This window comes from Taudactylus pleione, unplaced genomic scaffold, assembly GCF_031769625.1.
Source record: "Taudactylus pleione unplaced genomic scaffold, aTauple2 ptg000395l, whole genome shotgun sequence".
Classification (NCBI taxonomy): domain Eukaryota; kingdom Metazoa; phylum Chordata; class Amphibia; order Anura; family Myobatrachidae; genus Taudactylus; species Taudactylus pleione.
In genome coordinates, this window is record NW_028284796.1 from 2037202 (window position 1) to 2109290 (window position 72089).

Sequence of the window (72089 nt, forward strand, 5' to 3'; positions counted from 1 at the left end):
CTACGCCGTCACTGTCCGGCCAGACGGCGGTCCCGCCCACTCTCACCCACCCCCAGCCAACACTCCACCCCAAATAATTCCCCTATTCCCCCCTCCTCCCAAGCCTTCCAAGACCCTCTCCCGGAACTGTCGGGCCTCCTTCCCCTCTGTCCCCCTTCCCCCTCTCCTCCAACCACCCCTCTTCCAATTACCCGCTCCCCGGAGTCCGTGATAACCCCGCCCCGTTCTTTGGGGAATGAAGGCTCCTCCGAGGATGAAGATGGAGGGACTTCGGGATCTGCCGTTTTGGCTACCGGTATGTTTTTCTTTTGCGTTTTTTTTAACCACAAACTGTTTGTATGTAATCATGTGTCGTTCCTTTATTCGTGATTTTTGGGTTGTTTTTTGGTGATTTAGCAGTTTGCCTTTACCTCTTCCTGCTGATTTCAACATACACATATCACACCTGTGGGTATTTCTACATAGGCCTTGTAATTTTTGCAGCACCCCTTTTTTTTATAATTTTGGTTTTGGAGTGATTTCGTTGTGTTTTTGTTATTTTAATGTGGATTCCCTATTGTTTGATTAATCCACACACTTTTCTCACCCACAGAGGAACAGAGGCGTCGGCAAGAGGTCGAAGATTGTGTGGCACACATGCGCCAAAATGTAATTGGGGTGCTTGTGGCCCTTGACCGGCTGTCTGGCATCCTTCGGCAGTAGTTTTTTTTTGTTTTTATCTTTTTCAAAATAAATTGTTTATTTCTAATATACGTTCTGCCTCATTCGTTTTTTCAAAACCAAAGATAGTTAACCCTGACATAAGTAGACTGTTCCTGCAAGGTTTTGCATTTTTTAAAAATTAGATTGGGTTTTGTATTTGTATGTAAAACACCCTCAAGAAACACATAACAGTAACAATGTCATTTCCCTTTTTGTGTGTAGTGTCAATTAGATATTTCTACATTTTACAGGTTCCTAGTTGGTGGGCAAGCTGCTTAGGCGAATCTTACAAAGCCAAATGATTGGACAGGCTTCCTTTTGGTGTGGGTTGGGAACCTGAAAACATATTTCATTTTTGCTCAACTGGCGTCAGTACTGGATTACCCCTTAGTCAAATGTAAGGTGTGTTAACCTGGTTAAACTTGCTGGTAACGTCCAAAAAAAGGAAGAACATTTAACTCTCCAAACATTTATTCACAACATAACTGAGAAATCAAAGTGGTCACTCACAAAAAAAACACACAGTGATAATCTCAAATACAACACATACCCAATAAAAACAAAAAAACAAAAAACAAATCAAGAACTGGATGAGGAAGGACCATGCCAAAATGATTCCACAAACATGGCGTTGCGATATGGGTTCCAGAATATATTCCCAAAATGACCAGATCCAGGTTTGGTAAGGGTAGCATGAAGTAGTGAGCGTTGTAGTGCCAAAGATTATGTGAACAAACCGAAGATGTTGAAAAAAAGAAAACAAAATTAGATGTTCGCAAACAAACACAAACACATTAGGTTTAAACACTGTTTTGTTCAAACTTACCTAAAAAATCTGGCCACCACATCATCGTGTATGGCCCCCCCACATACTGACCTCCGACCAACCTCGGGGGGGCCATCCTCAGGTAAGGCATCCTCTGGCTGCATTGGGACACCACTCCTTATGGCGATGTTGTGAAATATCCCACACAGGACCACAATTTTCGACACCATATCCGGCAAATACATGAGCTCGCCACCAGAGCGGTGGAGGCATCTGAATCGGCCTTTTAAAAGGCCGATACAGTGCTCCACCACTTGCCTGGTGGCTGTAAGTGCGGAATTAAATGCACTTTGTGGGCCTGGTGTGGGAGCCAAATAAGGAGTGAGCAGCCAGGACATGCAAGGATATCCACTGTCTCCTATGGAAAAGAATTGACAACATCAGGAACACTGTGTATCAAGCTTAACATTGTTATGTACTAAAGGTCTCCACTTACCCAGAAGCCACGCATCACCAGCTTGTAGGTTGGTTAATTTGTGCCATATCCCTGATTGCCGGATGATGAAGGAGTCATGTGCACTTCCGGGTAATTTAGCATTCAGGGACAGGATCTGGAGGGAGGCATCACATACCACCATTACATTCAGGGAGTGATAGTGTTTCCTGTTTCGAAATATGGCCTCCAGCCGGGCTGGAGGCTGAAGTGGTATGTGAGTACCATCCACAACCCTTATGATGTGTGGGAAGGCAGCTATTTGGTAAAAATTGGCCTTGGCCACACTAAGGGCACCCATATCCAAAGGCATTTGAATAAAATGATGGAGGTGCTTGAAAAGTGCCTCCATCACTGCCCTCAGGATCCGGGAAAAGGAGGATTGGGAGATGCCCGCCACTATTCCCACCGTTGTTTGAAACGATCCTGAGGCACAGAAATGTAACACCGCCATAAATTGCGTAAGTGGTGGTATTGCTGTTGGACTGTCAATTTGCCGCTCAAGATCACTTTCTATTAATGAGAGAGTGATTTTGGGAGGTAGACGGTAGCGTCTTAAAACCTCATCATCGGGCATTCCAAAAAGGGTGACACGTGTTCGAAATATCTGGGGCCTTGCATGCCTACGATGCCTACGCCTGGGACGAGATTGAGGTTGGTCGGCTTCCGGGAGCATGGCCAGAACAATCCGCCCCAGATCAACCTGAAATTCAAAGATTTCAAAGTAAGGCTTTTGACCCACCCCAAAACTATATTAAAACAACTTAGCTTGATGATACCATCCATTGCTGCTTACATGCCAGGGTATTGTCATGATACATCCAAACTGAAAATAAACACCAAAATTACTTGACACATTTCACTCTGTGCATTTTTGTTTACAAATTTTGTGCTAGACCAAAGTTAAAATATGCCAAACACCCATTTAGCAAAACAGCAAAGCGACATTTAACACAGTACATCAAAATGGGTCGAAATGTTGGCACAAAAAGCGAAAGAGAAACCACCAAAAAGTTAGAATGATTATTAAGCTGTTAAAAATGCGCTAATTAGTTCGCTAATACAAGTCACAAGAGTAACTTCTAAAAATGCGCTAATTAGTTCGCTATTACAAGTCACAAGAGTAACTACTAAAAATGCGCTAATTAGTTCGCTAATACAAGTCACAAGAGTAACTACTAAAAATGCGCTAATTAGTTCGCTAATACAAGTCACAAGAGTAACTACTAAAAATGCGCTAATTAGTTCGCTAATACAAGTCACAAGAGTAACTACTAAAAATGCGCTAATTAGTTCGCTAATACAAGTCACAAGAGTAACTACTAAAAATGCGCTAATTAGTTTGCAAATACAAGATAAAAAATGGACTTACCAAGAGCAAATATATAAGAGTCAAAATCAAAAGGTCTTTTGGGTCGAAAATAAACAAAATCTAAAATAGAAGAAATTATGGATCCAAAAATTACAAAAAATAAGAAACACAATGAAACAACAATTGAACAAAAGTTAGACTTCACAAAACTTACCAAATCAAGAAACGAGGTCCCAAAAATATAAACCAACAAAGATAACGGGAAAAAAAAACGCAAATCTAACCAACAAACGAATCTCCAACCGCCAACTCCTTTCTACGCAATCAATAAACTCCAGCCAAGATAACCTCCAACAATCCAAAAACGCCACCTCGACTTGAGACACACCAAGCCATAAATAGTGTTTCGTTTCCCGCACAAATTAAGGAGGGATCATAGGGCCGCACAATCAATGATGCGGCCGCAAAATAAGGACGCATGTATAAATACGTCACGAAAACACATTCAAATTCTGGTGTATTTCTTGTTTGGACCTCAGACATGGCGACAGACCAGGGAAAAAATGCCCAAGAGTCAGGCGGTAAGTCTTTCATGCATTTTGTATCAATGATTAATTTGAAACATAAGATTAGGCAAGTTGTGATTTTGTGAATTCTGTAAATTTACACAAATAGGTGAGGAGAATGACATGGAAGAGGCTGCTGGGCCCAGTATTCCGGCCAAAGCGGCCAAAAAAAAAAGGCAGCCACATTTCACAAGAAAGGAGATGGAGGTTTTGATCCAGAAGTGTGTGGACATCCTGCCACAGGCAGACAGGAATATGAGTCTAAGCCAGAAGTGGAGAATGTGGGAAGAGGTAGCCGTTGCTGTCAATAGGGTGGGTGATTATGTCCGTCTAGCCCGGGATGTCAAACGGCGGTAAGTAAACCCTTGCCCCCCCTAAAAACAAACCCCATTTTAAACCAAAGGATAATGGCTTCCATTTTTTCCCACAGATGGGGCGACTTCAAATATCGCTTAAAACAAAAACTCGCGGACAGGGCTAGGCATGCAAGAGGGACAGGTGGGGGTCCCACCCCTGTGTCATTGGAGTTGACGGATTTAGAAGAGCTGGCACAGGGGTGTGTGCAGCCTGTGGAGGTGTTTGGCGTGTCCAACATGGATACGGACATGCCAGACTTTGCGGCTCCTCATGTTGTCCCAGGTAAATCTTTGGATGTCAGCAACTCTGAAATGTTATTGTGCCAATATGTAGATTGTAATGTGAGGCTTTTCTCTTTTTTCCTAACAGAGACACAGGCGGATGAGTCTGCTCCAGAGGGGAGCCTTGGCCGCCGAATTTCTGCTGGCTCTGCAGGGGAGGAACCAGTACATCCGGCTGAGGACCCTGCAGAAGCCAGTCCAGGACAATCCCCCTCGCAGGCAGTGGCCCTCCTCACAGAACTCAATTTCAAATCGGATTCCCATACGGAGATTCTGCAGAGGATGGACGCCAGTCTGCTACGGGTGGCTGAGGCCCTGGAGCAAAATGCTGCGGCCAACGAGACCATTGGTCAGGCCCTGGCGGAAAATACCAGGGCCAACATCCGCATCGCCAATGCCCTGGAGCAGCTCGTTCGCCAGCACATGGTGGAGCCGACCTCCCTTCCTGCCGGAACATCAGGATCCTCCACCTCTGGCACAACATCAGCCAATCCTCCAAATGTGCCTAGCCCTGTGCCTAGTCCAGAGGCCACAACATCTGCCTCTGGGCAGGCCAGCCCGATGACATCCCGGACCCGGTCTGGCGCCCTCCCTCCCCCATCCAAACGGGTGAAAAAACGATGACAGCAATGGTGACTTTTCCCACAATCCTTCTGTGCTTGGCTCATATTCCTTTCGGGTTAAAACTTCCCTCTCCTTTCTTGTGAAATGTTTTTATTTTTTTGATGTATGTTTATGTCAACAGTTATGTTGGGCCAATTTGTTTGATTTGGGAACATATCTTTGGGCAAAAAAGATGTCCCCAAAATTTTTAAAATAAGTTTTTTTGTTTGAGCAATAAATTGGAAATTAAACAATGACATTGGATTGTGAAATTATTGTACAAATGGGTTACATTTAATCCTGGGCCAAAAGGCAAAAACTCGGCCAAAAAAAAAGGGCTCTTTAAGGAACGTTTAAAAATTCATATAATTCGGCAAATTCAAGAGGCACAAATAAAATGGTGCGAAACTGAAAACATGATGAAATTATTGTTACAATAGGCCCTAACCACCAAATTGCTGCCCAAATAAACCCCCCCAAATGTACGCAAATTGACTGTGTCATCCTGACATTAGCAGCTCTGAGTTCCACCTGCGTACGTTTTGTGCTATCCCAAAAAACTGATTTCAAAACACATACCAAGCCGGTTCTCAATCCAACACTAATTGCTTTTCTGCCCGCCCGCGATTAATCGCAACAACATCGTGGAGTCCAGGGACGGAGGAGAAGGCCATCGCCAATGTGGTTGAGTAATCCAGACCCTAAGCTGTGCGAGCATTTGGAAGGGAAAGAGGATCATCCAGTGACGTAGGAGTCGGTCCGTACACATTTTACGCTCGCATCTGCTAATGTATGTACGCCCCAAAAACGCCTCGCCTGCGTTTTTCCATCTCCACCCTCGTCGACACCCTAAAACGCCCTGTTCTGTCAATCACATTTGACATGTCACTTCCTGTACGCTATTTTAGGAACGAGTCCAAAAAATCTCGCAATCTGCAGTACGCACATGCGCAGTGTTACACCGACGCATGCGCGGTTATTCAACATCGGAACGCAACGAGCATACTGCTGTTAACGAGCGGCTCTGAATGAGGGCCATTGTTTCTATTTCTTTTATTGTTTTATTATTTAATAGTGATTTTTTCATGTTATATTAAACAAAATTTGTTTTATTCTATATGCACTCCCTTGTTCTGTATTTTACTAGTTTTGTATAGCTATATAAGTGTTCCCAGCACTTTAAGTGGGAGCTGCAATACAGCTGTTAATTAACCATATTTTAATTGTGTTCACTTTGCGCCTGATATATACATAGGTTACCTTGTATTTATTTTTTACATTATTTTAGCTGTTAATTAAATGTAGCAAACCAGTGGACAATGAGCCATCAAACAGTTTGACTGTCTCTCTGAGGGAATAAGATATGTACCTTTGGAATTGGGCTTATGTGCTTCTATCCTGTCTGCCTGGATTAGTGTCTGATAATATATACTTTGCGCTTTAAGGAGCTGATTGAGACCCGCTTGCTAGGAAGCATTCACTCGTAGCTGGCCGATTGTCGCTTTCTGCGCATGTGTATGCATTGCAATGCGTGTGTGTGAACCACTGCGAAAGATCGGGAAGCGTTGGCTCGCTGCGCATAGACAGCCCAGCAGAGTGAGTGACAGGAGAAGCCGTTTGTGGGTGGTAACAGGGGTAGGCCACTAGAAATGGGAGAGTGGAGGTGCGAACGCAGGCATACCTGACCGTCTTAACGCCGTTGCAGAGGCATGCATAATTAACAGGCAGTTGTATTTCCCACTGAAGTGATCGCAGTGCTTGCGGCAGGGTATAGTCAACCTCAAGCGCTGCAATCGCGTCCGATGGTGCTCGATGTACCAATAGTTTCATGCACTTCCAGGAGATGACGTGCGCAAGTGGGCATCTTATGAATGGCTTGTGGGCATCTGCATAAACACAGTAATTGCACAAGTCAAGACATAGTGGGCGTGCTAATGCCTTGCCGTGCAATCGCCTGCCTTGCTGTGCGTGCGCTGGATTTGCATACGCTGGGTGCGAGCGAACACATCTAGTGAGCGGGTCTGAATGAGCTCCATATTACAAAGAGATGTTTGTAGGTGAAAATTTAAAACGGCACTCCCAGTGTAAAGCTCACCAGCCATCCCAGAAAATGATAGAATCTAACTTTTCATTTTTATAAGCTTTAGTAAATCTATCCCCAAGAGACTGTCTTGCATTTAGTGGTTAATTATTCTGATCCTTATTAGGTGGTATCCTAACTTGCTTGTATCACCAAGTGTTTTACTTTTTCTATACATATTCTTTATTATTAAGATACACAGGCATTCTATTTTAGCTTTTATTTTATGTGTCGTTGATAAAACTAGTTAACATCGGGTGACCACCATCGATTTTCAGGTGCATGAAAGGAAGGGGTCATACTGGTGGTCCCTACACTTGCAGGTACAATTTAGAGTGCTGGGGGACACTCCTGTCACGTATGGGCTAGGGAAAACCTCTACTGAGGATTTGGAAGTCGGGGTCCCAGGTTGGGAAAGGAACCGGAGGCCTGGATATATGCCTTCCTCATCCACAAGTACCGAATGTTGGATAGACCTGAACAAAGGCGTGGAGTCTAACTTACTGGGAGGTGTTCCCCAGTGACCCCTCCAATTGGGTTTTGGCTTTAAGCTGCACCCAGCAAGCAGGTTGCGTCCCTTTGGTCAGGTATCCAGCACAAGAGGGAAACGGAAGAACACAATCGCAGGGAAAGCACAGGAGAACGATACAGAGAGATAGAACTCGGATGATGTACACTGTGGATTCAGACGCAGATCTGGCACAGGAGGATGACACTAAGAGATTGTACTCGGATGACGTACTGAGTACACACACTGTGGTTCCAGACGCAGAACTGGCACAGTAGGATGACACTTAGGAGATAGTACTCAGATGACGTACTGAGTACACACACCGTGGATAACACTAGGAAGATATCACTATAAGAAAGGAGCTTGGAACATGAAACGCTGCAACAGCAAGTATTCAATGGAAGTAACGACTATGTACAGGCAACTTCCTGTTGTCCGGAGCCAGGCTAAATACCCTAAGGTAGCAGTTTATTGGAGGATATTGTCACCTGACAGCAACCAATGCTACCATTGGGTAAAGGGCTAAGCAGGTGATGTAGACTGTCATGGCTGCGACCATAATGGCAACCGGAGGAACCAAATCATGGAGCAGCACATGGATGTCTTAGCAGACCCCAGGCATAATCCTCAGCGCATCACTCGCCGCTGCACCTGGTGTCTGACCACTCCAGAGGTCAGGGGAAGCCGGCCCTGAGGTGAGTAACGGCTGCAACCTGACAACTCAATTTTCTGTTATTTTAGAATGACCCCTCCCTTTCAAGTACCTGAAGAGTATTGCTAATTGATTTGAGCAGCTTCCACTGTTGTTATGTTTGCTGTTTTGAGAGGCACAGATGGAACCAGCATTTGGAGGCCATGCTGGTTCTTACAGTGCTAATTGGAGGTCCCAAGGGTGACTTCCAGGAAGAGGGCTCTCAATTTGGATGTATTTCTGTATGTGCCTTAACCATGGAGCCTTACAATAGACAATTACATGGCCCAGAGTGGGTACTGTTATCATGCAGTGTAGGTACCACCAGTATCAGAGAAGCCGTGAAGTTGTCCTGGTGGATTACCATGTATTTGCAAATGCATGACACAAATATCTCTGAATTTCAATTATCATATAGTTTTCAAGTATTGTTGCAGGTACAATTTATACCCCTTTTACACCAGAGCAAAAACCTGGGTTTTTGCTGGGTCTACCCGGGTCCCTGAAAAATAACCTGGGTCAAGTGACCCTGCAATCCAACCCAGGTAGAAACCAGGGTTGGACCCAGGATGGACCCAGGTAATGGTGCAGTGTAAACGGTGCAACCCGGGTTATCTGACCTGGATCATGTCTAAAATGAGCGGATTGGTGGTTGTGGAGCATTCACCTCCCACTTTTTATGACCTCACAGGTTTAGCAGGGCAGACCTGAGTTCAGTGTGAACAGGGCTGACCTGGGAGTAACCCAGATCAAAGGTGCAGTGTAAATGGGTCTGACCTGGGTCTGACCAGGGTTGGAACCATGTCCAAAAACCCAGGTCGGACCTGGGTTTTTGGTGGAAAAGAGGTATTAGTATGCTGCGGGACACCCCCCTTTCTGTTTTTTTATTGGTATGACCCCTCCCTTTCATGCACCTGAAGAGTGCTGCCAAACTGATTTGAGCCGCTTCCACTTTGTTTGATGTTTTGAAATAATCAATGGTCGATGGCCATCCCTAATAGATAGTTAGGGGTAAATTTACTAAAGTGAGAGTTTTTAGAAGTGAGTTTTAGAAGAGATGTTGCCCATAGCAACTAATCAGATTCTAGCTATTATCTTCTAGAACGTGCTAGATAAATGTTAAGTAGAATCTGATTGGTTGCTATGGGCAACATCACTTCTAAAACTCACTTCTAAAAATTGTCACTTTAGTAAATTTACCCCTTAGTCTGTGCTAGATTAATGCTAAGGACCACTAGTGAAATTGGATGCAGAGGCAGATCTAGATTTATTTTTTAGGGGTTGGGGTGAATTAGCATAATCTCCAACTGACATTTTGACATTCTCCAATCAGAGGTATGGAGAGCTTCCATACTCTAATTGGTGAAGGGTCAGCGGTGCGACCAGGCAGTAACCACAATCTATCTCTTGACTTCCACATTACACCATCAGTGACAAACACAGGATTTTGAAAGGGGAGTTTCCAAATCCTTGGTTACCAAACCAAAGAAAAAACATCTATCCACAAATAAATATATAGATAGATAGAAAGCTTACACAGGATTTGGGACCACTACAGTAAAATATACCACTCAGCCTATAACGGGGTATACATACGCATAGCGCCCCTGTCATTTACCGCCCAGACCCCCGATCATACATCGGGGAGAAGCGGTATCAGCGCACATAACGTGCGCTGATACCGCTTCTGGGCTTCATACATCTCCCCCAAGGAGATGCAGAGCTGTGGTAAATAAGGAGCTGCAGAGCTGTGGTAAATAAGATGCAGATCTGTGGTAAATAAGGAGATGTAGAGTTGTGGTAAATAAGGAGATGCAGAGCTGTGGTAAATACGGAGCTGTGGTAAATAAGGAGCTGCAGAGCTGTGGTAAATAAGATGCAGAGCTGTGGTAAATAAGGAGCTGTGGTAAATAAGGAGATGCAGAGCTGTGGTAAATACGGAGCTGTGGTAAATAAGGAGATGCAGAGCTGTGGTAAATAAGGAGATGCAGAGCTGTGGTAAATACGGAGCTGTGGTAAATAAGGAGATGCAGAGCTGTGGTAAATAAGATGCTGAGCTGTGGTAATTAAAAAGATGCAGAGCTGTGGTAAATACGGAGCTGTGGTAAATAAGGAGATGCAGAGCTGTGGTAAATAAGGAGATGCAGAGCTGTGGTAAATAAGGAGATGCAGAGCTGTGGTAAATACGGAGCTGTGGTAAATAAGGAGACGCTGAGCTGTGGTAAATAAGGAGACGCTGAGCTGTGGTAAATAAGGAGACGCTGAGCTGTGGTAAATAAGGACACGCTGAGCTGTGGTAAATAAGGAGACGCTGAGCTGTGGTAAATACGGAGCTGTGGTAAATAAGGAGATGCAGAGCTGTGGTAAATAAGGAGATGCAGAGCTGTGGTAAATAAGGAGATGCAGAGCTGTGGTAAATAAGGAGACGCAGAGCTGTGGTAAATAAGGAGATGCAGAGCTGTGGTAAATAAGGAGATGCAGAGCTGTGGTAAATACGGAGCTGTGGTAAATAAGGAGACGCTGAGCTGTGGTAAATAAGGAGACGCTGAGCTGTGGTAAATAAGGAGACGCTGAGCTGTGGTAAATAAGGACACGCTGAGCTGTGGTAAATAAGGAGACGCTGAGCTGTGGTAAATACGGAGCTGTGGTAAATAAGGAGATGCAGAGCTGTGGTAAATAAGGAGATGCAGAGCTGTGGTAAATAAGGAGATGCAGAGCTGTGGTAAATAAGGAGACGCAGAGCTGTGGTAAATAAGGAGATGCAGAGCTGTGGTAAATAAGGAAACGCTGACCTGTGGTAAATAAGGAGACGCTGAGCTGTGGTAAATGAGGAGGTGCAGATCTGTGGTAAATAAGGAGATGTAGAGTTGTGGTAAATAAGGAGATGCAGAGCTGTGGTAAATACGGAGCTGTGGTAAATAAGGAGCTGCAGAGCTGTGGTAAATAAGGAGATGCAGAGCTGTGGTAAATAAGATGCAGAGCTGTGGTAAATAAGGAGCTGTGGTAAATAAGGAGATGCAGAGCTGTGGTAAATACGGAGCTGTGGTAAATAAGGAGATGCAGAGCTGTGGTAAATAAGGAGATGCAGAGCTGTGGTAAATACGGAGCTGTGGTAAATAAGGAGATGCAGAGCTGTGGTAAATAAGATGCTGAGCTGTGGTAATTAAAAAGATGCAGAGCTGTGGTAAATACGGAGCTGTGGTAAATAAGGAGATGCAGAGCTGTGGTAAATAAGGAGATGCAGAGCTGTGGTAAATAAGGAGATGCAGAGCTATGGTAAATACGGAGCTGTGGTAAATAAGGAGACGCTGAGCTGTGGTAAATAAGGAGACGCTGAGCTGTGGTAAATAAGGAGACGCTGAGCTGTGGTAAATAAGGACACGCTGAGCTGTGGTAAATAAGGAGACGCTGAGCTGTGGTAAATACGGAGCTGTGGTAAATAAGGAGATGCAGAGCTGTGGTAAATAAGGAGATGCAGAGCTGTGGTAAATAAGGAGATGCAGAGCTGTGGTAAATAAGGAGACGCAGAGCTGTGGTAAATAAGGAGATGCAGAGCTGTGGTAAATAAGGAGATGCAGAGCTGTGGTAAATACGGAGCTGTGGTAAATAAGGAGACGCTGAGCTGTGGTAAATAAGGAGACGCTGAGCTGTGGTAAATAAGGAGACGCTGAGCTGTGGTAAATAAGGACACGCTGAGCTGTGGTAAATAAGGAGACGCTGAGCTGTGGTAAATACGGAGCTGTGGTAAATAAGGAGATGCAGAGCTGTGGTAAATAAGGAGATGCAGAGCTGTGGTAAATAAGGAGACGCAGAGCTGTGGTAAATAAGGAGATGCAGAGCTGTGGTAAATAAGGAAACGCTGACCTGTGGTAAATAAGGAGACGCTGAGCTGTGGTAAATGAGGAGATGCTGAGCTGTGGTAAATGAGGAGACGCTGAGCTGTGGTAAATACGGAGCTGTGGTAAATAAGGAGACGCAGAGCTGTGGTAAATAAGGAGATGCTGAGCTGTGGTAAGTAAGGAGATGCAGAGCTGTGGTAAGTAATGAGATGCAGAGCTGTGGTAATTAAAAAGATGGTGAGCTGTGGTAAATACGGAGCTGTGGTAAATAAGGAGATGCAGAGCTGTGGTAAATAAGGAGATGCAGAGCTGTGGTAAATACGGAACTGTGGTAAATAAGGAGATGCTGAGCAGTGGTAAATGAGGAGACGCTGAGCTGTGGTAAATACGGAGCTGTGGTAAATAAGGAGATGCAGAGCTGTGGTAAATAAGGAGATGCAGAGCTGTGGTAAATACGGAGCTGTGGTAAATAAGGAGATGCAGAGCTGTGGTAAATACGGAGCTGTGGTAAATAAGGAGACACAGAGCTGTGGTAAGTAAGGAGACGCAGAGATGTGGTAAGTAAGGAGACGCAGAGCTGTGGTATGTAAGGAGACGCAGAGCTGTGGTAAGTAAGGAGACGCAGAGCTGTGGTATGTAAGGAGACGCAGAGCTGTGGTGAATAAGGAGACGCAGAGCTGTGGTAAATAAGGAGATGCAGAGTTGTGGTAAATAAGGAGATGCAGAGCTGTGGTAAGTAAGGAGACGCAGAGCTGTGGTATGTAAGGAGACGCAGAGATGTGGAGAATAAGGAGACGCAGAGCTGTGGTAAATAAGGAGATGCAGAGCTGTGGTAAATAAGGAGCTGCAGAGCTGTGGTAAATAAGATGCAGATCTGTGGTAAATAAGGAGATGTAGAGTTGTGGTAAATAAGGAGATGCAGAGCTGTGGTAAATACGGAGCTGTGGTAAATAAGGAGCTGCAGAGCTGTGGTAAATAAGGAGATGCAGAGCTGTGGTAAATAAGATGCAGAGCTGTGGTAAATAAGGAGCTGTGGTAAATAAGGAGATGCAGAGCTGTGGTAAATACGGAGCTGTGGTAAATAAGGAGATGCGGAGTTGTGGTAAATAAGGAGATGCAGAGCTGTGGTAAATACGGTGCTGTGGTAAATAAGTAGATGCAGAGCTGTGGTAAATAAGGAGATGCTGAGCTGTGGTAAATAAGGAGATGCTGAGCTGTGGTAAATAAGGAGATGCGGAGCTGTGGTAAATAAGGAGATGCGGAGCTGTGGTAAATAAGGAGATGCGGAGATGTGGTAAATAAGAGGATGCGGAGCTGTGGTAAATAAGAAGATGCGGAGCTGTGGTAAATAAGGAGATGCTGAGCTGTGGTAAATAAGGAGATGCTGAGCTGTGGTAAATAAGGAGATGCGGAGCTGTGGTAAATAAGGATATGCGGAGCTGTGGTAAATAAGGAGATGCGGAGCTGTGGTAAATAAGGAGATGCGGAGTTGTGGTAAATAAGAGGATGCGGAGCTGTGGTAAATAAGGAGATGCAGAGCTGTGGTAAATAAAGAGATGCTGAGCTGTGGTAAATAAGGAGATGCAGAGCTGTGGTAAATAAGGAGATGCAGAGCTGTGGTAAATAAGGAGATGCAGAGCTGTGGTAAATACGGAGCTGTGGTAAATAAGGAGATGCAGAGCTGTGGTAAATACGGAGCTGTGGTAAATAAGGAGATGCAGAGCTGTGGTAAATACGGAGCTGTGGTAAATAAGGAGACGGAGAGCTGTGGTAAGTAAGGAGATGCAGAGATGTGGTAAGTAAGGAGACGCAGAGCTGTGGTATGTAAGGAGACGCAGAGCTGTGGTAAGTAAGGAGACGCAGAGCTGTGGTATGTAAGGAGACGCAGAGCTGTGGTATGTAAGGAGACGCAGAGCTGTGGTGAATATGGAGACGCAGAGCTGTGGTAAATAAGGAGATGCAGAGCTGTGGTAAATAAGGAGATGCAGAGCTGTGGTAAGTAAGGAGACGCAGAGATGTGGTAAGTAAGGAGACGCAGAGCTGTGGTATGTAAGGAGACGCAGAGATGTGGTGAATAAGGAGACGCAGAGCTGTGGTAAATAAGGAGATGCAGAGCTGTGGAAAATAAGGAGATTCAGAGCTGTGGTAAATAAGGAGATGCTGAGCTGTGGTAAATAAGGAGATGCTGAGCTGTGGGAAACAAGGAGATGCTGAGCTGTGGTAAATAAGGAGATGCAGAGCTGTGGTAAATACGGAGCTGTAATAAATAAGGTGAAGCAGAGCTGTGGTAAATAAGGAGACGCTGAGCTGTGGTAAATAAGGAGATGCAGAGCTGTGGTAAGTAAGGAGACGCAGAGCTGTGGTAAGTAAGGAGACGCAGAGCTGTGGTAAGTAAGGAGATGCAGAGCTGTGGTAAATACGGAGCTGTGGTAAATAAGGAGATGCAGAGTTGTGGTAAATAAGGAGATGCTGAGTTGTGGTAAATAAGGAGATGCAGAGCTGTGTTAAATAAGGAGACGCAGAGCGTGGGAAATAAGGAGACACAGAGCTGTGGTAAATAAGAAGACGCAGAGGTGTGGTAAATAAGGAGACGCTGAGCTGTGGTAAATAAGGAGATGCAGAGCTGTGGTAAATAAGGAGATGCAGAGTTGTGGTAAATAAGAGGATGCAGAGCTGTGGTAAATAAGAAGATGCAGAGCTGTGGTAAATAAGGAGACGCTGAGCTGTGGTAAATAAGGAGATGCAGAGTTGTGGTAAATAAGAGGATGCAGAGTTGTGGTAAATAAGGAGATGCAGAGCTGTGGTAAATAAGGAGATGCTGAGCTGTGGTAAATAAGGAGATGCAGAGCTGTGGTAAATAAAGAGATGCTGAGCTGTGGTAAATAAGTAGATGCAGAGCTGTGGTAAATAAGGAGATGCAGAGCTGTGTTAAATAAGGAGATGCAGAGCTGTGGTAAATACGGTGCTGTGGTAAATATGTAGATGCAGAGCTGTGGTAAATAAGATCCTGAGCTGTGGTAAATAAAAAGATGCTGAGCTGTTGTAAATATGGAGCTGTGGTAAATAAGTAGATGCAGAGCTGTGGTAAATAAGATGCTGAGCTGTGGTAAATACGGAGCTGTGGTAAATAAGGGGATGCAGAGCTGTGGTAAATAAGGACATGCAGAGCTGTGGTAAATACGGAGTTGGGGTAAATAAGGAGATGCAGAGCTGTGGTAAATAAGGAGATGCAGAGCTGTGGTAAATACGGAGCTGTGGTAAATAAGGAGATGCAGAGCTGTGGTAAATAAGGAGATGCAGAGCTGTGATAAATATGGAGCTGTGGTAAATAAGGAGATGCAGAGCTGTGGTAAATAAGATACTGAGCTGTGGTAAATAAGGAGATGCAGAGCAGTGGTAAATAAGGAGATGCAGACTTGTGGTAAATAAGGAGATGCAGAGCTGTGCTAAATAAGGAGATGCTGAGCTGTGGTAAATAAGAAGATGCTGAACTGTGGTAAATAAGAAGACGCTGAGCTGCGGTAAATGAGGAGACGCAGAGCTGTGGTGAATAAGGAGACGCAGAGCTGTGGTAAATAAGGAGATGCTGAGCTGTGGTAAATAAGGAGATGCTGAGCTGTGGTAAATAAGGAGATGCGGAGCTGTGGTAAATAAGGATATGCGGAGCTGTGGTAAATAAGGAGATGCGGAGCTGTGGTAAATAAGGAGATGCGGAGTTGTGGTAAATAAGAGGATGCGGAGCTGTGGTAAATAAGGAGATGCAGAGCTGTGGTAAATAAAGAGATGCTGAGCTGTGGTAAATAAGGAGATGCAGAGCTGTGGTAAATAAGGAGATGCAGAGCTGTGGTAAATAAGGAGATGCAGAGCTGTGGTAAATACGGAGCTGTGGTAAATAAGGAGATGCAGAGCTGTGGTAAATACGGAGCTGTGGTAAATAAGGAGATGCAGAGCTGTGGTAAATACGGAGCTGTGGTAAATAAGGAGACGGAGAGCTGTGGTAAGTAAGGAGATGCAGAGATGTGGTAAGTAAGGAGACGCAGAGCTGTGGTATGTAAGGAGACGCAGAGCTGTGGTAAGTAAGGAGACGCAGAGCTGTGGTATGTAAGGAGACGCAGAGCTGTGGTATGTAAGGAGACGCAGAGCTGTGGTGAATATGGAGACGCAGAGCTGTGGTAAATAAGGAGATGCAGAGCTGTGGTAAGTAAGGAGACGCAGAGATGTGGTAAGTAAGGAGACGCAGAGCTGTGGTATGTAAGGAGACGCAGAGATGTGGTGAATAAGGAGACGCAGAGCTGTGGTAAATAAGGAGATGCAGAGCTGTGGAAAATAAGGAGATTCAGAGCTGTGGTAAATAAGGAGATGCTGAGCTGTGGTAAATAAGGAGATGCTGAGCTGTGGGAAACAAGGAGATGCTGAGCTGTGGTAAATAAGGAGATGCAGAGCTGTGGTAAATACGGAGCTGTAATAAATAAGGTGAAGCAGAGCTGTGGTAAATAAGGAGACGCTGAGCTGTGGTAAATAAGGAGATGCAGAGCTGTGGTAAGTAAGGAGACGCAGAGCTGTGGTAAGTAAGGAGACGCAGAGCTGTGGTAAGTAAGGAGATGCAGAGCTGTGGTAAATACGGAGCTGTGGTAAATAAGGAGATGCAGAGTTGTGGTAAATAAGGAGATGCACAGCTGTGGTAAATAAGGAGATGCTGAGTTGTGGTAAATAAGGAGATGCAGAGCTGTGGTAAATAAGGAGACGCAGAGCGTGGGAAATAAGGAGACACAGAGCTGTGGTAAATAAGAAGACGCAGAGGTGTGGTAAATAAGGAGACGCTGAGCTGTGGTAAATAAGGAGATGCAGAGCTGTGGTAAATAAGGAGATGCAGAGTTGTGGTAAATAAGAGGATGCAGAGCTGTGGTAAATAAGAAGATGCAGAGCTGTGGTAAATAAGGAGACGCTGAGCTGTGGTAAATAAGGAGATGCAGAGTTGTGGTAAATAAGAGGATGCAGAGTTGTGGTAAATAAGGAGATGCAGAGCTGTGGTAAATAAGGAGATGCTGAGCTGTGGTAAATAAGGAGATGCAGAGCTGTGGTAAATAAAGAGATGCTGAGCTGTGGTAAATAAGTAGATGCAGAGCTGTGGTAAATAAGGAGATGCAGAGCTGTGTTAAATAAGGAGATGCAGAGCTGTGGTAAATACGGTGCTGTGGTAAATATGTAGATGCAGAGCTGTGGTAAATAAGATCCTGAGCTGTGGTAAATAAAAAGATGCTGAGCTGTTGTAAATATGGAGCTGTGGTAAATAAGTAGATGCAGAGCTGTGGTAAATAAGATGCTGAGCTGTGGTAAATACGGAGCTGTGGTAAATAAGGGGATGCAGAGCTGTGGTAAATAAGGACATGCAGAGCTGTGGTAAATACGGAGCTGGGGTAAATAAGGAGATGCAGAGCTGTGGTAAATAAGGAGATGCAGAGCTGTGGTAAATACGGAGCTGTGGTAAATAAGGAGATGCAGAGCTGTGGTAAATAAGGAGATGCAGAGCTGTGATAAATATGGAGCTGTGGTAAATAAGGAGATGCAGAGCTGTGGTAAATAAGATACTGAGCTGTGGTAAATAAGGAGATGCAGAGCAGTGGTAAATAAGGAGATGCAGACTTGTGGTAAATAAGGAGATGCAGAGCTGTGCTAAATAAGGAGATGCTGAGCTGTGGTAAATAAGAAGATGCTGAACTGTGGTAAATAAGAAGACGCTGAGCTGCGGTAAATGAGGAGACGCAGAGCTGTGGTGAATAAGGAGACGCAGAGCTGTGGTGAATAAGAAGACGCTGAGCTGTGGTAAATGAGGAGACGCTGAGCTGTGGTGAATAAGGAGACGCAGAGCAGTGGTAACTAAGGAGATGCAGAGCTGTGGTAAGGAGATGCAGAGCTGTGGTAAATAAGGAGATGCTGAGCTGTGGTAAATAAGGAGATGCAGAGCTGTGGTTAAGGAGATGCAGAGCTGTGGTAAATAAGGAGATGCAGAGCTGTGGTAAATAAGGAGATGCTGAGCTGTGGTAAATAAGGAGATGCAGAGCTCTGGTAAATAAGGATATGCAGAGCTGTGGTAAGTAAGGAGATGCAGAGCTGTGGTAAGTAAGGAGATGCAGAGCTGTGGTAAATAAGGAGATGCGGAGCTGTGGTAAGTAAGGAGATGCAGAGCTGTGGTAACTAAGGAGATGCGGAGCTGTGGTAAGTAAGGAGATGCAGAGCAGTGGTAAATAAGGAGATGCTGAGCTGTGGTAAATAAGGAGATGCAGAGCTGTGGTTTATAAGGATATGCAGAGCTGTGGTTTATAAGGAGATGCAGAGCTGTGGTAAATAAGGAGATGCAGAGCTTTGGTAAATAAGGAGATGCTGAGCTGTGGTAAATAAGGAGATGCAGAGCTGTGGTAAATAAGGAGATGCTGAGCTGTGGTAAATAAGGAGATGCAGAGCTGTGGTAAGGAGATGCTGAGCTGTGGTAAATAAGGAGATGCTGAGCTGTGGTAAATAAGGAGATGCAGAGCTGTGGTAAATAAGGAGATGCAGAGCTGTGGTAAATAAGGAGATGCAGAGCTGTGGTACATATGGAGCTGTGGTAAATAAGGAGATGCAGAGCTGTGGTAAGTAAGGAGATGCAGAGCTGTGGTAAATAAGATGCTGAGCTGTGGTACTTAAAAAGATGGTGAGCTGTGGTAAATACGGAGCTGTGGTAAATAAGGAGATGCTGAGCTGTGGTAAATAAGGAGATGCAGAGCTGTGGTAAGTAAGGAGATGCTGAGCTGTGGTAAATAAGGAGATGCAGAGCTGTGGTAAATAAGGTGATGCAGAGCTGTGGTAAATACGGAGATGTGGTAAATAAGGAGATGCACAGCTGTGGTAAATAAGGAGATGCAGTGCTGTGGTACATACGGAGCTGTGGTAAATAAGGAGACGCAGAGCTGTGGTAAGTAAGGAGACGCAGAGCTGTGGTAAGTAAGGAGACGCAGAGCTGTGGTAAATAAGGAGATGCAGAGCTGTGGTTTATAAGGAGATGCAGAGCTGTGGTAAATAAGGAGATGCAGAGCTGTGGTAAATAAGGAGATGCTGAGCTGTGGTAAATAAGGAGATGCTGAGCTGTGGTAAATAAGGAGATGCAGAGCTGTCGTAAATAAGGAGATGCAGAGCTGTGGTAAATAAGGAGATGCAGAGCTGTGGTAAATAAGGAGATGCAGAGCTGTGGTAAATACGGAGCTGCGGTAAATAAGGAGATGCAGAGCTGTGGTAAGTAAGGAGATGCAGAGCTGTGGTAAATAAGATGCTGAGCTGTGGTAATTAAAAAGATGGTGAGCTGTGGTAAATACGGAGCTGTGGTAAATAAGGAGATGCTGAGCTGTGGTAAATAAGGAGATGCTGAGCTGTGGTAAATAAGGAGATGCTGAGCTGTGGTAAATAAGGTGATGCAGAGCTGTAGTAAATACGGAGCTGTGGTAAATAAGGAGATGCAGAGCTGTGGTAAATAAGATGCTGATCTCTGGTAAATAAAAAGATGCTGAGCTGTGGTAAATACGGAGCTGTGGTAAATAAGGAGATGCAGAGCTGTGGTAAATAAGGAGATGCAGAGCTGTGGTAAATACGGAGCTGTGGTAAATGAGACGTAGAGCTGTGGTAAGTAAGGAGACGCAGAGCTGTGGTAAGTAAGGAGACGCAGAGCTGTGGTATGTAAGGAGACGCAGAGCTGTGGTAAATAAGGAGATGCTGAGCTGTGGTAAATAAGGAGATGCTGAGCTGTGGTAAATAAGGATATGCTGGGCTGTGGTAAATAAGGAGATGCTGAGCTGTGGTAAACAAGGAGATGCTGAGCTGTGGTAAATAAGGAGATGCTGAGCTGTGGTAAATACGGAGCTGTGGTAAATAAGGAGATGCAGAGCTGTGGTAAATAAGGAGACGCTGAGCTGTGGTAAATAAGGAGATGCAGATCTGTGGTAAATAGGGAGCTGTGGTAAATAAGGAGTTGCAGAGTGGTGGTAAATAAGGAGACGCTGAGCTGTGGTAAATAAGGAGACGCAGAGCTGTGGTAAGTAAGGAGACGCAGAGCTGTGGTAAGGAGACGCAGAGCTGTGGTAAGTATGGAGATGCAGAGCTGTGGTAAGTAAGGAGATGCTGAGCTGTGGTAAATACTGAGCTGTGGTAAGTAAGGAGATGCAGAGCTGTGGTAAATAAGGAGATGCAGAGCTGTGGTAAATAAGGAGATGCTGAGTTGTGGTAAATAAGGAGATGCAGAGCTGTGGTAAATAAGGAGATGCAGAGCTGTGGTAAATAAGGAGATGCAGAGCTGTGGTAAATAAGGAGATGCTGAGCTGTGGTAAATAAGGAGATGCAGAGCTGTGGTAAATAAGGAGATGCAGAGCTGTGGCAAATATGGAGCTGTGGTAAATAAGTAGATGCAGAGCTGTGGTAAATAAGATCCTGAGCTGTGGTAAATAAAAAGATGCTGAGCTGTTGTAAATATGGAGCTGTGGTAAATAAGGAGATGCAGAGCTGTGGTAAATAAGATGCTGAGCTGTGGTAATTAAAAAGATGGTGAGCTGTGGTAAATACGGAGCTGTGGTAAATAAGGAGATGCTGAGCTGTGGTAAATAAGGAGATGCTGAGCTGTGGTAAATAAGGAGATGCAGAGCTGTGGTAAATAAGGAGATGCTGAGCTGTGGTAAATAAGGTGATGCAGAGCTGTGGTAAATACGGAGCTGTGGTAAATAAGGAGATGCAGAGCTGTGGTAAATTAGGAGATGCAGAGCTGTGGTAAATACGGAGCTGTGGTAAATAAGGAGATGCAGAGCTGTGGTAAATAAGATGCTGAGCTGTGGTAAATAAGGAGATGCTGAGCTGTGGTAAATAAGAAGATGCTGAGCTGTGGTAAATAAGAAGATGCTGAGCTGCGGTAAATGAGGAGACGCAGAGCTGTGGTAAGTAAGGAGACTCAGAGCTGTGGTAAGGAGACGCAGAGCTGTGGTAAGTATGGAGATGCAGAGCTGTGGTAAGTAAGGAGATGCTGAGCTGTGGTAAATACTGAGCTGTGGTAAATAAGGAGATGCAGAGCTGTGGTAAATAAGGAGATGCAGAGCTGTGGTAAATAAGGAGATGCTGAGTTGTGGTAAATAAGGAGATGCAGAGCTGTGGTAAATAAGGAGATGCAGAGCTGTGGTAAATAAGGAGATGCAGAGCTGTGGTAAATAAGGAGATGCAGAGCTGTGGTAAATAAGGAGATGCTGAGCTTTGGTAAATAAGGAGATGCAGAGCTGTGGTAAATAAGGAGATGCAGAGCTGTGGCAAATACGGAGCTGTGGTAAATAAGTAGATGCAGAGCTGTGGTAAATAAGATCCTGAGCTGTGGTAAATAAAAAGATGCTGAGCTGTTGTAAATATGGAGCTGTGGTAAATAAGGAGATGCAGAGCTGTGGTAAATAAGATGCTGAGCTGTGGTAATTAAAAAGATGGTGAGCTGTGGTAAATACGGAGCTGTGGTAAATAAGGAGATGCTGAGCTGTGGTAAATAAGGAGATGCTGAGCTGTGGTAAATAAGGAGATGCAGAGCTGTGGTAAATAAGGAGATGCTGAGCTGTGGTAAATAAGGTGATGCAGAGCTGTGGTAAATACGGAGCTGTGGTAAATAAGGAGATGCAGAGCTGTGGTAAATACGGAGCTGTGGTAAATAAGGAGATGCAGAGCTGTGGTAAATAAGATGCTGAGCTGTGGTAAATAAGGAGATGCAGAGCTGTGGTAAATAAGGAGATGCTGAGCTGTGGTAAATAAGAAGATGCTGAGCTGCGGTAAATGAGGAGACGCAGAGCTGTGGTGAATAAGGAGATGCAGAGCTGTGGTGAATAAGTAGACGCTGAGCTGTGGTAAATGAGGAGACGCAGAGCTGTGGTGAATAAGAATATGTTGAGCTGTGGTAAATAAGGAGATGCAGAGCTGTGGTAAATAAGGAGACGCTGAGCTGTGGTAAATAAGGAGATGCAGAGCTGTGGTAACTAAGGAGATGCAGAGCTGTGGTAAGGAGATGCAGAGCTGTGGTAAATAAGGAGATGCGGAGCTGTGGTAAATAAGGAGATGCAGAGCTGTGGTAAATAAGGAGATGCTGAGCTGTGGTAAATAAGAAGATGCTGAGCTGTGGTAAATAAGAAGATGCTGAGCTGCGGTAAATGAGGAGACGTAGAGCTGTGGTGAATAAGGAGATGCAGAGCTGTGGTGAATAAGTAGACGCTGAGCTGTGGTAAATGAGGAGACGCAGAGCTGTGGTGAATAAGAATATGTTGAGCTGTGGTAAATAAGGAGATGCAGAGCTGTGGTAAATAAGGAGACGCTGAGCTGTGGTAAATAAGGAGATGCAGAGCTGTGGTAACTAAGGAGATGCAGAGCTGTGGTAAGGAGATGCAGAGCTGTGGTAAATAAGGAGATGCGGAGCTGTGCTAAATAAGGAGATGCAGAGCTGTGGTAAGTAAGGAAATGCAGAGCTGTGGTAACTAAGGAGATGCAGCGCTGTGGTAAATAAGGAGATGCTGAGCTGTGGTAAATAAGGAGATGCAGAGCTGTGGTTTCTAAGGAGATGCAGAGCTGTGGTTTATAAGGAGATGCAGAGCTGTGGTTTATAAGGAGATGCAGAGCTGTGGGAAATAAGGAGATGCAGAGCTGTGGTAAATAAGGAGATGCTGAGCTGTGGTAAATAAGGATATGCAGAGCTGTGGTAAATAAGGATATGCAGAGCTGTGGTAAATAAGGAGATGCAGAGCTGTGGTAAATAAGGAGATGCAGAGCTGTGGTAAATGAGATGCTGAGCTGTGGTAAATAAGGAGATGCAGAGCTGTGGTAAATAAGGAGATGCAGAGCTGTGGTAAATAAGGAGATGCAGAGCTGTGGTAAATAACGAGATGCAGAGCTGTGGTAAATAAGGAGATGCAGAGCTGTGGTAAATAAGGAGATGCTGAGATGTGGAAAATAAGGAGATGCTGAGATGTGGAAAATAAAGATATATAGGGGCATGTTTATCACAATCTGCATCTCAGATGCAGATGAGATGCGATAAATTTGCCCAAATTTACAATGCGATATTTGAATACATCACAAGGATGTATCAAATATTGCATGCCGGGATTTGTCCCTGCAAATCTATTCTCTGAACTTTTCAGGGTATTTTCTTGCAAAAATACCCTGAGATTGTGGGACCTATTCATGTCCAAACAGACCCCGATAATTAACATTCTAACTCGCTGCGGCTGCCGGAGCAATTCATCGTTTATCTCCTCATTCCAACCGTACAGAACCACTGTGCCAGTTGTCAATGTCTGCTTTGTTCGGATCACTCAGCCGATAATGGTTCTGACTTACAAAAGCATTTGTTACTCTCCTTCCCTATGTATCAATTTTTCCGCCACAGTCTGTATCCTCATATTGGGCCATATTTACCATTTGCTTGATTGTATGAATTGTGATCCTCTCAATGTAATGCGCTGCAAAATATGTTGCCGCTTTATAAATAACCAATCACTGAACTCACAAAATACAACAACTTCAGGATAATTAGTACTAATTTTGAAACAGCTGCTAATATAATTGATAAACACAGGCAAAAGTCACTTTAAAAGTAGCTATCCCCATAGTAGCATATAAGCTTTTTATAAATTGTGTCATACAAACAATTAAATACTGCATGATACATTACGAAAGTATACAAAACAAGAACCATAATTGTTTATTTTAATTTGACAACAAACTAACATGGTAAATCACTGAATTTGTATGAAGTAGCATTTCACAAATATTGAAAAAAAGATAAATTACGTACCACTTCAACACATTATGGATCATAGTGGTAATTCACAATACCCTATTTGTAGTACAGTATTAATAAATGGGAAACTCATATTTACTATATAAAATATTAATAAACAAATATAAAATATACTATAAAAGTAGAAGTACGATTGACAAGAGAGGTCAATACACAACCAAATGGGACAAGCTAGCGCTGCTTATTCTCAACATTACTGCTTCTTGTTGCTCCAGCCCTCCACCACTTACAAGAGATACACCTTCTAATTTGTGTGACTCTGGGCCTGTTTCAGCTTGGATCGCAGTTGCTAATACGCACGCAATCGGCCGATTGTTGCGTTCTGCAGTGCGCGTGTGCGAACTAGGTATTGCTATCGGGACTGCGATCGCAGAGGCTATGCAGGCCCATCGCAGAGTGATTGACAGGAAGCACCGCTTGTGGGTGGTGACGGGGGAGTGGTCGGGGAAGTGGTCGGGGAAACGCAGTTATGCCGTTGCAGGGGCATGCATAAATTAGCCACTGCAATGCCATACGCAGTGTGAGGTATCATAGTGTGCGTGGTTGTTAGCAATTTCTGAGTAAGGTCAGAGCTTGTGCGTGAGGCTGCAATGGTACTCGATTGTACCAATGTTTTCACTATTCTAAGCATTACGGATGTGTTTATGGTAAAGTGGGTGTCCTTATGTGGTGCTGAGTTTGCATGGCGATCGCTATGAATTAGCTTGCTGTCGCAGTTGAACTGCGTGCGTCTGCAATATTGCGATCCATAGTGAATCAGGCACTCTGGGGGTCATTCAGACCCGGTTGCAAGCACAGATGTGCTCGCAACCGGGTCGATGGGTAGCCCTGCACATGCGCAGTGGCCGCACTGCACGTGCGCAAGCCCCGGAGCGAGAGAGAAACTCTCTTGCTCCAGAGCTCGCTACAAAAGGGGCGGCTGTCTATGTTGATCGACAGCTCGCCCCTTTTTGTAGGCGGCCCGGAGGGGTGGTTTCCAAAACTTAAGGAACGCCTACCGTTTTGTGGGCGGCCCCACTGACATCATCAGTGATGTCAGTGGGGAGCTTCCTGCTCCATCAGAGCAGAAAGCTCCCTGGGGCTTGCGAGTGCCCAGACCCAACCTTAGGGTCTGGTCGCAAGCCCCGATGGTTGCGATGGTGATCACCATTGCGACCATCACCTTGGTCGCTAGCTAAGCTGTGAGCGATCGCTTCTTGCGACCGCCTCTGAATGAGGTTCACTGTCCCTACTATACTATGTTTGCCTGTCTCTTCCCCAGTTCTGCTATAAACAGTGTAAGTATTGTAAGTGTATGATAATTTTTTTTTTTTCATATATGGAGCTTTTACCATTTAGTTCAATAGCTTATTTACTATAATGGGGTTTCACTTTGGAAAATCCATTGAAATGAATGGACCATTGAAATGGCAGTCAGTCTGTTCACTAAAATGGACACCAACCTTTCTATAGCAAAAACCAGTCCCAGATTAGACAGACTTGCTTACAAGGGTTTTGACAGACCACCATACCTTTTCACAGATGAAGTGTGCAATACAACTAAGCCCCACTTTTGTCATTGAAAAACAAGGTACAGTTTCAGTGAGCTAAAGAATACAAACATGGAAAAGCATGTCTGATCAATATAAAGATACAGTATGGCTAAAAATGCATTGGTCTTTGGATTCATATTATTTTTATTTATTTATACAGAATAAACAAATCTACTATATGTATATGAGCAGATTCAAACCTACTAATATATGTATAGAGGTAGGGGCGTAACTAGACCTAGGGGGGCTCCATATCAAAATTTTCACGGGCCCCCCTAGGTCCTCCCCCCTTGGTCCGCAGCCCCCCCGAACCCTCCCCACTCCCCTCTCCTCGACTTACCTGCTCTGTGGTTGCACTGTGCAGGGCAGGCACACCTCCTCTCCCCGTCTGCTACATCTCTCCTCACTGACTGATGCTGGGAGGAGGTGGCGGCCACGCCTCCTCCCAGTATCAGTCAATGAAGAGAGCCGGAGGTGGAGCCACCCTGGAGTACGCAACCACGGAGGGGGGGCCGTGACCACAGAGCAGGTAAGTCCGAAGTCGAGGAGCGGGGAGTGAGGAAAGTGAGGGGGGGGCATGGACAGTGGCCTGGCTCCACAGGTGCAGGGGAAGGGCCGGGCCACGGGTTGGTCCGGGTCCCATATCAGCCATATCAGAGAGATGTACACGCTGTGGTGGCAGGTTTTACACGTGCAGCTCAAGTTGTTAAGCTCGTATAGCCGGAAGGAGCTCCCCATGTGTAGTATGGGAGCTCAGGTGCTTGCATGCTGGAAAAGAGTCCCCGTAAAGTGGGACAAAAGCACAGTGTTGCGGAAGCAATTGGGAAATTCCGCCTCTGTAGGTAACAGGAATAGACAGGTAGTCCTTAATTGACGCGTTTCACTCTCATCCAAGGGCTTTTTCAAGATCCTTTTGGCTATACGAGCTTAACAACTTCAGCTGCACTTGTAAAACCAGCCACCACAGCGTGTACACCTCTCCCCACTCTGATGAGAGGAGACAAGCGGGACATGCTAGCGGCCGAGTAAATCCCGGAGGTACGAGTGGGTGCAGATCCAGCGTGTCCACCAACTCTGATGGACAGCACTGAGAGGAACACGGGTAGTGTGAGTACTGGATGCCAATTTATGCTATACAGTGTACTACACATTCCCGCATTTGCCCACTTGGACCTACAGAGGTGAGAGGTACTGCAGGCCTCTTACATAACAGCACGTTTAATACTCTGTTGCGAGTATTCCAAGATACTAAATTGCTATTGGGAACTTCTATTTACATCAAGCCGGTGAACATAAGTTATTAAATCTGCTTATGAAAGACATATAAAGAGACATTGTTTCAATTGCAATTAATCAGCTGGTGAACAACATAATTTCTGTTACTGTGGATGCAATCATTCTTATTCCCCATTCTATTTTATTTATTTTACATTCATACTTTTCATATTTCACGTCAGTAGTTTTTGTATATTTTATTGTAATGAAATAAAAGTTATATTTTATATACATTTATTCTCAGTGCGCCAACAAAGAGGACATTCTTCTTCTCTTTTTTTGTAGTGTTATTCCCCAGGTGACACTGGCTGGATATTTAATTAATTACTAGAGGAGTATGCTATTTATGGTGAATCAGCCATTTAGATATTGTATATGTATGTGTCATATCTATTTATTTAGTAACTCTTTTATATAAAGGAAGCCTTGTGTCAATCCAACATATTTATACATGCAATATATGTTTTTTGCACAGTTCACTGCTAGTTTTTGGTTAAATCGAAGTAGTAATATTAACAACTGTGTTGCCCATATCCATGATATGCATGATAAAATGTGCCATCTACACAGTTACATGTTCTGTTTTCAGATTGGATTTTAAAAACAACCCCTAATTACAATGACAATATTTTGATGCTCTACAGATGCCTAATCATGGTGGTATAAGTGTCAAAGGGCCATATTCAGAAGTAGATGTTTGCAGAGTTATGTGATTATTTTTGTCCTTCGCATGTGTCTGAGTCACACTGCACATGCGTCCTTATGAATTACCTGACTAAGGTTGCAGTAAGCAGGGCCGCCATCAGGGGGATACAGCCAGTACTAATGTACCGTGCCCGGGATAAGCGCTAAAATGGATAATGTGGCATCCACCTGACCCCCCCTCGCTTAGGGTTCCCGCAGGACCAGGAGCACGCCCAGCGCAGTACCTTAGACAGGCAGTGTGTCTCCACTATTCATTGTGTCTCTGCCCCCGGAGTCCACCCTTCCACTACTTTACCTCCTTTTCCACTCCCTTGGCTTCCTCACTGGCCGGGAGGGGATTTTTGTGAACCACACAGGCACACAGCCCAGGAATAGTGCAGATACAGCATAGTAAGGCACATTATACGATTATTCATCCGATATACCGATATGAGGTGGATCGGAACAATATATCGGGCGCATTGTCTAATGTGTACCCGCGATTGAGCACTCCCACATGTCGTCTGCGACGATGTGTGATTGACCGCACTGCACGACCAATAACACGATATCACATGCGGTGCAGTACATATTAATGAAGGACGAAACGAGTGATCATTCCATCGTTTGTTAAATCTTCTTGTGTGTACAGGCAATCTTACATAGTCCAGGGTGAAGGGTAATCGCCCCGACCATCGGCAATACTGCCGGGTCATTTAATGTGTACCTAGTCTAAGAAGTACATGGATCCCCCCCATGTGTCTGCAGTTCTATGTTCCCTCTCTACCACCCTGCATGTCTTTCCCTGCCCCCCCTTTTTTTGTTTGTATCTACTGTACACTATGTAGCTTATATGTGTGCATCGCACCTCCATGAGTGCCTCTACGCCCTCCATTCCCCATGAGTACCTCTGCCCTCCTCCCCTCCACATAAGTGCCTCTGCCTCCCACTCTGCACCCCATGTGTGCTTCTGCCCCTCCACTACTCTCCGGGTGTACCTCTGCCCCCCTCCTCCTATGATTGCCTCTGCCCAACTCCCCTCCTTCCCATGATCGCATCTGTCCCCCTCCCCTCCTTCCCATGATTGCCTCTGCCCCCCTCCCCCCTTTCCAAGATTGCCTCTGCCCCCATCCCCTCACCATGAGTGCCTCTTCCCTCAGGCTTCTCCTGGAGCTATGTTCTCTAGAAGAAGCCTGAATGCAATTTGTCCTATATTTGGCAAGTCCAGAGACAAAGCAATAGTAAGCATTGGATCAGCAATGAGTTCTGCTTCAACTAGGTTCACCAGAATGTAGTGCAATGCACTGCTGGGACCCTTGAGTACAAGCCCTAAGAAAGCAGGAAGCGTCTATAAAGCATGGCCCCTGCAAGTGTGACATTTTATGTAGAAGATGAAGTATTATTCTGAAGGAGAAATGTAATCTTCCCAATGGATATCTGTTTTTTCTACTAGCATTTACAGTCTCACATGCTGCTTCTGATTCTTAAGATTCCATAGGATGTTACCATTATGCAAACCATATAGCCTCTGCTATTATAAATGCCTATTACTAACACCATATGCAAATGAAACATTCAGTAAACATAATGTTTATGCTTTTTACCATTATTAATACAAATTACAATTTTCATTGGCACAGGGACTAGCTCACCTGAGATTACATTGAGGCATTCTGACACCCCTTACATATTGCTGCAATATATGGAATTTACTCAGATACAGATGTAAATATTTTAACATTGTTTCTCTAAAACATCTTAAACATTTCTTATTGGTTAGTGCTGTGAGTTTATGTTCACTTATTTTACACTTTATATCCAGTAATCCAGATGAACAAAATGTTGAATTCAGCCAGTGTGCAGAAATCGCTGCTGCCTCAAGGAGGAGACTGACTTACCTATCACAAAAGTTGATAGTCAAGTCTGATAAGTCAATAAAGTATTTCACCTCTTTTTGCCCTTTAATTTATTGCGGAACTACATTATTTTATTATTTGTTTGACTATTCTATTACGAGTCTAGCTGGAGCCCTTAAATGGAAGGATGCACAATTCTATACACCAGAATTTTTATTTAAAAGAGCTACTACGTACAAGCAGTCTGCATCTATCTTCATTTGCAGACTGTATTCTGTACAATGACCTTTGGGGGGCACAGTAGATCTATCGGTAGCTAAAATGTGTTCAGCTGGATTAACCACGTTAGCTCCGATACACAACAGAATTTATTTAGTGTACATATTTAATTTCCCAAATTTTGAAAATAACACTGATCATCTATCTTCATGTAGAATAAACAGTTGTTGTTTTTTTTTTAATGGAAACATTAAAAAGCACTGCAAATTCTAATATGTGTGTGTAAGGAATGCAAAGCTACATTGTTTCTATTTTAAATACATTATACCAAAATGTTACCTATTTTTCAAATAATAGATTTTCTACATGAGTTATCTTGCTGACACTGTATATTACAGAGATCGTTTGTTAAAAAAATATTTTTTAGTAGTGCTTTTTAGTATTTTTTTATTATTATTTAACTAGGCCCCATGGTGGCACTGTTCCAGTTGCATCTTTTATTATTATTATTATTATTATTATTATTATTAATAATAATAATAATAATAATAATAAAAAATTATATATATAGCGCTTTTCTCCAGAAGGATTCAAAGGGGTCAATCCAATTATACACGGTATACTCACGGGTGCAAGTCATCGCATCAACTGCCACACTTGACGGCAGGCTGAATTCGCTCAAAACTGTGCGCAGCCCCACAGGGCTGTGTACAAAATTGAGCAAGTTCAGCCTGAAAGAGGGCTGCAAGGAGTCTGAGTTGCGGTGCCGCTGCTTGTGTTTGAATGCCGTAGCAACGGCAAAACTCACCTGATTCGCACCCCTCGTGGCTAATTGTATTGCCCCAAAAGTGTTTTACAGAAATACAGAAGTCATGAATGTAATACAGAGGTTTAGATTTGCAGAAAATACAAAACCATAAAACATTATAGGTTTAGATTTGCAGGAAATACAGAAAACTATTAACATAATACAGGGTTGATGCAACCATTTTGGATTATAAATTCCAGGTGAGGCAGACATCTTGGGCACACTACATAGGCTATACTGAGTGAAATAGGCAATGCTAGGAAGAGATGACACGTAATGAGAAAGCTACAGAATACTAAAGTGAAATGCAGGATCCTTAAAAAATCATCAGATCCATGCATTGTACATCCTACCCACAAGAGTACCAGGAGAGGCAGCAGCCATCTTTGGCACAACTACATAGGCTACAATGTGTTAGATCAGCAATACTTATTTAGTATCTTATTTATTTATTACCAGTTATTTATATAACGCACATATATTCTGCAGCGCTTTTAGCATAGATTTGTCCATTCACATCAGTCCCTGCCCCAGTGGAGCTTACAATCTATGGCCCTCATTCAGAGCCGCTCGTTAGCGGCAGTACGCTCGTTCCGAGCGATGTTTGCACATCTGCGCATGCGTACGCTTTTTAGTACGCATGCGCGAACCAGTCAGTGCGGACGAAAATCCTTTGTACGCTATATAGCGAGTGCCTGCTATTTTGAGTGACAGAATGAGGCGTATGTGGGTGGTAACAGGGGAAGGTGTTTGAAAATGGGGAGTGGAGATCCGAACGCAGGCGTGCTTAAAGGTCAAAACGGGCGTTTTATGGGTGTGTATATTTAAAACAGCAGCGTCATTGACCACGTCACTGGGTTATTTTATAGCCAGAACTGCACGCAAATTTGTGGTAGCAAACACCAACCACAAGAATAGCGAGCAGTTCATACGCTGGTCGATGTACTCGATTAATCTAATAAATAGCGGACATGACGTAGGATGCGAGCGGCCAGGGGGCGTTTTTAAGAAATAAACGAGCGTATGTTTTGCTCGCTCGTTCAGACTTAGAGGTGTGAGCAGACTGCAATGTGCGTACGGATCATTTGAATAGCCACCCCTTGTTTTTAAACGAACGACCGCAAATAGCGTCCGGCTCTGAATGAGGGCCTATATTCCCTACCACATGTACACACACACACTTATACCCAAGGATTAATTTTTTGTTGGGAGCCAATTAACCTACCAGTATATATTTGGAGTGTGGGAAGAAACCGGAGTACCTGGAGGAAACCCTCACAAGCTAAGGGAGAATATACAAACTCCACACAGTTAGGGCCGTAGTGAGAAACCGAACCCACGACCTCAGTGCTGTGAGGCAGTAATGCTAAGCCTTACACCGTCTGTGCTGCAATACATGGCAGTAAGACATATACGGATAAATCAAAGTGTCTAACATGATACGCACTGCAGGAATATTTCCACGTGTTGTTCATCCTGCCCATGAAAGTACCATATATAAAATTTTAACTCGGCAAGCCAATTGATAAATATGCATAACTTTTTGCTTAATAACACTTTTTTTGTTTAACCAAAATATATGGAAGAATGAAATTAAAGTGCAGTCTAATTATAAATATGTTATAGGCTACTTTGAACTAGACAGAAAATATACACATAGGACCTCATTCAGAGTTGGACTTAAATGCAAGTTACTATTTGTTTAGTAACAACACTAACCCTAACCTACCCCCGGGGGTGCCTAACCCTAGCCCCCCCTTACCGCTCCCTAAACCTAACCCTCCCAGGGGGGGTGCCTAACCCTAACCTTTCCCCGGGGGTGCCTAACCCTAACCCTCCCCTCAAAGGGTGCTTAACCCTAATCTCCCCCACAAAACCTAACACTAACCCCACTAGACTCCCTAATACTAACTCTCCCCGCCCCCCCAGCGGCTAACGCTGAGGGCTTACCCTTATTCGGGATGGCGTCTCAAGGTTCCGGCGTCGGGATTATGATAGGCATCGGTACTTCAACACCTATCATAGAATCCTAGCCGGCAGTCTGCTGTTGGGATTGTGACTGGTGGCCAATTGACTACATTCCATATGATATATTGTTACGTTACATGCAACATGTAACAACACATTGCACCATCTTATGCTGGATTGTATTGTGTGTTTGGCGCGTGTGATGTATTGTCACATTGCAATGCACCAGTGCTGGGTATACACATTGTATAGTTTGTAAACAGCTAAAGACACACCAAATAACAGAAATAACGTTAGCTGTGAACACTTTTTTTTTAGAAATAAAAACTTGTATATCTCCTACTTCCTATCGGTGCCTAATACCTTTTGCATTTCACAGGCTCCAAGTGGCCTGAGTACTTCTGATCTCTACTTTCCTGCCATTTTATGTTATGTGTTTGAGTCGTGTACTGCGATTTTTAACATTCTTTGAAGTCACAATAAAGCCACACATTATGCTGTATTCTATGCACATCTGGTCCTATTACTCTCAGTGGGAGGGAGCCTCACATGCTACCTATGTAGAGTTGGTCACATTTTGCGTCTTCGGCCAACTCAGAGTGTCTGATCGCATTTTACATGTGTGTCAACCTCTGATTATGGCCTGTAGTTGCCAATATTTTAAAACAGTTTTTCCAGGGCATCTAAACATAATACACAGGGCTGTTACAATGCAGTCCGCAGGGTTAGCATTGCAGGTGGACATAAGGCTGGAGAGGTGCGATCCCCGCTGCTTGCTTTCTGAGCATCTTTACAGCTGCACTCACTACACTGCTATGCCTGTGACAGGCAGCCGGAGACAGCCGGTGCAGCAGTGTCATGGGCGGACCTGGCAGGGCGAAACTAAGGGGTGGTCCGGAGTTGGACTGGGTAGCCGCAAACATAAATGACATTTATATTTTGGTGGATTGGCGATCTGGCTAATGGGTGGTCCGCACTTCGCCCCGTCAAGAACTGATTACATTGCCCAGCATTGCTTGCCTGAGTTGGACGAGCTAGTTCATTCCCTTACCTTGTTAAGTTGTTATAAGCAGCTGCATTGCCAGCAATAGCATGTAGACCGGCAGTTTACACTTGCAATGTACGCGATGACATCACGCAGCACGCACATACCTGCCAGGGGGAGGACTCGCTGGACAGTGGGAGAGACAGCGGGCAGCTGCCTGTCCCTGATGGAGGTGTGTGGGGGGGGGCAGTCAGCTAGCTTTAAGCTAAGCTATTATATCAACTGCTTACAATTATAAAGTGTGTAAAATGGTAAAATGTAAAGCAGGGGGGGTGCATTTTTTTTACAGATTTTTATTGGATCAATGAACAAGGTATTGCACATATTTCACGTTCCATTTCAAAATATGAAACATTGTAAAGAGTCATGTCAAGAGGTCATATTTGTAGGAGGGCACAAATTTACAGTTTGCAGGGAAGGCGCCGATCACCCTAGCACCGTCTCTGATATCACACAATACTTTCTCATTATTTGGAATTCTAAAATGTCCTTTATATGTCATATTTATTGAATTTGATTTCAACACATGTATTAATTCAATATACTATTGCAATAAATGTTTTTGCAGGATATAAACTCTTCTTTAATAAAGATAAACTTATTAACTGCCAAAAAAATATTATTGTACATTATGAATATTGACAAATAAGAGCATGTCCAGAGACAAAGGGGTATATTGACTAAAGTGAGAGTTTTTAGAAGTGGAGATGTTGCCCTTAGTAACCAGATTCTAGCTATTATCTTCTAGAATGTCCTAGTAAAATGTTAAATAGAATCTGATTGGTTGCTATGGGCAACATCTCCACTTTAGTAAATATACCCCAAAAACTCCAGGAAAAAAAAATCCCTAAAACCTGGGATTGTGACAAAAAATAAGGGACAGTTGACAACTATTGAAAAGTGATACTGAAAACATTATACCATCTCCTACCCCAGTGCTTCCCAATCTTTTTTGAATCGCGGCGCCCTAGTGCATCAGCATTGTTTTCGTGGCACCCCTAAGCCAAAAGTTTGGTATTGAGAAATTCAGAAAAAAATGCAGTGAAGTGAATTGTGCTGACCTGTCATCCTTAGGTTTGGTTATATAGTGGTAGACAGGTTTGTGCTTCTGTTTGTGCATATTTACATTACTTTAACCATTAAGAATTTGATTTGGTGCTGGACCACCAACCTGAGGCACCAACCCTGCAAGTGTCCCGAGGCAAGTGTCCAGGGTGTCACAGCGCACAGTTTGGGAACCACTGTCCTAATCTATCTGCTATCCCATAATAACCATTTGTTTGTGCTCTCAGCCAATATGACCATGAACTCAGAATTGTGTGTTGAGCACTTTTTACAAAAAAAAAAAAAAACAGCCCTCCAGAAAAAGTGTGTAGACTTTTCAGTAATTCTTTGCCAGCCATTACATCAGATTCCATAATCATAACAGGTGCGTTCTTCCAATGCATTTCTATGAATGTCTATTTAATGAGTAAATTTAGTATATAATCAAATAACTTCAATCTATTCAAGAAGAATAACTTTACCATAAATATCCAGGGAGTCAGACTGTCCCATGTACAAAAGGGTTATGAATACAACTTCTCGAACATTGTGTTCACCTATTAACATTAGCTGTCTTTTGTGACCCGAAAGATATAAATTTCAATAACTAAATTTCAATAGTCCATAGTCTCATAAAACCTGGATTACAAAGCCTTAGCATTCATCCATAGCAAAATGTTGAAAACACGCTAAACTTGGAATTGGCTACAACTATATATAAGCAGGGCTCATCAGTTATATCAAAAGCTGTCGGAGCAGTGACGGGAGTGCGCATGCGCAACCTACAGGTCACGCATCCGCACAAGAGCTCCGATGTCCGGCAGAAGGAGCGGACAGGGGCAGAGGAATACGAAAAGATCCCTCTTTGCGACTCCTTCCCATAGGAAAGGAGCAGGTAGCGGGAGCACTCTCCATCTGAGATGGCAAATGCTCTCGCACTCAAGCTCCGAAAATATTACATTTTCAGAGCTTTATGAATTCTGTCCCCATACTAGTGTATGGAGACAGCGGGGCCATTCGGTGAGAGAAAGGTAAGTAGGAGATATCTGTGATATCTCCTGCTTTACCCTCTTGATGAATGGCCCGATAAATAAATTTTTACAATTGCAGGTGAAAATGTTCATTTTCACCTGCTTTTGTACAAATTAAGGGGCATATTCATCAAACGATAAATGGCTCGGTAACCATGCAGAAATGCTATGCTAGTTTCCGCATATTTAAGTTACCGGGACATTCATCATGAGGGGTGACCGGGACATTCATCAAGAGGAAAACTGAAAGTTTTCGGAGTTTGCTGCCGAGAGCAAGTGCCATCTTTAGACGGCGCTTGTTCTCGGATCTCTGCTCCTTCCTATGGGAAGGAGTTCCGGGGATGCGAAGAGATCCGAGCGGATCCCTCCACCGCCTCACCAGCTCCCCGGCACCTTTGCGCATGTGTAAACCGAGGTCACGCATGTGTATCCAGGACGCCAGGGAGCAGGTAAGTAATGCAGCTACAGAAGTAGCTGCAATACTAACCACGGGGAAAACTGCTTTTCAGAGCAGTTGTCCTCTCACCGGAGCAATGATGAATTGTGGCGGTGTCACTTTTCCCCCCGCTGCCGTATGGCCTCCGATGATGAAGTTTTGAACTCGCTGCATGGGATACTTAAGTATCCAACTTGCAGCAGGGGAAAAGTGACACCGGAGCAATTCATCATTGCTCCGGTGTCACTTTTCCCCCGCTGCAAGTTGGATACTTAAGTATCCCTCGCAGCGAGTTCAAAACTTTATCATCGGAGATCATACGGCCTTCGATGGTGAATAGGCCCCTAAGTGATGATGAATAGAACACCATAGTCCTCACAGACTTTTTTTTTCTTATTTTTCCCTTTAATTAGGCAGTCATCTTGCTCTACATCTTTACCTTCTGTGTTCTCTAAAACAAAATTAAGTTATGAGTGACTTTGCTAGATTTCCATTCAAGTGAGTGAAGTATCTGAATAATCAGAGCTTCAAGTACCCTTGTGTTCTGGCCAAATGTAATAGTCATCTCTGGGGGTCATTCAGACCCGCTCGCGAGCGCAGGACGCTCGCAAGCGGGTCGATGTTGCCCCACTGCGCATGTGCACTACGGAGGGAGATCCGTCGTGCGCATGCGCGAGACCCGGATAGCGACGGGCTCTCCGTCGCTCCGGGTCTCGCACCAAAGGGGGCGTGCTGTCGATGTTGATTGACAGCACGCCCCCTTTGGTGGGCGTGCCAGGGGTGTGGTTGCCAGACGGAGGCGTTCCTACCGTCTGAAGCCGGCCCCACTGACATCACTAGTGATGTCAGTGGGAGTGATTTGGGCTCTGATAGAGCCAAAATCACTCCAGGGCTTGCGGCAGCGAGACCCTACCGCGACCATCATCATGGACCATCGCGACCATCATCATGGACGCTCGCATAAGCTGTGGGTGGTAACCCACAGCTATGCAGGCGTCCATAAGGCGTCCATAAGGCCGCTCCATTTTCATGTAGGAGGGCCCTGATTCAGAGCAAGCGCTCTTGTCAGAGCGTCTGGCTCTGAATCAGGCCCTCTGTTCTGACCAGTACCAATACTAACCACAAACGTAATCATTATTCAAAATGAGATGCTTTAAGTTCGATTTATGTTAAGATCAACTATTTGATTAATGGAGGGACTGGTGACATCAGCATTGGCTTTTGTTAAGGCAATAAGTATTCAAAGCTCTCTGGAGTAAGTGAATGGGTAAATTTACTATGCAGAGCTTTTTAAAGCCACCTCATCTCTGGACACTTTTCTTTAATGGGGCAATAATATTAAACACAAATATATAATTATTATACGTGTTTTGTATTAAATATTATTTTCCTTTAAATCCAGCGGTCAAAACCGCCAAAGACAAGTCACACTTGAATAATACTGCATAGTAAATTTACCCTGAAGTCTTTGGGCCAGATTCAGTTACCCGCGGACTTGTAGCTCCCGGGATAAGTACAAGGGCTATTCACTTATAGTCCGTGGTAAGCCCGCAGGCTGCACTTACTGTGGATTTCTGTTTGCACCCTCCTGAGGTATGGCACAAGGTGGGCAGTGAATTATATAAAACGAACTACAATTTGTGGGTTGCAGAGGCTGAAGGGGAAGTTGGAGTTTGGAGAGTAATTATATAATTTGACTAACCACCCGCCCCAGGTTTGCATTGAAGCAATTTAGAATTTACAGCGCTCTGGGGCGCATTTATAATGGGTGCAGGGTGTGCAGTACACATTTGCCCCTGGGTCCAGCGGGTGCCCACCCCGTACATCCTGCACCCATTTTTTTAATACTTACCCCTCTGAAGACCCACGTTGGCTGTAGCACTGCTATATGGTATAAAGTCCTTTGTTGCGATATATCTTTAACTTTTTAGGCAGCGTAAGCCAATATAGCACTCGGATGTCCGTTCATTGACTTGCTTCACTAAAATTATCACTGCTCGGCTCCCTTTTGTCATAGATTATTGTTTCATGCACCTAACCCTTCCTCGTCAAATGCTCTATAGAATAGTGGAAACTGCATCAAAATCTGTCCAGTGGTTCTTGAGATTGTTGTGCACAAACAGACAGATGCCGAGAAGGGTCTTTATTTTATACTATATATAGATAAATGAATGGTTTAGCCTATGTTACTCGTGAAGTTGTTTGGGTGGGATGTACTAAAGGGGGAAATGCTGTAAAACCCCCTAAAATGCAGTTTTTGGGGGTTTTACCGCATAACCCATATGTACAAAGCATTCTTCATCCCAGTGGATAATAGAAGCCTATGGGCTTTGTTACAGGAACGCTCTCCCTGAGACGGATCACCCCCGCGGCCGGCGTTCTTCTGCGCATGCGCCAGAGGATCTTCTGGGTGTTAAACCCGGAAGTCTCTCTAGCCGGGGGATCGCAAAGGACAACTCTTATCAGGAGATCTGTCCTTTGCGACATTCTAGGTACATACTGCAGTAATCAACTGCGTATGTATGTACCCGAAGAGAAGTGAGATGTACCGCATCGTGGATGCAATGCTTAGTACATCCCGCCCTTTGTGTCTAGAGTGAATATGCTGTTTAATCTCTATTTCTAGGCTTCTTCTTTGTGTTTAAGCAATTTGGAAAGTGAGATATATACTTGCTGTCAGAATACTTGGTATTCTAGGCAGACCTCTCCAAACAGTATGTGACCCAACATAGATGCTGATGAAAAATAACTTCCAACATACAGTACCCTGCAAATAGAGTTGAACTGAAATTACAAATCATAGGAAACATGGTACTGTATAAAGGAGAGCTGTTTTTCATCAAAATCACTTCCAAAATGTCTCTGTGCTTTACATAGACTTTACTGTGCAGACAAGTGCTTTTCCAAAGTTGGCAACATTTATTATATAAAACAACCCATCTAATAAGACTGCGTTTAGCGGAATTCATTTGTCTTGCTCACACAGAATAGAGTACACTTTGCACTAATAATTTAATGTAGTTGGCTGTATACAAGTACAAATTTACTATGGTGGTAAAACACTTTTTTTTGTTTCAGCACTGATGAATTAGGTAGTACAGTATCATGCTTTCTCCATCACAGTATACTGTGCACAGACCTTGAAAATGGTCTTTTTTTATGGCTTTACACATGATATCAGTATTATACAGGTTATTGTTCCATGAATGTTGGCTTTTACATCGTCCTTATTAACCCAATGAGAGGTCTGTGCGTCTGCTCCCTAGCAGTCCATAGGTTAACAAGATACATGTGTAACAAGTACTCTAGTTTATTATATGAATAGCTTTAAGTAGTGCTGCTATTGAACAGGCTACAAGAACAGTGTATTTGTAAAGTGCTCTGATACAACCAAAATGTCTGCCCCATCCGTCCTAAGTGTGACCTTGAAAGGTGAAATATAATCCAGAGCAAAGAGCTTACAACAATAAGTGATGCAGTAATGTAAGTGTGTAATGAATGACTGGGCCTATGCAAAGGATCCTTAATGTGAATTAATACAGAAGGATATTAGTATAGGAACAGCTATGCAGCAATATGTGTGTGTGTGTGTGTGTGTGTGTATGTATATATATATATATATATATATATATATATATATATATAACTCTGCTCCTATCTCACAGCTGAATCATGGGTAAATGGAATATTGGGATCTAAGGATCACCCCCCTGGGGCTGTAATAAGAGTAGGAGGAAAGTGGATGAGGATTTAAGGTACCTGGTCATGACCCAGACCACATCTCTCCTTATCCCAGGTAACTGTATCAGCTCGATCTCTGCAGGCTGATCACACAATGCCCCATAGATATCAATTGCCTGCAGTGGAAACATACTGTAAATTTACTCCATTAACCCCCTCAGTACCGTACCCACTGCGCTGCCCACAGCCAGCCATGCTTTGTTGTAGGGACACCTCTTATCTCTCAAGGTCAGGAACAGTCACTGTGCAGCACGGGCTCTGCGAGCTGCCTCACCTCTCCCCTAAGGGGGAAATCAATAGGCTAAAGAGCTCTGTGATAATATCCAGAGGATCAGATCCTCCGGGCTGTGAATTACCGCGATGCTGAGCTGTGCAGGCTGTGCATTACTGAGCTGAGCAGCTACTGCAGCACTGATGCACAAGGAGCAGAGCTCTGCTGGCAGCGCAGACAGAAGGATTAGCAGCACTGCAGAGGCAGCAGCAGCGCTGTCACTTCTCACCCATCATCGCAGCCCGGACAGCCAGCGCAGGGGTCACCCCACCACAGCCGGCTGCAGCATCAGCAGGAGGGCACCATGCCCCTAAAGGCGTACTCCGGGGACGGGGACACGTCCTCCCTCCTGCGCTGGGACGAGGTCCCTGACGACTTCGTGGAGTGCTTCATCCTCTCCGGCTACCGGCGGCTGCACCTGACCGCCCAGGAGTGCCTGGCCTCCATCTTCCAGCCCACCAACGAGACCCTCAATTTCTGGACGCACTTTATCCCCCTGGTGCTGTTTGTCAGCAAGTTCTACCAGCTGCTCTTTCTGTCCGGCGATCTGCCCTGCATGCACCCGGCGCTGCTGCCACTCTGGTGCTACGCCTCGGGCGTGCTGCTGACATTTGCCATGAGCTGCGCTGCCCATGTGTTCAGCTGCCGCTCGCTGCGCTTGCGTGCCGCCTTCTTCTTCCTGGACTACGCTTCCATCAGCTACTACGGCTTCGCCAGCACCGTGGCGTACTCCTACTACTTGCTACCCAGGCTCAACCTGCTGGACCCGGCGGTGATGACCCCCTACCTTCAGAGCCTGGGCTGGCACCGGGTGGACTACAGCCTGCTGCTGGCGCTGTACAGCGAGCTGGTGCTGCCCGTGGCTTTCGCCCTGGCGGTGACTTGTACGGTGGCATGCTGCAGGAGCCGCTCTGAGGATTGCTCGTACCCCTTCGCCATCCGCACCTTCGTCTTCGCCATGCCCCTCAGCATGGCGTGCCCGGTTATGATTGAGAGCCTGCTGTTTGACTTGGGCAGGAAGAACCCCACTCTCTTCGTGCACTTCTACCGCAGGTATTTCTGGCTGTTGGTTGCAGCCTTCTTCAATGTCAGCAAAATCCCGGAGAGGATCCAGCCAGGACTGTTTGACATTATAGGACACAGCCACCAGCTGTTCCACATCTTCACCTTCCTCAGTATTTATGATCAGATGCACTATGTGGAGCAGGGGCTAGAACAGTTCCTAAAAAAACCCCATACAACTCCCACACTCCAGGGAACAGTCGGGTACATGGTGCTACTAACAGTGTGCTTGGGGTTGGTAGTAAGGACCTACCTAAAAGGACTGTCCAATAGCAAACAGGACTAATGGGAATTGGGGATGCCAGGGTGTAGCCATGGAGGGGCATGCAACCATCTGGGGGAGGAAGGGTGCACTACTCTTGGAAAAAGCTATTTGTTTCAACCAGAATCTATTACCCAATGTTTGGAAGTCTTATTTATGAAATCCTAAGGAAGTTTTCTGTTTATATTGAATTGTGATCAATATCTTCAGCCTGGGTTTTGTTAGGGAGTAACCACACACATAACTACAAATCTTTTAAGCTCAACATTGCACATATATCTATGTATCAATGCTGGGAGAGAGTTAAAATTGAGAGAGAACAAGTATTAACCAATCAGCTCCTAATTGTCATTTTTCAAACACAGCCTATAAAATGTAAGTTAGAAGCAGATTGGTTGGTGATTTATATCTCACATTTTTCTCTCTCATCAAGCTTTGATACATTAGAAATTTGAATTACAAAATACATCTTATTTGTCTTTTTTATTTAACGCCTATAGATATGAGGAATAGCAATTGCACATATTTTAAGCTTTATCATCAGATGAATCACACAAGTCAGCGCTCCCTTCCCCCAGAATGTATCAGTAGTGGTTGCACTTTGGTAGATTTGGTGGCGTGCTAGAAGTAACCAATTTAAAGATGCATTCACTCCTCCCTGATGCTTACATAATAATATTTTAAGCAGATACTAAAGATCTCAGTAGTTTTTTTATTCACGTTAGATATCTCTATGCTCCATAAAAAAATATTTGTGAATCTATTTACAAAGGTGTTCTCTTTGTGAGTTTAAGGCCTGGAACATGGGCATTGTCAAAGCACATCAAACACATGTGATGCTGAAAGCATAAAAAATATTTTCTACCCAAACTGACCTGACACTTTCTGACAAGCATTATATTTACTTTGCATAATATTTTATGCTGACTGCAGCATTCAGAAGCATTAAATCCAGATTAAAAATATTATGTAGCTCTATGGCAACACTCATTGAGCGCTTGCTAGGGACACACTTGACTACACTGTATGCTGCAGCAAAGCGTTGAGACACTTGCCATAGTCCATGATGAATGTGTTTCAAAGCTAACACGCTTTGAATGCAATGACAAATTAGCATGTTTTTAAGTTGCCCTGGTTTATGTGCCCTTAAAGCACAGGAAAATCTATAGGAAAATGCTGCATCACGTTCCTGCATCAAAACATCATTAATTGCATTTAATAGAGAGAAATTGAGAAATTTTATAGTAGCTTCACTCTTCCCTGGGTCTGCTGCAGATAAAACTGTTCATAGTTAATGTAGAAATAATATATATATATATATATATATATATATATATATATATATATATATATTACACAGCTGTGGCCAAGTGTTCCTGTTTCTATATTCTAGTGCATACAATTTAAGGGGCTTACACATAATTCTTGCAAATCTTAATCTTAGAGTTTTTATTTGCCATCCATCCTAAAAGAAATGAACCTTATAAGACTGCAGTCTATTCTCCATTGCGTGAATCCAAAGGTGAAATATTTGAATTATTTTATACTTATAATGCCTACTGTATATTTCCACAGGAGTGAATGCATCTTTATCTGCTATGTGCAATCCCTAAGGGGCATTAATAGTTAAATTATATTAGGATATTGCAAATGAAAGTGTGGGACACATACCAGTAACATATTGTTTTATTTCCTCATGCTTTGTATAATATTAAGCTTTGTGCATTTTTTGGGGTCATCTGCTCTGGGATTAGTTTTTCAATGTAAACAGTTTGGCAGCTGCATTATCTGCCTGCTAATGTTCTCTGTCTACTGTGCAATACGTAGATGCCAGATTCAAAGGAGCAGTATGGGCTGGAACAAGACAAGTCTTCAATTATGCCTGGCCTCTTGTTCTCATTCATAAATAGATGATCCTTGCTAGGCCAGCTGCTAACGCACAATGTGATCCTACTGTTAACCTTCACAGTGCTGGACAGAAAATGCTGTGTAACACTGTAGGGGACACTTATTTATTTTAAGCCTTCAAAACCTGCATGGAATTCTACACGCACTTAACACTTTCAGCACCAAAGGGCTGGGCATCACATTCCACTGCATTGCTGGCTCCTTTGCAGTGCAGAGTCAGCTGCAATAACTTTAACCCCCTTATGACCATTGCTGGCCTGTGCCTGCCACACGTTTTATCTGAATGTATTTTTGTTTGTTTTTTGTGTATTTAACTTGTAAGCATAACAATGTAGAGAGGTTTCAAAAGCGTATATCGGACTACAGTATACTGTAAATCCAGTCAGCACATCAAGCGTTAAATAAGCCATCATTTTCAATGTTAATGACTGATGATAATGAGAATATATATACCATGTAGTGTAACAAACTAGCAGGCCTGAGTCCTTTTTAAATAATGATTATTTATTTTTAATGTTACACTTTCTCTTCATCCATGGCAATTTGTTTTTGTCTGTGTGTGTGCGTGTGTTTGTTTTTATCAGTGAGAAATACTTCCTGGCATCAATTTAGTTTAGAATATGGTTAAGATGACAAAAACATGGAAAAAGATATCCACACCAACAAATCCAGACTAGCAATAAATCAACACCTAGCATATAAATTGTTGCCACTGGTGCTTTAGTGGCAACATACAAATGTGAGCATTGCAACATATTCTGGAGTGAATATTTGTAGAGTGGTCAGAGAAAGTCCTTATTTCTGTTTTTTACAGCTCTGAGTTCAATCAGTTTTAATAATGATCTATTACACTTATACTCCCTATGTGCACTGCAGTTTATGTCTCTTAAAATAAAAATGCAAATAGTTCATATATATGATTCCAATGCTACACACAAGTCCAAATATCAATGTATTTATTCCTACTGCACACAGGCCATACAGTCTAAAAAGAAAAAGATGATCATTGGATTAAAAGGCATTTTAGGACACACAGTTATTAACAGGGATTGTGCCAGTGCCTTATAACGTCAATCGTTAAGCTCACACTGTGGAAGCTGGTCTTGTATTGATCATGCTCTAGCTGCCCGCTCTGGAACTGCAGAATAAATGATATAGTAGTCATCTCACCACTGCAGTGCCTTTGCTATGTAACATAACACAGAGGTTTTCAGCATGCTTTTATTCTGATGGAACAGCTTGCATTACTGCAAACACCACAGTAAGAGATTTCTGCTGACCTCCAAATGTGTATGATCGTCAGAATCCCAGATCAATACTAGCTGGTGCAAAGGTTCATCCTGCCCTAACAAAGAAGTGTCAGCTGTTCATATTAAACCAAAAGCCATGAAATTGTGCAAATAATTAATGCAATTTTGTTTTGTACTTATAATTGATTTAATATTATGTTTCCGCAATATTATAGTGTAAGCTATGTCTTAAAGCTGAGCTGCTCTTGCTCAAAACCAAATTATATTAAAGAATATTGTCTAATTCATTGTGTGCTAAAACAACAGGAACACTTGTTATTATCATACCATTTCTCTACCATAGTTTACAGAGGCAGGGATCATCTTACTTTTGTTTACTTTCAAACCTCTGTCACTCTCCCTTTCTATCACCCCTGACATAGGGGCCTATGTACTAATAATTGCGGAACATGTGCACAGTGTCAGCTTCCACCACCAGCCGTAGGCTGTGGGAGATAGATCAGAAGATCTCTCTTCTGCTCGTAAGCCTCCATAGGTTTAAAGCAGTTTACACCATTTAAAAATTATGTAAACTACCGGGACTAAACTCCGAAAAGCTTTGCTCTTTGCAGTTTGATACATAGGGCTGAGATCGTAGTCCCCATTGGTAATAATGCAGCGCTAATTAGCACTCTGCCGGAGATTTCTGTGACATCTCCTGCATTGTGCTATTAGTACATAGCAACAGTTCATAAAGTTATTGTGAAACTACAGTTTCTACATCATTTCATGAAAAAAAAGCTTGATACAGTAAGCCTAATAGTCTTCCACCCTGGGAGCCTCACTATTACATAACCCAGTGGTGGTGGAGACTATCCCTGCTGTATCTTTAAGTGCATGTCACTATATGTGAAAGTCTGAGCATGGTAAATTATTCATGTATAGGCTCATTCATATACTGTGATGGCTACATAACAAAAGACCTGGAAAGTAGCAGCATATAGATTCCTGAGGGTGCCTCTATCTTATAACAGGAAATTGTCCAAAACTTGACATTTCAAACTACTAGAATTGTTGGTAAAACTGCCTTTTTCCTCTCGGTTACATACATTCTTGTAGTGAAAAAGATAATGGGGCAGATTAAAATGTAATTTAAAAGTAAGCAAGTCAGGCATGCTGTATCTGCAGTTTACAGTGCACCTTTGAAATGTCAAATATTAATTGTCCAACTCCAAGACAGGTCCGTTTTTAATATTTTTTTATTGCATGTCAGATGTTAATGTTTGTTGAGAAAAAGGAAACTTTGCCTCCAAAAAATGTATTATTTTCCACCAACTAGTATTTTCTTCAGTGTTCTCCCTAAAACCTTTTTAATGGGAGTTCCGCCTGGCTTGCAGAGTGCGCAGGCGCAAGTCAGCGGGGTGTGCCGCGGGCAGGGGAGGTGCTCATCGCGTTGGGCCACCACCACCAGAGGGAGGAACCCTTCCGTCTCCCTCACCTCTGCCTTGGTTTGTCCTGCACTGAAGGAGGGCTGCAGGCATTGCGAACATCCAGCCTCCCCCTCTCCTGCCCAGAGCATGCCGGGCAGTGGGAGGAATGTCGGGTGGGTGCACAGTGGGCTGCTGCTTGCCTTCTGTGATAGGGTTTGCTGCTTCATGGTGCTACCTGGCTTTTGGGAAATTCTGGGGAGAACACTGTTAATTATTTAAAAAAATGAGTTTGAGGTGGCTGGACATGTATGGCCTTGCTTGATACTGCAGTGGTCTGTAATATCGCGAGAAGCATTTTTTAAAACTGATGAATGTCTAGAAACTATATTGCTATAGTGGATACAAAATCTTCTGTATGTATTTGGAAAATGAATGCCACCTCATTTCATATTGGCTCTTTTTATACAAACTTTTGCTAATTTGTTTTAAAATGTAAATTTTAAAATAGTTGGTTAAATTAAAGAGAATGCACAATATCCAGGCGTCTGTCCATTACTTGTAAATAAGAGCAACTATTATTATTTTTTCCAGTTTTTGCAAATTTAGTTTATGAAAATGTTCAATTCAAATGAAAGTGACAATATGTAAAGAGTTGCCCAGTTTGGGATATCTCACCCCCTGTTAATAATTTGTACCTGTGGTGTAGCACTACAATTGACATCTCTTCCTGTTATGTGAGAAATAGTTACCAAGTTGCTGTTGTAGAACATTAAGGGGTCTATTCAGGAATGATTTTTTTACTTAAAAAAATGCGGAAACTATCATTTCCGCAGTTTTTAAGTATTTCCACTATTCAGCAATGGGTTAATGAAGAAGATAATGCAATTCAGCAAAGCAAAAAGCGTTAAATTACTCAAAAATTTTTTACTTTATATAACGCCATCTCAGAATGGCGTTATATGAAGAAAATCCTTAATAATCCCGAAAACTGCAGGGACAGAGGGAAATTTTCCCATAAGTCCCTGCAGGATCTTGAAGCTCTGCCCCAGTCTTCGTTCCTGCTTTGCGGTGACCGCTGACTGTAAATCCAACTCCAGCCTGTCAAAACTGCCTAAATTGATTGAAATGTGTACACAGGCTTTATATTAGTCTGTACAGGTTGAGTCCCCCATATCCAAATATTAAAAAATACAGAATTTTTCTAGCATGACTGAGATAGTGAAACCTTTGCTTTTTGATGGTTCAATGTACACATACTTTGTTTAAGGCACAAAATTATTAAAACCATTAAAATTGTTGTATACATTTACCTGTAGGCTGTGTGTATAAGGTGTATATGAACTTAAATGCATTCTGTATTTAGATTTGGGTCCCATTCCCAAGATATTTAATTAAGGTATGCAAATATTCCAAAATACAGAATATTCCAATATCCTAAATAACCCTGGTCCCCAGCATTTGGATATGGGAGACTCAACCTGTATACATTTTTATTTATGTGCTTTTATATTTAAAATGTATATATACATTCATAACATATATATAATATAAACACAGGTGAGGGAGGGCAAATGTGTCACAGGGAAGTAGTCTGACTTAGGTATGGGCATCGACTATCGATGATTCATAATCATGTTGAATGTTTTTACCATCAATGGGGGAGGACCAAATGGTTTCCCTCCATCGATGGAGCAGCATAACCGAATATTTTTATTTTATTTTTTATAATGTGCCAGGACACTATGCATATCTCCGCCCCCTGACACCCACAAAGCCCCGTCCTCCTGTCAAAGAACAGAGATGACCATCGGTTGATGAAACCATCTAGGGTCATCCATTCCATAGTTGGTAACCATCGATGGCCACTTGCTATTTCACCATTGATGGTAACCACACCGATGGCCATCCTTAGTCTGAGTCGCTCTCTGATGTGACCACGCCTACTACATGGGATGGCCACACCCCCTCTGATGGCACAGAACTGATGTATGACATAAGTGCAAAAGGGGTCCCTTACTCCTCTTCAAACTTCTATGTATTTTACATGTTTAAGCAGATTAAGTTTATTGTGGCCCCTTCAACTGCATACTGTCTCCCAATGCAGGCCTTGAACCAAATAGGTTGTAAACTCCTCTAATATGCTTTATAACAGCTGTTAAGCTTATTTAGTTCTAAGTGAGACAGCATACTATAAATATGTTTGGCTAGATTCATTACTACAAGAAATAAATGTACACTGCTTCTAAAGGCAACTAGAGGTGTTTCGATTAGACATACTTTGATAAATTGCTAATCTATAATTTATTTGCATAATTTCTATTTTTGAAGGTAATAGCTGGTAAAAAAAGAAACGTTTCCTGCTGTCAATTTGATTTCATTCCAATTGTTTCTTATAAAATAAAAATAATTGCACAAAATAAACAGGATATTTTCATCACCTTAATAAAATATATTTTTTTTAAGTTTTATTTTTTTCCTTCATTTTTAAATGGGAAATCAGTGTTAATAGGGGTATTGTGTCCTTTAGTTATTTTGCCTTCATATAAACACAGTTTACTCTGTTTATTTTGTACAGTAGGTGATTCTTTTTTGATCTTGCTCTGGGAAGGCTGTTGATCTCCATTTCATTTTGGCAAGAACATAGAGAGTATTTTCCATACGACTGGATCAAATAAATACTGGGAGTGTAATATCTGGCTATCATTTTTATGCACTAGATAAATTATAACTAGAATCTAATTGCTATGAGCAATGCCTCCATTAGTCCTCTTTAGAAGGTTTGATTTACGTTTTCCTTAATGGGATTTTACACATAAACCTAATCTAATTGTAGCCTAACCCTAAAATCATGTGTCGACATTCTGTCTGTTGACATTCACAATATCGACATTCTGATAATGTCGTTATGTTGAATGTCAATGTTCAGACCATGTTCACATTTTGGCCGTCAATATTCACAATGTCCACATTCGACCATGTCGATATAATGTTGATATTCTGAATGTTGACAACAAGACTACATACCTTGTGTGGGCTACTAATTAAAGTAGGGATACTATAGAAGGTTTGTTAACTTTTTGACAATCTTAGGCAGGTACAGGAGGCTCATGCAGGACTGGATTTTGTTTGTATGTGACTAGTGCTATACTACAGTGTATTGACTATTTCTAAACTATTTAATTGGCATGGAACATTAAGCTGTTTATCTGACCTGGGCAGTATGTTGTGGGCATGAGCACAGGGTTGATAATGATATACATAGGACTTTTAGGCATGAGGCTGTCAGTGTGAGCACAGGGTAGTGTGTGGTACCATAAAGTGGGGGTGGGTATTGGTTTGTTATGATGGTCACAGCCAGGGGCATAACTACAGTAGGTATTGAACGACCCATAGCAAAAGTTTGTAAGGGCCCCAATGTACATGGAGTGCATGGACACTGGGCAGTAGTGCCATGAGAATTGAGCTGTTACAATACATATGATCTTTAAACGGTGGTCTGCTATGACCAGGGCTGCTAAGAGAAATCTTGGGCCACGGTACAGCAACTTCACTGGGCCCCCTCTTGGAGGTGGTGTGGCCACAGCATTTTGGAGGCGTGTTTAGCACATGAGAGGCACCCACTCACAGGATCATGACATACCTGCATTTTTTACCCGGATGGGGGTCTTCGCAATGATAAAATGTTGACATCCTGGTCTTATATTGATTTAAACTAGAGATTAAAATTTTATATATGAATTATTCTCCTCTTCTTAGAGGCCCAGTTGTCTGCAGCTTTTTCATGATCATGGGACATGATCGCAGATTCACAATTATCAGGAATCTGCGCGTGCGTAGGACCCATTCTGCGAGTGTGCAGAATGGGTCCTGTGTAGTCGCACACAGACCCTTCAATGCCTCTTCAATGCTTCTGCCTGATTGACGACGATGGTCATGACGGTGATCCCAGCCTGCGACCTCCGTCACAGTGCTGGAATCGCAAATGCAGCAGGGGGTGTCATACAGGGGTGTCATACAGGGGTGTCATACACCTCCTGCTGCATTTGCATTATTGAAAGGATGAAATTGCAGAGCTGCATGCATACAGCTTTGCAATTGCGATCTTTGCTGAATCAGGTCCATTGTCCCTCTAGTGAAATCTGCATCAGATTAACAGTGCCCAGATATTGCCCAATTGTTTTTGGACACAATTAAATTTTTTTAACAACGCCCAGCTATTGCACCACCTCCTGGCTACACATATGGCCCAGTAACACACAACACGCCGCCGCTAAAACGCAGAAAGTAGACGCAGGCTGTCTGTCCATTTTCTTCACTTTTCAATGGCAACAATTCACCCTGTCTTTTACACTGGGGGAGGGATCTGCTCTGCCCTCCAATCAGATCCTGCTTGGCAGCCAATAAGTCACAGTGACATTTCTATATGAAACATCAGTGCAGCGTGACTTTCGGCCACGTCAAAGTGCTGGGCAGCAGGGGAATTAAGCATTGGTACAACAATGATTTTTATATACTGTGTGTGTGTGTGTGTATATATATATATATATATATACACATATATACATATACACACATATATATATGTGTGTATTTACATATGAATTTATGCATGTATGTACACATGTGTATATATACATATATAGGATGACTAGTTAGCATGCTCACACTACCTACATAGAATTTATCCCAATAGTGTCACTCACTGAGTGTGGTCCTCTCTCACACCGCTCCACTCGACGAGCATGCCACTGCCACACACTGGCTGACTGCCACCGGCACCCGCTACAGGAAAAAAACACCCACCCAGCTTGCCTGTTCCTCCCAGTCCCTGGAGAAGAGAGATAGGCTCACGAGATGATGATGTCATCATCTCGCGAGACCAGTCCAGTAGCTCCGCAGTGGCGAGTGACTGGTGAACAGTGCACTGTGCTGGAGCACATACAGTGAGTTCGGTCATCGGCTCCTCCAATGACTGGACCGGATAACTCCACTCCTACTCGCTCCTCCTGTCCCCTCATCTGCCGTCCTCCTGCCTGTGGCTATATAATAAAAGTGATGTCAAAGACATTCATGTAAGAAAAAAATATAAAAATCTGCGGTAGTTACATTTACATGATTTTAGAGTGATATAGTGGGGTCATTTCATAACAGATCACCCAGAAAAACTTAAATGTCACCACCCATCTCAGATTTGTACGATTTTTTTTTATAAGAGAGGATGTAAAAAAAAAATTCTGCCAAAAATCTCGACTGTCTGACCATTAATTTACTAAATATTGATTTTCAATGTATTAAACTATTTACTAATCGCGACTTATTTATTCAGTTTATTTGAAGTATCACGGCTGTTTATTAATGAATCACCACAAAATTTAGACCCCTAAGGTAACGTTTCCTCCCAAATCTAAAAATCATTAATAACAGCATGAAGTTAACTCTTATCATATCATATAATATCAAATATTAACTCTGGCACCAAACCAATCAACAAATGTGTTATTCTGGCCTTCAAGAGATATGTGTTTTGTTCCTTTTATTCACATCCTGTGTGTAACGGAAGTGCCTACTATCCAAGGAAGTACCGCAGGGCAGTATACACTGCTGACAATTTGAGGAAAATTACAGACAGTGGGCCTGATTCAGAGTTGGGAATAGAGAGAGAGATAACACTTAACTGTGTACCTGGACACACCATGTTGCAATGCAAGGGGTGTAAATACATAATTTTTTTTTTGCATGTGGGGTAAATACTGGCTGCTTTTACATGTAGCCCACAAATACTGCACAGCCTTATTGTTACTATACAATTTAGATGTCAGTTTGGACACCTCCCTCCCAAATCTAAATCTCTCTGCACATTTTAAATCTGCCCCACCTGCAGTGCAGCATGGTTTCACCAAGATGATCAGTTGAGAGAGATATCTCACTCTATTCCCAACTCTGAATCAGGCCCTGTTACAACATGTTCCAAACAAGGGAAAAATAATGTGATTGTTGACAACTTCAGTTATGTTTAAATTTTCAAATTTCATGGTATCTTGTGTAAATTATGTATGCGGTACAACAGTAATCGAACGTCAACTTTATTATTTTTTTTTTCTATTGTGAAACAGAGGGCCTGATTTAAACCCGCTCGCGAGCGCTGAGTGCTCGCAAGCGGGTCGATGGTGCCCAAGTGTGCATGCGCATGACGGAGGCGGCTCCGTTGTGCGCATGCGCGAGACCCGAATAACGACGGCCAAGCCGTCGTTAAGGGTCTCGCACCAAAGGGGGCGTGCTGTCGATGGTGATTGACAGTACGCCCCCTTTGGTGGGCGTGCCGGGGCGTGGCTGCCCAAACGGAGGCCTTCCCATGGGAACGCCTACCGTCTGGGTCCGGCCCCACTGACATCACTAGTGATGTCAGAGGGAGTGCTTTTGGCTCTGATAGAGCCAAAAGCACTCCTGGGCTTGGAGCAGTGAGACCCTACCGTAGGGTCTCATCGCAAGCCCGATGGATGCGATGGTCTTGACGATCGCGACCATCATTTTGGCCGCTCGCTATAGCTGTGGGTGGTCACCCACAGCTATGCGAGCGGCCAGGAGGCCGCTCCAAAAAGGAGCAGGGACGACCCTGATTCAGAGCGAGCGCTCTGTCAGAGCGTCCGGCTCTGAATCAGGGCCTGAGTACCATGCTGATTTTTTTTTGTGGTAGTAATATATACCTTTGTTAAGCACCTAAAAATAATTGGGATATCTAATGTTGATTTAACCTTTTTTCATTTTAATTCTGTTCCAAAATCTTTAATTTTTGCTGTAACTCAAAATGTAAGGCAGATAAAGTAATTTGGCAGAAATAGTCGAGATATTTGGCAGATAGTTATTCCAACATCCTCTCTTAACTTACACATTTTTCATAAAAATCTGAGATGGATGGTGGACACACCTGGTTGAACTGACGTGGATTGACGCAGTGATCATTCTACATGTCAGCCTGAAGATATCATCATGGTCTGATTCTGAGCCGCACGCAAAAGTGAATGTAGCAGTGTCTATTGGCAGTCACCTGTCTGCGAGTTCATGCAATTGGCTAACAAATTCTTTGTATATCTGTGCGGCTGAATGTGAACGGACTGAGAAGCCCACTTTTAGCGCTTAAGCACACTGTAATAGCAGTTGGCGCGTCCTTATACAACCACCATCGGTTGCATCATTGAAACTTGTACCAGCACTATAGCAGGAGCAGTTTTTCCATCTAACCACGGCCTCCTATGCATGCCACTATGCGTCTGGGAACGCAGCCGCTTGCATTGACACGTCCAGGATTAATACACCCATTGAATGGCCCATTTTTGCGTGCACTACCAGTCTCTGTCCAGGAATGCCCATCACTTTTCCGCCACCTTTCTGATACTGTCAGCCCTCATTGCAATAGCACCTTTGTGCGTACACTGGGGGTCATTCAGACCCGCTCGCGAGCGGCAGGACGCTCGCAAGCGGGTCGATGTTCCCCACTGCGCATGTGCATAACTTGAAATTTTAATTTCTTCTTTTTCCTTTTCTCATATTGCTATTTGCTGGTTACATTCCTGCTACTAGAAATTCAAGGACAAATTAATTGGTGAAACTTGGAAAGTTTTACATTAAAACTGCACTAAAATCCGGAAGAAGGCAAATATTTTAAGGAACAGTGGGCCTGATTCAGACCCGGCCGCAAATGCTGAGTGCTCGCAACCGGGTCGATGGTGGACCACAGTGCATGCGTACGACAGAGCCAGCTCCGTCGTGCGCATGCGCGAGACCCGGCTAGCGACGGGCAATCCGTCGCTCTGGGTCTCGCACCAAAGGGGGCGAGCTGTCGATGTTGAGTGACAGCTCGCCCCGTTTGGTGGGCAGGCCGGTGGGGTGGCTGCCCAAACGGAGGCGTTCCCGAGGGAACGCTTGCCGTTTGGGGGCGGCCCCACTGACATCATGAGTGATGTCAGTGGGAGAGCTTCCGGCTCTGTTACAGCCAAGCTCTATGGGGCTTGCGATGAACGAGACCCTAGCACACAGGGTCTCGTCGCAAGTCCGATGGTCGCGATGGTTGTCACCCACAGTTGTGCGAGCGGCCAGGAGGCCGCTCCATAAAAAAAAAAAATGCCCTGATTCAGAGCGAGCGCTCTGTCAGTTTTTAAATAAATACTAATCACTAATGTGAAGGACAATACAGTACATGTGTATGGAGTTTGGGGGAGTAGTTAGGGGTTAAATATGCACAATATATTCAAAGAGAATATTTAGCAAATATAACTGCTATCATATCTGTAACTGTTTGCTATATGCGCTCTCTAGCAGAGTGTATAGAGCACTCCTTTTGCAGCTAGCTAATGGCCCGACCTTACTGTCTATGGTTGGCCTTCACTGCCATATCAGGTTGCTGATGTTGTCTATTTAACAGATTAGCAGAAAAGACACTCTGCTGATGGGAACCTCTTATACCTCTTTTCCACCAAAAACCCGGGTCCGACCTGGGTTTTCAGACATGATTCCAACCCAGGTCAGACACAGTTTACATAGCACCATCGATCTGGGTTATTCTCAGGTCAGCCCCATTCATAATGAACCTGTGTCTGCCCTGCCAGACTTGTGAGGTCACAAAAAGTGGTAGGTGACTGCTCCGCAGCCACCAATCAGCTTATTTTAGGCATGACCCAGGTCGGATAACCCGGGTTTCGCCGTTTACACTGCAGCATTACCCAGGTTCATCCTGTATCCGACCCTGGTAGCTACCTGGTTGGATTGCAGGGTCACTTGATCCGGGTTGTTTTTCAGGGATCCTTTTACACTGAGCTGCGACCCTTGTAGACCCAGCAAAAATCCAGTTTTTGCTCTGGTGTAAAAGGGGTATTAGCTACACATTGTCAAACAACAGCTGGTCAGTTGGTAGCAGAAGATCATGGGAAATCTAACTACTGCTGGTTGCCCATTCCTTGCAAAAATTTGTCCGTAAGCAACAAAATCACACATTAATTGAATTGCTATTTAGAGACTTAAATTGGATTTTTTTTTTGTATTACCAATAAAACTTTACACCTTTACCAACTTCTATATCATTTTAATTGTTCATCTATTAAAATGAGAGAGCCAGCGTCAGACAGAGTATATTTCATTTAGGATTTATCTCATCCTTATACAATAGCCATCCCTCAGAGCCTAAGTCAAAATCAAGTTAACGGTGTGCAATGGAACAAGAGTCTCTCCTGAGACAAGCACAACTGGTGATTACACACAGCAAGCAGCTCATACAATTATATTATGCATATTACAGGTATCTGTTTAACTTATGGTCTGGTTGGAAAATTGTTTCCACTTAGCAATTTGAGGGTTTTTTTTTAAGCAAGAACAGAAAAGTCATAGTGATATAATAAGACATGAAACCATGCATCTGTAGTGTCAGCTATTTACAGCACAGCATGGTCTATACAATAGCTACTATTGTTCTCCCTTACAATACACCAGAATGTTTCTCTGTTATTTTATGGGAGATGAAGAAGGTCATGTGTAACAGATAGAAGTGACAGGCAAAACATTATTGTTGTTCATACACAAAACCATCCACTCATTCCTTTTGTATTTGTCACCAAAATTGTATCTTGAATGACCATTACACATAGGTTTTGGAATGGTTTATTCCTGTTTTAAGAAACACTACCTAATACCAGGCAAGTGCAAGATTTTGAAAGAGGTGATTCCAACCTTGCCTCTTAAAGAATTATATTATAGCACACAATACATGAAAATTAATTTGTATCACAGCAAATGCCAAGACATTTTCAACTTTGTTTCTTTTTACTGATGAACCTAATGTAACTGTCACAGTGACTTCAGTTGATGTAGTTAACGTTGGTGACTGGTTCTATGTTGAAAATGATGTTACCCAGGTGAGATCAAGGACATCACAGATGGTGAATACTTTGTGAGCACAATGGAGCAAGCTGGCAGCAACTGGAAATGGCCATCATCACCAGATGAAATGTTTTCTACATCTTCACAGTTAATCAGGAAGATAAACAGGCCTACATTGATTAATTCACATGGATTCTACAGGTTTGAGTGATTTGTATCAGAGCCCAGACAGAAATGTAGCACGAGTCACATTCGTATGTAAAATGAGTCACATGTCAAAATTGATTTTAAGTTTTTTGTTTGTGTGTCAATCATAAGTTTAGGGTCTTATAAGTGTATAGTGTAACAATAATATTGTAAAAATAATTAGGAGAGCAGGTTTAAATAAATATATAAGTCCCCTCAGTTTGTATGTCCATTCTGTTGTAACAAGAGCCATGCATGTAAACAGTAAAACTTAACTACTAAGATTGTAAATTGTTTTCTGCTTCTAAGCATTAATTATGATGGGATGTAGTTGGCATCCTAGCATGCGGGATGCCGACGGTCTAAATACGACGCAGAAATCCCAACAGCGTCGGGGTCCCGGCACCAGTTTCCCGAAGGTAAGTATCGGCAGTTAGCAGAGGGTTAGGGTGCAGGGTTAGGGTTAGGCACTAGGACACTAGGGTTAGGCACTAAGGTTAGGGTTAGGCACCTGGAAGGGAGTGTTAGGTTTAGGGTGCAGGCAGGGGAGGGGGAGGTTAGGTCTAGGCACTAGGGGGGAAGGGTGGGTTTAGGCCCTGGGGACGGAGTGTTAGGATTAGGGTGCGGGGAGGGGAGGCTTAGGCACTAGGGGGGAGGTTAGGTTTAGGCACCAGGGAGGGAGGGTTAGGATAGGGGTTAGGGTTAGTGCTAGCATACTTACCTATGGGTGTCAGGATTCTGACTGTCGGAATGCTGCTGTTGGTATTCTGACCAGCGGCTTTCCGACTGTCAGCAATCCATACCCAACCCATTATGACTACCTACCCCCCATATATTATTGCCATATTTTTAAAATGTTGAATTTCAACTTTGTGGTGCATTTAAACTTCTAAAAATTAACATGAAATGTAATGTGTGTCACATGGAATTAACCATATATACAGTATATATTATAAGGGCACAGTCATGCCCTTATATTAAGACTGAATCTAAAACAATGGAAATCTCCATAGAGAATTCCGGAGGGGTGGCATGGTGTTTAAGGGGCTCCACCTTCAAAAGCTATTGGAGGTACCAAGCTGAAATTTGGCATGGACAGGTAGAAATGTCGCTCAGTGCTGCATGCCAAATTTCAGGGTAAAAACATAAAAAATTAGGATTAGCAGCAGTGGAGGAACCGGCGACGGTGTTGGCATTGGCGGCAGGCTTGGATCCGAGAGGATCCAGTCCTTGCCTGCCATTTTGCAGAGTTTGGCAGCGGAGCCCAATTCAAAAATGGCACCTCAGCATCATCGCCCTGCCCCCTTGGCTGGCTTATATAAGCCAGTGCGAGGAGGCAGCATGCCAGTCCGACGGCCAGGAGGGAGCAATGAAGAGCTCCTGAAGAAGGAAGATGCCAGAAGTCCTAGTGGGCGGCGGTCATGCAAAAGAGCTGACACAGGCTGCCACCCACTAGGTGAAGAGGACAACAGAAACCCTGGGGAGATGGTAGCCATGCAAAAGAGCTAATTGGCTGCCACCCCCCAGGCGAAGATGCCAGAAGCAATGGCGGGTTGGCGCCTGCCAGGCAAAGATGCCCAAGCCCTGGAGGGATAGCGCCCACCAGGCGAAAATGGCGGAAACCCTAGTGGGTGGCGGCCATGAAAAAGAGCTGATACATGCTGCCGCCCACTAGGCGAAGACGAAGAAGCCCTGGCGGGTTGGTGCCAGCCAGGCAAAGATGACAACGCCCACCAGGCGAAGACACCGAAGCCCTAGCAGGTTGGCACCCACCAGACAAGATGCCTGAAGCCCTAGTGGTCACTGGCCATGAAAAAGAGCTGACACAGGCTGCCGTCCACTAGGTGAAAATGCCGAAGCCCTGGAGGATTGGTACCCACCAGGCAAAGATGACGAAGTCCTGACTGGTTGGCGCCCGCCAGGCGAAGATGCCGAAGCACTGGCAGGTTAGCGCCTGCCAGGCGAAGACACTGGAAGTCCTAGTGGGCGGCAGCCATGAAAAAGCTGACACAGGCTGCCGCCCACTAGGAGAAGAAACCAAAGCCATGGCGGGTTTGTGCTTGCCAGGCAAAGATGACAAAGCCTTGGCGGGTTGGCGCCTGCCAAATGAAGATGCCAAAGCCCTGGCGGGTTGGCGCCTGCCAAGTGAAGACACCAAAGCCCTCGGGTGGCAGCGGCCATGCAAAAGAGCTTAAAGGCCGCCATTCCCCAGGTCAATCTTTCTTTATCCTTCAGAGCATAGAAAAACATATCACAATTTAAATTGAAATTACATATAATATATATCAATCAATCGTACAATTACACATTTTATATACATAGAACATCTTCCGTGGATGTAGCTGGCTGGGTCCCTCTCTCCCCTCTCCCACAAAAATAGGATCAAATGTCTCTCTAATATCAACCCGGAGGGTTAAAAACACAAACGGAGGGTCATTAAGCAATATACGAGTCTCATACCATGAAGTGTTTCAAAAACAATTGAAAATTTGATGTTTAATAGATGTAGATAGTGAATCTATAAACCCTTCCCATAACTGGAAAAAAGAAGTTGTTTTAGTTTATTTTTGTAAGGTGGATTCTAACCAGTCCATCTGAAAAACATGAGATTATTTATTTCTAAATAGTGATATCGATGGAGGCAATGGGTTAATCCACATTTGGAGTATACTTTTACAGGCCACTGCAGAGATTATCATCAACACTTTCAGGTGGAGCTCGAACATTTGGTGGTAAAATACCCAATATTGCCCATTCCGCCGATAGGAGTAGATAGTTAACCAGGCAAGAAGAGGCATATCTATTGACTGAGGACCAAAACTGTCGTATCAGGGGACAGTCCCACATACAATGAACAAAATTTGCCTCCGCAGCACCACATTTAGGACAATTGCTAGTGTCCGACGCTCCCATCACAAACCTGCGGTGGGGGGAAATATAGCCATTGTGGTAAATATTATAAAACATCTCCCTATATATACTTGCTGAGAGTATAGATTGAGTATAAGAAAATGAATTCCATATTTTAGCCATATATAAGTGAGGGAATAACTTTGACCAAGAAGAAAGAACTGTAGTTATTTTTTCATGATCCATTGGAAGAAGAAGAATTTTATAATGTAGGGATATCGTCCCTCCTCCCCCCATAAAATGAGCCAATAAAAGATCTAGCGAGTTAGACCAGTCTGAAGGTGCGCATACCCTAATTACCGAGCTTACATAATGTTGAGCTTGATGGATCGCCCAAAAGTGAGATTGAGGTAGGTTATATTTAGTGGAAATGTCAGCCACCCGCAACGGCTCGCGAGTCTCAGTGTCAACCAGTGCACGGACCCACAAGGTCCCCCTTCTTTCCCAAGAACCAAAGGGCACCGAAGCAGCGCCATTTTGAAATTCGGGATTAAGTACTAATGGGAGAAATAGAGAATAATGACTATAAAATAAGTAACAAAATAAAAGCATTTTCTTTTCCAGACATAAGGCCCCATTTATTAACAATTTTTTCATCTAAACATAGTATAAATAAAAATCCCTGATAGGCATCTGTTTGTTTGTTCGGGCTAATCTCGAGAACCACTGGACAGATTTGTATGCAGTTTTCACTATTCTATAGAGCTTTTGTCGAGGAAGGTTTAAGTGTATGACACATTAATGTATGACAAAAGGGAGCCAAGCAGTAACGATTTTAGTGAAGCCAGTCAATGAAAAAATGGCCTTCCAAGCTCTTTCTTGGCTTATGTTGCCTAAACCGTTATATACATATATCACAATGATGGACTTTATTTTATACCATGTAGCGATTGATACGTATTATCCAGTTTCTCTAGAAAAATTGATGTAATCCCTGTTTACTGATACAAAATGTAAGTTTTTCCCTTTTTTACCATTCCTATTTCATTTATATGAAAAATTATTCTTTAATTTCAATTGAGTCCAATTCCCAGTAAGAGTCTGCTTTGGCATGACAATAAATAACAATAAATAAAGCTCAGGGACAGACACTTTATGTAGCTTGAGTTGACTTACAGTAAGTGGCCTTTTTGCACGTCACGTCAAAACTAAATATTTTCTGTCTTGATATCAGGAGGAAAAATGACTAATGTCGTCTACAAGGCAATCTTATAAGACCTCGGTTAAAAAAGACTATCGCCAAAATCTCTAAATTGCTCTGGGTGGGTTGCTAGGGGAGGCAATCGGGAAGCCGACTGCCTAAATACCGGCAGCCGGCTTCCCGACTGTCTTATCCCGGCAAGGGTGAAATGCCGGGCGTCGAGATGTAGACACCCGCATTTCCCCGATGCCGGGAGAGCGGCGCCCGGCATCACGATCGTAGTGATGCCGGGCGCCGCGAGCGGACAGCCGCGGGGGGGGGAGGGTTAGGTTTAGGGCACCCGGGGGCGACTTAGGGTTAGGCACCCCCAGGGGGGACTTAGGGTTAGGCACCCCCCTGGGGGACTTAGGTTTAGGCAGCGGGAAGGAGGTGGTTAGGGTTAGGCACTTAGAGGGGGGATTAGGGTTAGGCACTTGGGGGGGAAATTAGGGTTAGGCATCCCTAAGGAGGGTTAGGGTTAGGGGGGTTAGGTTAGTGGATACTTACCTATCCACGATCGGGATTTCCAGTGCTGTTGCACTCTGCTTCTGTCGGGCTGCCGCTGACAGGAATCGAACCGCCGGCCATGCGGCCGACGGTATTTCATACCAATTCCGTTGCTAGTTGACGCTCGCTGCAATTTCTTTCATTTTGTTTCTTTTTTTAACCTGAATTCATCATTGAGCTGCCCGCAGGCGAGTTCTAGTGTTATAAAATTCAACAGCACTATTCCTCTTTTCAAACAGCGCTGCCAAATTAAGTTGTTGTTTTTTTGCTGTAAAACCCGCATGCACAATCAATCTTCCCAGCCGGCTCGCCTCCAGGATCCCTGCCAGGCAGCGGCAGCAATCTCCCTTCCCAGCCTTGCACACGCTGCCCCGCAGGGATATTGCCATCCGTCTGCTGGGCTGCTGTCGGAGGGAGGAAGAGGGTGTCACCAGTTCCTGTGGGAGGGTGGAAGGGGCTGCTGCCGACTGTTACAAGAGGGAGCCAGGGAGGAAGGGTGTGCCGCCTGCTGCTGCTGGAGGGTGAATGGGGGGTCCGCCAGCTGCTGCGGGAAGGAGTCAGGGAGGAAGGGGGTGCTGCCGGAAAAAAACACCAATAAAAATGTATTAAAAATAAATAAAAGATGAAAATCAAGGAGGGGGCGGAGACAAGAAGGCAGAGAGTGTGTTTAAAGGGGCAGAGAGTGGGAAGGAAGGGGCGGAAAAGGAGCTACAGCAGTGAATTGGTGGCAAGGAACCGGATGTTGCATCCTCCAGCCGGGACCATAGCACTTGTCAGCGCTAGATAATAGCAGTTGCAGCCAGTGCCAGATTAATGTCCACATGGGCCTGGAGCTGAGATTTATGATGGGCCTATTGTGCGTGGCTGCAGAAGTGGCAAACGCAGGATTTCAAGAGGGGGGGTTCAAAATGCTTGATTTTAGAGCGAGTGTGGCCAGTCCATGAAGAGGGCAGAATTATTACTGAACCAGCTTTAATATGAATTATACAAAGTGTATTGTATGTCATAATTCCAGCATATACAAGACTAGTGATCACAGCAAGCTATTTCATGCTGCCGTAGGGCCATCCTGTCTGAGCTGAATGTTTTTATTTTAGCAGTGGGTACCATTCCAGAGTATTAGAGCAAGTCTGGGAGCCTGGAGGAGCAGCAGAAGAACCTAGCACTGCCCTAGACATATATGTACATGTTTTCCAGATCTCCTAGTTGGTGCATAGGTTATTTATTACTGGCTGAACATTCAGCACTAGTAAAATTCTATTATATTACTATTTCTACTGTGGTCATGGTGTGTGGTGGGGAGGGGGGTTTTCAGGCAGCTGGAAATCCCCCCTGCATTTGCCTATGTGCAGGGGGTATGACAAGTGCCGCAGCAGGGTGATGGTGATGTAGGGTCGTGACCAGTGCGGTATATGTGTACCAGTGCGGTCCGCTGCCTTGTGTGTACGGGCGGTCTGCAGACATATCTGTCCATTGGCTGTGCAGCACAGCCAATGCAATATGTCTGTGAACGATGTCATTCACAGACATATCACAGGTACACACTGGCCGACGGGCAGCAGATATATTGGTTGATCAATTGATAGTGTACCCAGCTTTAATCATTTATCGCGAAAGTGACATTGAGTGCCACCGTTTTTGACTGTATACTGTGCCAAACTAGATGTGTGCAACCAGTGATGTTAAACAGAGCACAGGGCTCTGTTTGCGGCACCGTCGCTGCCTCACGGTCCTTGCTACTGGCTAGCAAGATGCTTTGAACAGCTCCCTGCAGACAGTATGCTGATGCAATGGTGTCAGACAGACACTCTGCAGTTTGTGTAGCGTCCTCAGGACACTCCGGGCAGTTCTGCACAACCAGAAGCCGACGGCCACACCCCCTCTGCGCTATGGGATGTGGGCAGGGCCAGCACAAGGCGTCCTGATCCAGCCCTGCTATGCCGCTGTGTGTGTATAATATATATATTTATCTTTTAAAATGGTACCCAGTCCTCTTAGTTGAGTGTCCAAAAAGCCAGGGTCAGGTGGCCTCAATGTGTTTCGTCCTCTGGGGACTTCTTCAGGAGTAATAATGGGTAAGTGGAGTGATTTCTATTTATCCCCTAAGGCTGGGGGTGTGTACTACTGTAATTGGCGCCAAAAACGGCGAAAAATTGTGTCTGTGCATGCGCAGTGTGTGGCGGCCATTTTGTATGATGTCATCTATGACGCCGGAGCTCCTCCGCAGTATAGCGGTAAAGTTAGGCTCTGGACATGTCTCAGCATGTACCAGTGGTGGGAGAGAAAGTGTACCCACTAGGAGGCAGCCATTGTAATGGTGGAATAGCAGCCTGTAATAACTATACGGCGCCCATTTTCTTGGTTAGAAAAAGCACTTACGTATGTCAACAATTAGCACAGACACCTTGTACAGTGCCATGCAAATGGATACTGCATCTGGCTGTACCTATAATGGTGTAGTGTATAGATAAAGGATAGTGGGAAAGGAATTTATGTTATGTTCTGACTGTGATGTGGAGGGAAGAAAGACAATAAAAGGAGGGGACATATATATTGGCCCTAAATACCTCCTATAAACACAGTATTACAATACAGCAATGTTGGTCACTTGGTCAACTACACATATAGAAATAAATGTGATATTAAATATTCTGCAAACTAAAATGGGACCACAAAAACTATAAAAGCAACCAAAAATAGTGATTATGTCACATTAAAAAGCAGAGAATGTAAAACCAATTGCATGAATAGACACAGTATTACAATAACGCATGTTCGTCACTTGGGCAACTACATATATAGGAATGAATGTGATATTTAAAATATTTTGCATACTAAAATGGGACCACAAAAAAATATATAAAAGCAACAAAAAATGGTGATTAAATCACATTAAAAGGCAGGAAATATTAAACTAATAGCATGAATAAAATACCAGAAGTTTGTAAAATTAGTAAAAAACAGTTTTACAAGAAGGGAGCTATTGCTTAGTTATCATTTAGGCCATTGGGTTGAAGAGTGTTCAATTCAAAAATCCAATACATCTCTCGCTGTGAGAGTTTGGTCTCGAGATCTCCCCCTCTTTGGCCTATTTTGACATGTTCAATACCCTTCAAAGTTAATAGTTCTGGATTCGAATTGTGAAACATCTTGAAGTGTTTGGACACTGAATGGCTTTCAATCTTGTTTCTGATGTTTCTTACATGTTCCTGGATTCTGTGTTTCAAATTTCTTTTAGTTTTGCCCACATATTTCAATTGACACGTGCATTCCAGTACATATATGACCGAAGACGTGTTGCAGTTGATAAATTCTTTAATGTTGTAGTTTTTAGAACTGTGGAGGTTGATGATGGTTTTCCTATTTGGATGAAGATACTTGCACATATTGCACTTTCCACACTTGTATGATCCAACACATTTCAAAGACTTATGGCTAGTAGGGGCCTTGTGACTAAGCATGCTGGGAGCTAAGATGTCCTTTAAATTTCTTGCCTTTCTGAATATGATCATAGGTTTTTGGGGAGAATATTTCATAGGACGGGGTCCATTTGGAGTACTCCCCAATGTTTATTTAGGACTTGTCTAATCTTATTCTCCTCATTGCTGAATTGGGTAATAAATGGGACCATATCCTCTCTTTTCTTATTAGGGACTTTGCTCCTCATTCAGACCTGGTTGCAAGCGCCGAGCGCTCACAACCGGGTCAATATTTAGGCCCTGCACACGCGCAGCAGCTGCACTGCACGAAGTGCAAGCCCCGGAGCGAGAGAGAATTTCTCTCGCTCCGGAGCTCACTACAAAAGGGGCAGCTGTCGATGTTGATCGACAGCTCGCCACATTTTGTAGGCATGGCGGGGGGGTGGTTTCACAAATGGAGGCGTTCCTCAAGGAATGCCTGCCATTTTGTGGGCGGCCGTACTGACATCAGCAGTGATGTCAGTGGGGAGCTTCCTGCTTGATCAGAGCAGGAAGCTTCCTGGGGCTTGCGGTTGCCGAGACCCAACTTTAGGGTCTCGTCGCAAGCCCCGATGGTCGCAATGATCTTGACCATCAACCTGGTCGGACGCTAAAACTGTGGGTGGTAACCCACAGCTTAGCTAGCAACCAGGATGCCGCACTTAAAAAAACAAGCAGCCGCCCTCATTCAGAGTGAGCGCTCGCTTCTTGCGACCGCCTCTGAATGAGGGCCTTTATATTGTAGAAGATTTCTCTTGATGTGGTCTCTACTTTGGAAATGGCTTTAGAAATGATGGATTCAGGGTATTTTTGGTTCCTGAACCTATCTGCATAGACTTCAAGTTGTTGTGAGCATACTTCTTTATTACTGCAATACTTTTTGATGTGATGGAATTGGGAGTACGGAATATTCTCCTTCCAGCTCCTAACATGTCCGCTAACATAATTGAGGTAGCTGTTCGTGTCTACAGACTTGATGAAAGTGCTAGTGGAAATCCCATTATTAGTGCCTTCAAGAATGATGTCTAGGAATTCTATTTTGTTATTTTGCAAATTGGAGGTGAATTTCAGGTTAAAATTGTTCACATTTCTAAAATCCATAAAACACTTAAAATCCTCTTCTGACCCTTTCCATATAATAATAATATCATCAATGTATCGTTTATATAGATGTATTTTTTCTGTAAAAGAGTTATTATCAAAAATGAATTTAGATTCCCAGTTCCCCATAAGAAGATTCATATAACTGGGTGCGAATATCGTACCCATAGCGGTCCCACATATTTGTAAATAAAACTGACCTAAAAATTTAAAATAGTTGTGGGTTAAAATAAATAAGATCAATTCACAAATAAAATGTTTATGTTGGGTATCAATCAGGGGATCTTGGTCTAGGATTTTTTTGCAAGACTCGATACTTTTAGAATGCTCTATACACGTATACAAGGACTGGACGTCTATAGTGGCCCATAAAAAATCACTATTCCAGTTGTTGAAACTAGATTATTGACTGAGACAAGATCAGTTTAAAATTGAATCGCAGCGACACCATCTTGCGACTGGCTGCAAGACGCCATTTTGCGAAATGGCCGCCTAAGGGCCATTTTAGATAAACTCACACTTTAGTACATGTGGTGATAATACTATTAGCATCATGCGAATGCATCTGTGACCATCGCTATAGGTTACGGGGATTCAACAAAAGCCCATTTCATTACTTTACGTATTATAAAGGATATATATATTTCAGAAATGGCTTTACAGTATGCCAAAATTGATTGCATGAGATGAATAGAGCAAATGGCTACGTGACAACTAGCTTGTGTAGATATGCTTCCTGGACAGTGTCTGCCCTCACTACAGGTGGTCTGGCTCGAATACACACCTACATTAGCAGGCTTCCTGCAATGACATGATTTCAAAGACTAGAGTGTCATCTTAGGTCTGTCTCTTGTAGCTGGGCTATTTGCATTTCACACAAGAGACTGGGAGAATAAAGAGTTTTTCTTTTGAAGCCTGGGACAGGTGGGGGGGACTGCTGACTGAGTGGGCATGTGGAACTATCTGGCTCAGCATGTCACACTGCTAAGATGTTCACTTAGTGAGAGTTAAGTGCACCCTTCCTCATACACACATTAATACGTCTTTATATAAAACCCCGAATACTCACACATTACATATTCACACATAAGGTTTAATAAGCTTTAAAGTATATGATTTAAGTTGGTTCAGTTAGTTTAAATGCTGTGAAATAAAGATATTTGATAACTAAGGTTCTATGCATGTTAAGACAGCCGTGTTTGGTTTCGAACTGATGCGTACTCTTTCAACAGAATTCCGGTACTATCGGTGTGGAGATCGCATCATGCATTTCCAACTTATGGACCGCAGAGACTACAAGCAACAAAATGTATATTTTAGGAACAACTGTTAGGATGCAGCATGGGGAGGTGGGAGGGAAGAGACCCTCAGTTGTTAGAGGCTGGGCGAGTCTATTTGAACCAGCCTGTTAAATGCACTGTAACATATGCTTCTCCCCTGGGAACCAATGGCATAAGCAAGAAACTTCTCTATTGTCCTGTCTATTCTGGGGGGGTATAAACATGTGTGCTCAAACACTGGGTCTTTAGTCTTCTTGCTGAATGCTGATTGATGGAGGTTTTCTTTCTGAATGCCGGGATCTGGTCCAGAGGCGCTGCATATGTATACTGTACTTGGGGGTCTGTATAATTCCTTTGCGCTAAATTGTACACAGATCATAGCGTGTAACTGACTGTACTTTTACTTGAATAATACTTTGTGCTTCGGAACCACATGTTCTGAGTCTGGAGTCTCTATTTATTGTATGACTGCGTACGCAAATTAGCGTCATCCTTAGAGGTTTATAGGAAGGATTTTAGAAGGTACAGGCAGGGGTATATAGAGGTTCATTTTAATATCAACACAGTGCATTCCTTGTATCAGGTTTAAAAGACTAGTGGTGTCTTTTAGATATGATTGGAGTTCTTTAACATATTTATTGAAAAATATGTCTACATACTCAGTATATAAGTATATCTATATATATATCATACTGTGTGTATATATACATATACAGTATATATGTATGTGTATATACTGTATATATGTATGTATACATATATATATATTTCTATCTATATATATCAATAAATATACATATATATATATATATATATATACAGATCTATATGTATGTGTATATATATATACATATATGTATATATATATATATATATATATATATATATAAATGTGTGTATATATATATATTATGATAGAAGCACTGGAGAAGTGTGGAATGGCTTCTATGTATGTCCTAGGTTAATGTCATATGTGTTCTGAAACCCCCAGGAGAAGTCTGTTTGGGAAAAACAGACTGGAAATGTTGGCTTTAGAGAAAAGCCGGTTTGGGTCCTGGGGGTGTGAATGTGAGGAGAGCAGACAGATTAGCCTGTTCAGAGACACTTGGTTACTTTCCTTGTAAGTACTGTGCATGTGTTTTGTTGGTGGTGAAGGCAATAGGCCCTACCATTATTATAGAGAAGGTATCTGCTGTGTAGCTAGTGCCCAGCCAGGCTAGGACTTATGTTTATGTTTTGTTATGTTTACATTCATTTGGCAAAATAAAGCCTGGCGCCGACCAGTTTGCATGAGAATCCCAGACTTGTATCCTGTTTCTACGGCTGCTGTGTGTGTAAAGAGGGAGTTCAGCTACCCCAGGAGAGGGACCCCTACGTTGACTGTGTCACATTTGGTGGAGAATGCGGGCAATCACACACTGAAATTGCAGCAGGGAAAAAAATTTTGCTTAAAATTTAAAGGGGCAGACACCAATTTGTCAGTGTGGATACAAAGTTGTGTCCTTTGAAGTCCATAGAGGTGGCATCCGCAGATGCTTAGGGAAGCCAGATTCTGCTTCCAACCTACACCCCAGGACAAAATGGAAGACATTGTTAAAGCCTTGCTCCAAGATACAGCAGCTCAGCAGGAAATGAACAAACTGCAGCAAGAAGCTTCCAGGGCTCAGCAGGAAACAAACAAAGTTCAGCAAGAAGCTACCAGGGCTCAGCAGGAAGCTACCAGGGCTCATCAGGAATCCACTCAGGTGCAACTGTTGGCCTTGGAGGCAGCACAGAGGCAACAACAAGTCACCATCGAGGAAACCCGCCAGGCCATAGCGAAAAACAGCCAGGCCATAAAAGAGGTGGTACAGCAACTTGTAGTCCAGTCTGGAAATGCTTCCCCTGCTCTTCTAACTAACATTCACATCATACAGGCCAGTCACTTTCTGCAAAAGATGACACAGAGTGATGATGTGGAGGCATACCTTATGGCCTTTGAAAGAACCGCCGAAAGAGAGAAGTGGCCTAAAGAGCAGTGGGCAAGTCTTGTGGCACCCTTCCTGTCTGGAGAACCACAAAAGGCCTACTATGATTTATGCCTGGATGATGCCAAGGACTATGCAAAGTTAAAACGGGAGATCCTAACCTGCTTGGGAGTCACCTCATTTGTTTGGACCCAACGAGTTCACCGCTGGGAGTTCCAAATGGAAAAACCTCCACGCTCACGGACGCATTACCTCGTCCATCTAACCACAAAATGGCTGCAGCCTAAGACGCTGACAGGACCACAGATTGTGGAAAGAGTCCTGACGGACCGGTATCTGTGATCGCTACCTGCGTCTCTGCGCAAGTGGGTGAGCCATGCAGACCCTAAGTCCGCAGACCAGCTAGTCGAACTGGTGGAGAGGTACATGGCAGCTGAGGAGCTGATAAGTGTGCCCCACCGAGCCCCGATGGCACATCGACGAACTCCCATTGACACTGGTAAGACTGTTTCAGGGGAGAAGGGTGCTGGGTGGTGGAATGTACTCAAGACTGGGGGTGTGGAACCTGGAGACAGGCCAGGCAGGCCAGGAAGGTTCCTTCCCCGTAAAATACTAGATTATAATATGATTCAGTGTTTCCGATGTGGTGGCTTCGGCCATATTGCAGCTAATTGTTCTCTTATCTCTGAGCCTATGCAATGTGATACTGCTCCAGTATACCGCAGGGGGTCTTTCTTTGCACAGCCAGCCTGTACTGCTGACCGGCAGGCTGAGACTGATAAGCACATGTGTGTACTCACTGTAGAAGGCAACCATGTAGAGGCTCTGTTAGATTCTGGTAGCCTGGTGACACTTATGAAAGCTGAGCTGGTGAACCCCTTGTAGTGTAAGGGAAAAACTGTTGGTGAGACCTGCATACATGGGGACACTCGCTATTATATTACTGCAGAAGTGAACATCGACACACCATGTGGTTCCGCGATAGTCTCTGTGGGTTTGGTACGTGGCTTAATGTATGACGCAATATTGGGGAGAGACTTTGCTCACTTCTGGAAGTTGTTGGAAAGCAGATTTTGCACAGAGGTAAAACACCATGACTCGTTTGAGAAGGTTACTGGTGTAGTAGCAGAGGAAGTTTCTTCAGAGTGTTCCCTTTTTCTAGTTTGATTGGCGAACTAGAGAATGCGGAGTGTGATGGTAGCTTGCCAAGTGATGTGCCTCCCACTGAGATGGGAAGTGTTGTTGAGCCAGTTGATAGACTGCCTGATTTAGAGGTCAGAAGAGAGGTCTTTGCCGTGGAGCAGTTAAATGACCCTACTCTTGTAAAAGCCAGGGAGAATGTCAATGTGATCAATGGTAAACCCATAGACCCCGATAGTCCTTTGTCATATCCTCACATGGCAGTATGTCAGGATTTGTTGTATCAGGTGACTAAGAAGGGGGGAAGATATTGTGGAACAACTAAAAGTTCCCAAAGCTTACAGAAGAACAGTGTTGGATCTAGCCCATGGTCATATAATGGCAGGTAACCTAGGAGTAGAGAAAACCACTGAGTGAATTATGCAGAGGTTTTTTTAGGCCCGGGGTCCATAAAGAGGTATCTGACTATTGTGCATCCTGCCCTGAATGTCAGTATCATGCTCCAAGGCCACATTTCAAAAGTCCCCTGGTTCCGTTACCCATTATTGAGGTTCCATTTGAAAGCATAGCTATGGATTTGGCTGGGCCATTAATTAAATCTGCCCGCGGCATCAATATATTCTGGTGATAATGGATTACGCTACCAGGTACCCGGAAGTAATAACATTATGCAATACATCAACCAAGACAATTGCTAGAGAATTTGTCCATGTCTTTAGCAGGTTCGGAATACCTAAGGGGATCCTGACTGACCAAGGTACCCCATTTATATCAAAAATCATGAAGGAGTTATGCCGCCTGTTTAAAATTGACCAATTAAGAACCTCTGTGTACCATCCCCAGACTGATGGGTTAGTGGAGAGGTTTAATAAAACTTTAAAACACATGCTAAGGAAAGTAGTGGACAAAGATGGTAGAGATTGGGATTACTTGTTACCTTATTTGCTGTTGGCCATAAGAGAGATTCCCCAATCCTCCACAGGGTTCTCCCCTTTTGATTTGTTGTATGGGAGACATCCAAGGGGGTTACTTAACATTGGCAAAGAGACATGGGAGGGGAAGTCCAGTCCATCTAAAACAGTTATTGAGCATGTTTCTCAAATGCAAGAAAGAATTGCTGCTGTGGTGCCGATAGTAAGAGAGCACTTGGAACAGGCCCAACAGGCACAGCAGAGGGTATACAACCGCAATGCTTGCTTACACAACTTTGCTCCTGGGGACATAGGGTTGGTGTTTTTTCCCACAGTAGAAAGTAAACTTCTGGCTAAATGGCAAGGATCCTTTGAAATCTTAGAAAAAGTGGGCCACGTCAATTATAAAGTTTACCAGCCAGGGAAAAGAAAGCCAGAACAGATATACCATGTCAAGCTTATAAAACCCTGGAAGGATAGAGCAGCACTGTCAGCCATCTGAGCCCCTCCAGTAAACCCAGGGCCCATGGTACCCGAAGTGACAGAGGCAAAAACCCTGTCAGCCAGTCAACAGCAGGAAGTTAAGAATTTCTGATCAGAAATAGGGTGCTGTTTTCTGACCTACCAGGGAAAACCACGGTCATCAAACATGACATAATCACTGACCCAGGGGTTAAGGTTAACCTAAAACCCTATAGGTTACCAGAAGTCCAAAGAGAATCAGTGTCGAAGGAAATTAAATAAAATTTAGAGTTGGGTATAATTGAGGAATCGCATAGTGAGTGGTCAAGTCCCATTGTGCTCATTCCAAAACCCGATGGGAGTGTGCGATTCTGCAATGACTTCCGGAAATTGAACAGTGTGTGAAAGTTCGATGCCTACCCTATGCCTAGGGTGGACGAACTAATTGAAAGGCTGGGGACAGCCAGATATTTAACTACTCTTGACTTAACCAAAGGGTATTGGCAAGTGCCGTTAACTGAGAACGCCAAAGAAAAGAGCGCTTTTTCTGCCCCAGAGGGGTTGTATCAATGCAAAATGTTGCCCTTAGGGCTACATGGGCACTTGCTACCTTTCAAAGAATGATGGATAGGATTCTAAGGCCCCATAGACAGTATGCTGCTGCTTATCTGGATGATGTGGTCATTCATAGTCCTGATTGGCAGTCTCACTTGGCCAGAGTACAAGCAGTGTTGGACTCCATCTATAAGGCAGGTTTGACAGCCAACCCAAAAAAGTGTTGTCTGGGGATGGAAGAAGTAAAATATCTTGGGTACACCATTGGCAGAGGTTTGATAAAGCCACAGCTCAATAAGATTGAGGCAATCCAAAACTGGCCACGATCCTTGAATAAAAAGCAGGTGAGAGCCTTCTTATCAATCACTGGGTATTATAGGAGGTTTATACCCAATTTTGCCACCATTGCAGTCCCACTGATTTACCTTACAAAAGTCAAACAGAAAGTCATGGTGGAATGGGGTCCTGAAGCAGAGAAGGCTTTCCAGGAGTTAAAAATAGCGTTATGTACCCAACCAGTTCCGATGACCCCTGATTTTGACAAGAGAGTTTGTTGTACAAACTGATGCATCAGATGTAGGCATCGGAGCGGTCCTGTCCCAAAGCAAAGAGGGTGAAGAACACCTGATTTTCTTCTTAAGCCGGAAATTAAATGTACATGAAAGAAACTATGCTACGGTCGAGAAAGAAGCATTGGCCATAAAGTGGGTGTTAGAGACTCTCAGGT

General features: G+C 43.7%; 1 protein-coding gene across 1 annotated transcript; it reads left to right on the forward strand.

Annotated features, from left to right (window-relative positions):
- The first annotated feature begins 40136 nt into the window (after window positions 1-40136).
- PAQR9 (progestin and adipoQ receptor family member 9) lies at window positions 40137-46307 on the forward strand. Its single transcript, XM_088446268.1, has one exon. The coding sequence runs from the start codon at window positions 40252-40254 to the stop codon at window positions 41293-41295; it is 1044 nt and encodes a 347-aa protein (XP_088302394.1). The 5' UTR covers window positions 40137-40251; the 3' UTR covers window positions 41296-46307.
- Window positions 46308-72089: the final 25782 nt, after the last annotated feature.

Bases quoted from the DNA above. Each gene is read 5' to 3' on its own strand.
- PAQR9 (XM_088446268.1), top strand. From the start codon at position 40,252: ATGCCCCTAAAGGCGTACTCCGGGGACGGGGACACGTCCTCCCTCCTG.